We start from the raw sequence: 66,105 nt of genomic DNA, 5'->3' as shown, positions 1-66,105 counted from the left end.
AATTGTGCTGCCATCTCGTGGTGAAATAGGAGAATGCTTCATGAATGGAGATAAACTCTGGTATTTTTGGTTCAAGGAGCCCTGGAGGTGCAATGGTTAAGTGGGCGGTTCAAACTCACCAGCTTGGTTGCCAGGATGGTAACTGGAGTCCTAAGGCTCAGTGGTGAAGAGTTCTGCAGCTAACTAAAAGGTTGGCAGTTCCAGTTCACCAGCCTGTCCTTGGAAACCCTATGGGGTAGTTCTAATCTAACCAGTAGGGACACTATGAGTCGGAGTCGGCTGGACTGCAACGGGATTGAGTGATTGATTCATTTCTTTTAACCGTCCTCTGTGATAGGGGTGCATCTTTCAACTCCAGGAGGATTTTGCAAAACCACAGATGCCTTACAGAGAACCAAAACAGAAATATTCATGTTTTGGGTGAAGAAGGAATGTGTGCATATTTGATATTTTCCACATGGGCAAAGTTGAAAATAATTAGGCTTCTAAGAATAATAGCTTTGAAATTCACTCTAAAATGTAAAATTGAGCAATTAAGCTGCGATTTTTGTGGAAAACTAGTTTTATATACAGCTTTGGAACCTTTTCAGAGAAGATTCTCTGTGTTGGTGAATTTCATTTATTAGATTTATAAGAGTTATTTACGTATGTGGGGAGGTGTTAATTCAGAGCATTGAAGTGATTAAAGCGGGATCTGAGTGTCCTGTATCAAGAGATTCAATTGGACTTCAAAGTGGATGAAGGTGTGTCATTAACTTGATTTGCAAATGGCCTCGAATACTTTCCAATGTTGTAGGGGAAGAACATCAGGAAGTTTAGTAAAGCAAAAAGAAAGTCTTATTCGGCACGTATTCAAAAAGACAAAAGTTGAGAAGCGGACAAGCATGCTGCCAGAGCTGATGTCTGCCCGAGTCCAAGGAAAAGTTACAGAACAGAGAAAAGTGGGAAAAGCGGGAAGCACGCTGCCACAGCCACGTCCGCCCGAGTCCAAAGACAGCTACAGAGTCGTCAGTATATATTAACGTTGCAAAATGGGCAAAACCAGGGAAAACATCACCTTTTCACAGCCTGCCTAGAAACTGTGATCGTACATTTTCAATCGTCTTTCTTAACAACCTTTGGTGGAGGTTTCAGTACCCACAGTCAGGAGGGTCCTCACTGGTCCAACAAATTTTCTATTCACTAAATGCTAATAGAAAACAGATAGGAATGTTTGATTGGCTTTATGGGAAAAGTTCCCTAAAACATATTTTTCCTCCCTAAAAGATCATTTCCAAGGTTGTCCCATCTATTGTTTATCTAAGGGCCTAGTTGATGTGTCCTTGTGAGCCCTTCTGAGCCCAACACCAGCTGGGTCACATTCTCTACGCTGAAGAACAGGGAATAATGACTCCAATATTAATTCCCAAATCACCACAAGCCCCTTCAAAGTGCTTGCTATTATTTGCTAGCCTTTAAATAGAGTAATAAGGCCAGCAGGCTGAAGTTAAAGGGTTAAGGCATTTGAGCTTTTCAGTTAAATAAATTGACTATCAAATTGTAAAACAACAAATCTTTTTGGCAGGTACTTGTGCGCCCACACACACACACACACACACACACTCCACTCACAAAGGGTATAATCAACATTTTGAAGGACTGTATAAACCAAAAACCAAACCAAACCCGTTGCGCTCGAGTCCATTTCGACTCACAGTGACCCTATAGGACAGAGTAGAACTGCCCCATATGGTTTCCAAGGAGCGACTGGGGGATCCCAACTGCTGACCTTTTGGTTAGCATCTGAAGCTTTTAACCACTATGCCACTAGGGTTTCCTGAAGGACTGTATAATGTCCAAATAAGTGTGCTTACACACACACACACACAAAGACATTCACCCATTACAAATTGATCTGTACAACCCTGTGTCAATATTAGGATCAAAGCCAAAACCTACTGCCATCCAGTTGATTCTGACAGCGACCCCATAGGATTTTTGAGAGTGTAAATCTCTAAGGAAGCCCACTGCCACACCTTCCTCCTGTGGAGACACTGCTGGTTTCCAACTGCGGACCTTTCCCTTAGCAGTCGATCGCTTTAAGCACTGCGCCACCGAGGCTCCTTTAATAATATGATCAAATACCAATAATTTACCCGTGTTGAATAAGAAAATTAATAGCACACATCTTGGTTTGATTTTAAGGCTTTTCTTATCCACAAAAGCACATATCAACACTAGAAAAACTGACCCCAACTGCAAAAGCCTGCCAGAAACTGCTCTATAAAAAAACGTCAATTTGTCTCATTCTGCTAGAAAAGTCAACAAAGCATTATCTCCTAATTTCCATCTCATCAAAAGTCTGTTGGATTCTGCATCCCACTTTGAAGTGTGGTGTCTGGGGTCTTAAATGCTAACAAGCGGCCATCTAAGATGCCTCAATTGGTCTCAACCCACCTGGATCACATGAACCAGAGTCTACATCATCCTGAGACCAGAAGAACTAGATGGTGCCCGGCTATAACTGAAGAATGCCCTGACAGGGAGCACAACAGAGAACCCCTGAGGGAGCAGGAGAACAGTGGGATGCAGACCCCAAATTCTCACAAAAAGACCAGACTTAATGATCTGACTGAGACTACAGGAATCCCGGTGGTCATGGTCCCGAAACCTTCTGTTGGCCCAGGAAAGGAACCATTCCCGAAGACATCTCATCAGACAGGGAAGGGCCTGGACAGTGGGTAGGAGAGAGATGCTGATGAAGAGTGAGCTACTTGTATCAGGTCGACACTCGAGACTGTGTTGGCATCTCCTGTCTGGAGGGGAGATGGGAGGGTAGAGAGGGTTAGAAACTGGTAAAACGGTCACGAAAGGAGAGACTGGAAGGAGGGAGCGTGCTGACCCATTAGGGGGAGAGTAAATGAGAGTATGTAGTAAGGTGTATATAAGCTTATATGTGACAGACTGACTTGATTTGTAAACGTTCACTTAAAGCACAATAAAAATTATTCAAAAAAAAAAAGTCTGTTGGTCTCAGGTGGGTGGAGAGCCCACTTACTAGTAGCCAGGCCAGAAGTAACCTGATATCAGCTGATCTCAGTAAAGAGGGGAAGGCAGGGTTCCCTCAATCCTGTGAAGATGAGCCAATGGTGGGTCTTCTCTATTTCTCCCTCCTCTTCTCCTTAGAAGGCCCGTCGTACCCAGCTCCTTGGAGCCTTTGGCTATTTCTGGAATCCAAATGGCCTCCCCCTATGCCTATGAAATAACCACTCAGAATAAACCTTATGTTCAAATTGCAGTGTCCTTATTAGGTGCCACCCAGTGGGTTGTGACCCAGCAACCACATGTGACAGAGAACTACCCTGGAGGGTTTTCCTGGGTGTAATCTTTATGGGAGCAGATGGCCAGGTCTTTCTTAGGAGAAGCTACGGGGTAGGTTCCTACTGTTGACTATTAGGTTAGCAGCTGAGTGCTTAACCTTTGCACCACCATGGTTCCTTACCCTGAGATTGGACAGCTATTAATTTTGGGTTTCATACTTAATGCTTTAAGACTTCTGGAACTTACGTCAGTATATACAGTACAAAGCTTAACTAGTAAATAAAAGGAAAGTTATAAAAATAATTTAATATATGGTCACTTAATGTATGGAGCTGTACGTTAGTATGCATTTTTCTAGGTGCTTTACCCTTAATAATAAAAAAGTTAAAAAAAAAAAAAAGAAAATTTTAAGTATTTAAAACCAACAAACCTAAATACTCATCTGCCTCGTGCAAAACAGCTACTTTATCAGGCTGCATCTCCTGGTACTAAATCATTTTAATAAGCACTTAATTGACATAAAGATCCAGACAGAAATTGCACCAAGCTGCCTCTCTCTGTGATCTGCGTTAGGGCACAGGCCGCCTCAGCGTAGAACTGTTTCAGGAGAAAAGGGCCTCGGTTCTTGTCTTCGCTGTAGGGAAGAATTCCAACACTGAGACAATTAGTGCCAAGCAATTCGAGGTTTATTAGCTAGCAGAGGGTTAGTAGGGATAGTACACTTGACCAGGGAGTGTCAAGGGGGCTGCTCAGAGAGAGAGAGAACCTGAGTGCCCCATTCAGTCATTTTCTTAGGACTTTATACCCTTTTCTTCTACCTCTCCCTGTTAACCCTTCACTGCCAAGTCAGGGACCCCTGTAGGGACCATTTCCCCTTTCTCTTTCTAGTGCAAGCTCTTCCCCTTCCCCTTATATCATCCATTTCCTCTCTTTCTTTCCCAAGTGCAAGCTCTCCCCCTTATGGAACCATTAAAAAATAAAATAAAGACAGTAGAGTAAGATCAGTCTAAGTGGGCTTTTCTAGTAAATCCATCAAGGAAAAGTGAACATTTCAGGTAACAACTGTCAAACTTATTAAGAGGCAAAAAGTAAAAAAAAAAACAACAAAAAAGAACGAAAAGAAAAGTGAATGAAAGAAAAAACGATCATATCTGTAGGGTGCTGAGATGTTCTCAGAGACAGAGCAAACGGCTGCCCCCCCGCAGCTGACTTCTACCACAGGTGGTGTTGGGCTTTTGCCCAGCCCAGGACACGTCCCAGGGTGCTGAGGATCCTCTAGAACACTTAAGAACTGGTGGCTGAGGAGAGAAAAGCGGCCAGTTGTAAGTACCCACAGCACCCAGAGTTAAGACAGAATGCTAAAACAGTCTGAAACCGCTCTGAGGACAACCTTAAATCCCACCTTGCAGCGCTTCCTTCATTTATTTAATGTGGTAAGATCTCTTTGGAGGAATCTCGGTTGCACAGTGGCTAAGAGCTCGGCTGCTAACCAAAATGTGGCCAGTTGGATTCCCCCAGCCGCCCCATGGAAGCCCTATGGGGCAGTGCTACTCTGTCCTATAGGGTCTCTTTGAGTCACAATGAACTTGAGGGCAGTGGGAAGGAGACCAATCAAAGAAAAAGAAAAAGGAAGTTAGACTCATTAGCATATAGCTCTAAGTAAAGCAGGTAACTTACTTATGTCCTATCAGATAGAGGAAACATTCTTAAGTTTCTGTAGCTTTGAACTTAACTAGAGTCGCAACATATCTTGCCATATCAAAGAGTTCAGGTCAGAGCAGGGCTGCTGTGCTTTCTCTGTTCCCAAATCTGAAGCCAAAACAAGAAACTGGGCATCTAGGAGGCTTCTCTTGCATGAGACACTCCACTATTCAGGTGAGTTTTGATTCTTTTGAACAGCAGAGAAATTCCACCCATGTCAGGAACCCTGCTCAACCGTCCATAGCCTGTGTAGAGCTGAGAAATTCTCATACCATTCAGATTGTGTCCCTCCCTAAGGCTTGTGTTTCTGTTCTTGTGTAATCTGAATCCAATTTTCGGCCCTTGTCACATTCTCTCCCATTTACAGATGTGTGTGTTTTCCCCCGCACTTGAGTGTGATTTCACATTTTCATCTTGATTACTGACTAAAAAATTGTTGGTTGGAACCCACCAGTGGTGGCACAGAAGAAAGGCCTGGCAATCTGCTTCTGTAAAGATCACAGCCAGCAAAACCCTATAGAGCACAGTTCTTTTACCGCAATTGTGCGAGTTATATCCGCCTGTCACAAATAGCCAATTCTTGAGACAGGGGTCAGGCGGGTAGCAAGAGCTTTATTAGGTATGCCGGTATACGGAGACACAGGGGAATGATTTCCTCCTAAAGTCTTCTGTCTCACCAGAGTGCCGATCCGTTTGGGTTTTTAAGGGAAAAGGGCCCATAAGTTTTAGACGTGTGGGACGTGCACTCTCTTTCTTCTGTTCGGTTTTGGTGGTCGTATCTCAAACACGCTGATCTTTTCCTGCCATTATCCCATCAGATCAGGGGGTAGCTGGCGCCATCCTTCGTCTTATTTGACGGGCTTAGATCAATATCACTTGTTTACCACAGTCTTAGAGGAAACAGTGGTTAACAGTTAACCCTTTGGGGAGCCAACATCAGGATCTTACTTGGAGGCAGGGATGGGCTAGGGAAGGGAAAGGAGAGATAGAAGGAAAAAAAAATTGGCTCAGGTGTTGTTCAAGATATGGCTCAGCAGCCAGTTTCCGTTCTACTCCGTAACCTATGGGGTCTCCGTGAGTAGGAATCAACTGACAGAGCAGAGTTAATCACCTGATTTAGGTTCCTTATAAAAGACAAGCTTACATCTATGCCGGTTTAGTAGGGAGCTTCGATGGCAGGTCCAAACAACCCTGTCTGTGCCCCCTATGTGCCCAGTAGGTACTGAGCTCTGATTGGTTGAATTCCACCGTGGGCGCCCTGTGCCCGACCTTAGTGGGAGGCAGGCGTTCCCTGGGCCCCATGGAGCTGTACCGTCAGTGTGGGCACTCAACATGGGGAGTCTCTGGGCTTACCCCCGACCTACCGAATCCAAATCTGCTTTCTGACAAGCTCCCCAGGTGAGTCCTACGCACATGCAATTTAAGAAGCACCAGGCTAGTGGTTTTTCTACGGTAATTTTATACTTGATTATTCAGCTCAAGTTAATTTTTGTGCAGTTACTTTTCTGGAGCAGGTAAAGGAAATATTCCTTCTTTTTTATTGCCATGCATGTGGTGAGATAAATCACAAGTTTTATGTAGTTTGGGAACGTTCTAGGAAAAGAAGAGAGAGACACATTGGTGCAGACATGCGTGCGGGCCACAGCAGTGTCCGTGGCTCTGACGTGCTTGCTGTTCCTTGCGTTTAATGGTCGACAGGGATCATGGTAGCTTTTATTTATTTTCAATAAAAAGCTGACAATTTTAAATTCAATGAAGCTGATAAATTGTCTCTGTTGTTGTTGTTGTTGGGTGCCATCAAGTCAATTTCAACTCATAGTAACCCTAAGGAAACCCTGGTGGCATAGCGGTTAAGTGCTATGACTGCTAACCAAAAGGTCAGCAGTTTGCATCCACCAGGTGCTCCTTGGAAACTCTGTGGAGCAGTTCTACTCTGTCCTATAGAGTCGCTATGAGTCGGAATGGACTCAGTGGCAATGGATGGGTGGAGTAACCCTATGTGACAGAGTAGACGGGTTCTGGTTTCTAGGCTGTAATCTTTATAGAAGCGGATATCCAGGTCTTTCTCCAGTGAAGCTGCTGGGTGGATCTGAACCTCCACCTTTAGGTTACCAGCCAAGCGCTTAACCATTTCGTCCCTATCTTTAATTACCAATATGTCAAAAACACCTGGATTTTAGAAATGACTCTCCTCCAATCATGACGCATTCTTCTATTTGTCCACAAGAGGGCAGCATAAGCATGTGTATTGGCAAAAACCTTCGGAAAGTATTGTGTCTGAAATTGTGTTGCCATCTTGTGGAGAAATAGGAGAATGCTTCAGGAATAGAGGTGAAAGCTCCTGTTTTCTGCTCAAGGAGCCCTGGTGGTGCAATGGTTAAGTGGGCAGTTCCAATCCACCAGCAGCTCCTCAGGAGAAAAGACCTGGTGATCCCCTCCTGGAAAGATTACATCCCTATTGGGCAGTTCAACTGGGTCACGTTGGGTCGTATGACTTGGAATTGACTCAAGGACACACAACAACAACAACTGATTGCTCACTTTATACTGATATTACTTGTACAAATTATTCATTAGATTATTTTCTGATAAAAATGAGTACATATTCATTATAAAAATTGGTATCGAGACGAAAACACAAGTCACCTATAGTCACACTACTCAGATGCAGCCAAGGTCAATAAGCTTGTGTTTTCACTTTTCTAGATGATAGGTCTGGGAAAGAGGAGGAATCTACACATTTTAAAAGACGATATGTCCCCACTATATATTGTTCTCTTCCTCCTTTTCACATCAAATGTATCTTGAGCACTTTCTCTGTATCCCTAGATATTCTTTGATATTATGAGTTTTAAAGATTGCATGGTGTTCCATCCTTTGTATTCATTATACCTTGTTTATCAGATATAAACTGGCCATTTAGGCTGTTTTACCTGTCTTTAAATTACAAAAGATTTCACATGTAGAAACTCTATAGATAAAAAAGAAATCAGACACTCAATCACTACCCAACTGTGATACATGTTGATTTTTTGCCATCTTCGCTTCAGTTTTATTTGTGAAATAGAAGTTTACAGGGAAAGTTGAAGTACTCTCTCTACAATTAATCGCTATCCTTCTATCCCAGAGGTAACCTTGTATGAGAAGTTGGTGCTGTTCTTCCCACACTTGATCACGTACTTTAACTTCAAAAGGATGTACTCATAAACAACGTAGTATTGTTCTGTGTTTTTAAATTCTAGACATAAATGTAATCACAAATGCATACACCTTTTTCACTTAATATTATAATTTTGAGATACACCAGTGTTGCCATAGACAAAAAATAGTTTATTTTAATGGTTCTAAGATATCAACATTTATCAACATAATTTACTGGATAAATATAATTTCTCAGCACACCCCCCCTATTGAAGCATTTAGGTTGTTTCCAGTGATTAAGAGTCAGCGCTCTTGGATTTATGCAGTTGTGGATGAGCTCTCTAGGGGATGTCTCTAGTGAAGAGTTGAATATAAGAAACCGAGGTTATTGGGTACCTAGAAGAGGAAAGGCTGATTCAACAGTGTGAGCCTCCTCAGTTCTACTAGACACCACCACACTGCACTCCCGGTGACGCTAATTGACAGTTCAGCCAGGAGTGGATGAGGGTGCCCTTTCCTTGATTCTGTCCACCACCCTTCCGACCTTGCTGTAAGCCTCTTTGAGGTTAAGCATCTCTAGTGGGTTGAATTCTGGCCCCTCCCCGAAAATATATGTCTACCCTGTCTAACAGTAATAGTGCTCACTCTGTTAAAGTAAAAACAAAGAGATTTATTGAAGGTAATACAAGTGTCCAGTTGGGGAAACAGAAGGCAGAGAGGAATCTATCAGGTTCTCTGAATAATGGAGGGAGAGGTGGCTTTTTATAGTAAAGATGGGGAAGGGAAGAACACAGTGGTCACATGGTCACAAGGTGTGTACCTCAGCAGCAGCTACCTCTTCCTAGAACGTCTAGAGTAAACTCCTTCTACAGTCACAATGCTGACCCTCACCCTTACTAAGAGCTTTTGAAGTGTATTCCTGACCCCCACTCTTATTGGACATAAGTCACCTTGGGGCTAGAGCCAGGCCTGTTAAACAAGCTGATTGATAGGTGCTGGGCTTTTCTGAAAGCACTGAGCCAGAGGCCCAAGGCCATATGCATATGAATGAGATAAAGTCAAGGTTACATTCTCAGGAATGCAGAGCAGGAGCCTGGGAAAAATGGAGTGTTGATTGAGACCTCCTGTCAGGTGTTACTGCAAAACACTGATTTGAGCTGCCTGCTGCAAAGCCAATACTGAGGCAGGGGTGAGGTAACCAGCAAGAAGGCTTTATTGGATACCAGCATACAAGACACAGAGGGAGATGGGCTCCTCCAAAGTCTGTCTGTCTGCTGGAGACCGACCAGAGGATTTTATAGGGTTAGGGCTTAAAACAAAAAAAAACCAACCAGAGGATTTTATAGGGTTAGGGCTTAGGCCTGAAGAATCTGGAGAATGGCATTTCCCTTGGAGGGCGGGCATGTTGGCCACATTTCAGACATGGTGACTTTCTGTGGTATTCTTTAGAGGTCCTCTGATGCCATCCTGGTTTTCATCACAAGATGGGCCCCCATTGTCTGGTTGGCTCTTCCCAGATCTTATTGATCTTTGTTCTGCTCGTTCAAGAGGAACATAGGTTCATTTTAAACTTTATAGAACTGTGGAGAAAGGGAGAGGAAAGGGAGGAAACAAACCAGAAATCACAAAGTCACGGGGGTATGCAAAAGCTAACTATGCAAGCCATGTAGAAACAGTGCTCCATAGCCAGGACCTTAGGCCCCTAGGATCTCTTTCTCACGCCGCCCCTTTCACAGCCATTTTGGAAGCCCTGGTGGCCTAGTGGTTAAGAGCTACTGCTGCTAATCGAAAGGTCGACAGTTCGAATCCACCAGACACTTCTTGAAAACCCTCAGGGGCAGTTCTACTTTGTCCTATAGGGTCGCTGTGAGTCGGTATCGACTCGACGGCAACGGGTTTTTGGGTTCGGTCAGCCATTTTATTATGCCAAGTGCTTCGGTTTGCGTGTGGCCTTACTTGGGAGGAGGGTCTTTGCACACCAGTGACAAGTGTCCTGTCCAGGCGGGGAGAAGACATAGAGAAGAGGAGAAGGCCAGGGGAAGATGGAGCAGTGATTGGAGTGATGGAGCCACAGGCCAAGGAACATCCGGAGCCGCCAGCAGCTGGAAGAGGCCAAGAGCCTCCAGAGGGAGCGCGGCCCTGTCTGCGCCTTGATTGCAGACTCGTGGCCTCCAGAACTGGCGTTTAAAAAAATTTTTTTTATTGTGATAAAAATGGATGTAACAGCACGGCATTCACCCATTAAACATTTTCTACACGTTCATTCAGCGACACCGATGACATTTATCATGTTGTGCAACCGTCAACAGTATCCCTTGTCAAATTTCCGTCCCCAGAAGCAGAACCACATTCCTTCAGAAATGGTGTCGCCCCTGCCCCTCCCTCCTGTCCTGGTCACCACTATTACAGTTTTGTCTCCTCATTTGCCTCTTCTAGATATTTCATATAAGTGAGATCATACAGTATTTGTCCTTTGGTGACTAACTTACTTCACTCAGAATGATGATTTCTCGGCTCAGCCTAGATCAGAGCTTCACTCCTCTTTATGGCTATAGGGTCCCATGACTCGGAACCGACTCAGGACAGCGGTTAATATTCCATTAGATATAATCAGTTAAGGCAGCCCTAGGAAACTAATACCTTATCTCTCTGTGTTTCATCTTGTTAGCGGGCCTGTGGGGTGAAATCTCAGACCCTTCACAGATTCCTGACTTGCCAGGAACGAGCAGAGCCTGGGCGCTGTCACTGTCCTCAAGGAGCTGAGCTTTGGCGGAGGGACACAGCCAGCCTGTGGCGACCCTCAGAGGTCAGGCATTGTAGGCTGCTAAGCCTCTTACAAAACACAGATAACAGAGACTTATGTGGCCCCAAATGTCCATCGCACTGAGTTAGAGAAACCCTAGGCTAGAAACAATGGAAGGAAAGAGCAGTTTGGATTTGTTCCCCACTGTATCTCCTGTGGAAATCGTGGTGGTTTAGTGGTTAAATGCTAATGCTGCTAACCAAAAGGTCGGCGGTTCGAATCCGCCAGGCGGTCCTTGGAAACTCTACGGGACAGTTCTACTCTGTCCTATAGGGTCTCAATGAGTAGGAATTGACTCGACGGCAACGAGTTTGTTGTTGTTGTTTTTTTTTGGGGGGGGGAGGGGTTATATCCTGAGAAAACTCTGTTGCGCAGTGGCTAAAAGTTACAGCTTCTAACCAAAAGGTCGGCAGTTCGAATCCTCTAGCTGCTCCTTGGAAACTCTATGGGGCAGTTCTGCTCTGTCAATAGGGTCACTATGAGTCGGAATTGACTCCACTTTACTTTGGTTTTCTTCTGTTTATAAACCTCACTGTACCTGGCTTCTTCAAGCCATTTGCTCATTCTGGAGTCCAAATGGTCTCCCTACAGGAATAGAGAATAACTGCTCAGAATAAACCTTATGTTCACATTCCAGTGAGTTTTGATTATTTTGAACACCAGATAAATTCCACCCACACTCAGGAACCTTGCTCAGCCCTCCATGGCCAGCTTGCTGCTGATAAGGTCTAAATCGACTCAATTTGCCTTCCTCCAACAAACTAGTGTTTCTGTTCTTGAATAATCTGAAAAAATGTTCTGCCCTTGTCACATTCTCTACCATTTGTATGTGTGTGTGTGTTGTACCGGCACATGAATATGAGTTCACCCTTAGCACTTGACTACTAACCAAAAGGTTGATGGTTGGAACTCACCAGTTGTGGTGTGGAAGAAAGGCCTGGAGATCTGCTGTTGTAAATACTACAGTCATCAAAACCACATGGAGCACAGTTCTCCCTGTTTACATGGGGTCCCTACGAGTTAGAGTCAACTCAACAGGAAAGGGCTAGTCAACTGACTTAGGTTCCTTATAAAAGATAAGCTTAAGTCTATGGCAGTTTAGGTAGGGAGCATTAATGGCGGGTTCAAAGAACCCTGTCCATAGGCACTATGTGCGCAGGTAGTACTGAGCTCTGATGGTTGAATTCCATCGTGGTCGCGCTGTGCCCAACGTTAGTGGGAGGCACGCATTCTTTGGGCCCCACGGAGCAGTACCGTCAGTGTCAGAATTCAACATGGGGCATCTTTGGGCTTACCCCTGACCTACCGAATCCATTTCTGCTTTTGCACAAGCTCCCCAGGCGAGTCCTATGCACATGCACTTTAAGAAGCATTGGCCTAGTGGTGTTTCTACCATAATTTTATACTTGATTATTTACTTTAGCAGGAGTTAACTTTAGGGCAGCCGTTTTTCTGCAGCAGGAAAACGAAATATTCCTTCTTTACGATTGCCGTTCATGTGTGGAGATAAATCACAGGTTTATGTAGTGTAGTAACGTTCTAGGAAAAAAAAAGAGGCAGAGAGAGACATATTGGTGCAGACAAGAGTAGCAAAAAAAAAAAAAAAACACCTAGCCCGCTGCTGCCATCGAGTGGATTCTGACTCATAGCGACCCCAGGTCACAGCTATCGCTGTGACTCCGATGTGCTGTTGTTTGAGTTTAATGTTCAACAGGGAGCGTGGTAGCATTTAGTTGTTTTTGATAAAAAGCTGACAGTTTCAAGTTCTATTGAGTTGAGAAATTGTTTCTGTTGTTATTGTTGGGTGCCATGGAGTCAATTTCAACTCATAGTAACCCCATGTGACAGAGTAGACCTGCTCTAGTTTCCTGGGCTGTCATCTTTACTGAAGGAGATAGCCAGGTCTTCCTCTAGCAAAGCTCCTGGCCGGGTTTGAACCTCCACTTTTATGAAACCACCCAAGTGCTTAACCATTGCACCACTACCTTCAATTACCAATATGTAAAAAACACATCTGGATTCTAGAAATGACTCTTCTCCTATTAGGACGCATTCTCCAATATCTCCAAAAGAGAGCAGCGTAAGCAGCAAAAAACCCAAACCCATTGTAGTCCAGTGGATTCCGACTCATAAACCCAATAACCCAATGCGGTCGAGTCGATTCCAACTCATAGCGACCAAAATTAGCAAAAAGCATTTGAAAGTATTGCGTCTGAAATTGTGCTGCCATCTAGTGGTGCAATTGGAGAATGCTGCCTGAATGGAGATAAAGGCTGGTATTTTTTTGTTCAAGGAGCCCTGGTGGTGCCATGGTTAAGTGGGCGGTTTAAACTCACCAGCTTGGTTGCTAGGAGAGTAACTGGAGCCCTAAGGCTCAGTGGTGAAGAGTTTGGCAGCTAACCAAAAGGTTGGCAGTTCCAATTCACCAGCCTGTCCTTGGAAACCCTATGGGGCAGTTCTAATCTCTTCAACAGGGTCACTATGAGTTGGAGTCGGCTGGACTGCAGCAGGTTGGCTTTATTTATTTTACCTGTCATCTGTGAGAGGGATCCATCTTTCAACTCCAGGAGGATGTAGCAAAAGTACAGAAGCCTCACAGAGCGCCAAAACAGAAATATTCATATTTGGGGTGAAGAAGGAATGTGTGCATGTTTGATATTTTGTACATGGGCAAAGTTGAAAATAATTTGGCTTCTAAGAATAATAGCTTTGAAACTCACTATAAAATGTATAATTGAGTAATTTATTTAAGCTTCCGATTTTTGTGGAAAACTAGTTTTGTATACAACATTGGAACATTTAAGAGAAGTTTCACTATATCGGGAGTTTCATTTATTAGATTTAAAAGAGTTATTTACCTCTCTGGGAAGGTGTTTGTTAATTCAGACTGTTGAAGTGATTAAAGCCGGAACTGAGCATAGTGTGTCAAGATTCAAACGGACTTTAAAATGGATGACGGTGTTTCATTAACTTGATTTGAAAATGGCGTCAAGTGCTTTCCACAAGCCCCTTAAAAGTGGTTAGTATTATTTGCTTCGTGGTGGGGGCCATCCTATGCATTGTAGGATGTCCAGCAGCATCTCTGGCCTCTACCCACTAGATGCCAATAACATCCTCTCCCAGCTCTGACAATCCAGACTGTGTCCAGACGTTCCCAATGTCCCCTGGGAGCACAATCATCCCCAGCTGAGGACCGCTGACTTAGGCTCACAGAAATTGGTTTCTCTTATTAGCAGTTAAGGGTCTTAACATTCCTCATATGCTCCAAAGCCTCAGGAGGACATTCAACGGCTGTTCTCTTATTCAGGGTGTCTCAAAATTGAGTGAGCAATAACTCCTACAGCTGTAAAACTCCAGCCGTATTTCGATGGCTTAGGACGGGAGGGTGACATTCACACCAATTCCTGCCAAGGATCCAAAGGGTCATGGTTCTCAAGGAGGAGCACAGGAAACCAGTCCTGGTATGGGAAGACTCAGAGTGGCAGCTTCAGTCCAGCCACGGATCCCTGTTTCACTGCCCTTGTCCTGCCTCCCTACAGCATTGACTGGGCTTCTTGTCAGGCTTCTTCCCTGGGGCTTTTCTTCTGGCCCAGCTTTACGGAGTGAAGAGAATGACCTCACAGACTATAGTGGCCCAACTAAAGACACCCGTTGTGACTTAATCCACATTTCCCAGCCATTGCTCTACAATGCTCAGCACAGTATGACCACCCCACTTCCCACCACCCAAGTATCCCAGCTGAAAATGTCGACAGTTCTGAGGTTGAGAAACTGTGCTCTCACCTAACCAATTGCAATGTCTTAAAGACATTAAAGCAGTCAAGAAATCGAACAACGAGTTGCATTGGGCATATCTACTGCAAAAAAAGACCTCTTTAAAGTTTTAAAAAGCAAAGATGTCACCTTGATGTCTACGGTGTATCTGGCCCAAGCCATGGTCTATCCAGTCGCCTCATATGCATGCAAAAATTGGATAGTGAAAAAGGAAGGCAGTAGAATTGGCGCATTCGAACTTTGCTGTCGGTGGAGACTTTTGAATATACCGTGGATTGCCAAAAGAACGAACAAATCGGTCTCAGAGGAAATACAACCAGAATGCTCCTTAGAAGCCAGGATGGCGAGCCTTCGACTTGCTTACTTTGGACACGTCATCAGGAAAGACCAGTTGCTAGGAAAGGACATCATGTTCGGTAGAGAGTCAGTGAAAACTAGGGAAACCCTCCATGAGCTGGATTGACACAACAGCCGCAAGCACGGACTCAAACATACCAATGATCATAAAGACGGCGCAGGACCGGGGTGCGTTTCCTTCTGTTGTACAGAAAGTCGCCATGAGTTGGAGCCAACTTGGACAGCAACTAACAACAAAAAGATCTCTAAGCTCTAAACATGATTATTTCCCTATGCACATAGGTGAGTTTTGGCATCAAGTCAGCAGCAACAGGTTTGGTTCAGCTTAGAGCTGGTTGTGTTTACTGATACTGTTTCCCGTGCTGGCTTTACAACACTATTTTTTCATCCCTTTGATTTTGTTGTTGTTGTTTATATTTTCATTGCGGTGGGAATATACATAACAAAATACACACCATCTTAACAATTTCTACTTGTATAATTCAGTGACATTCATTACATTTTTAAAAATACAATCAATATTTTTTATTGTTTCATCAAGGCATTCTTTTTTTTTTTTGGCTTTAACAAAGAAAAATTTATTCTCTTACAGTCTACGCAGTGACGTCGAGTCGATTCCGACTCATAGCGACCCTATAGGACAGAGTAGAACTGCCCCGTAGAGTTTCCAAGGAGCGCCTGGCAGATTTGAACTGCCAACCCTTTGGTTAGCAGCCGTAGGACTTAACCACTACGCCACCAGGGTTTGCTCTTACAGTCCAGGAGGCTAGAAATCCCAATTCAGGGTGCCAGCTCCAGGGAAAGGCTTTCTCTCTCTGTCAGCTCTGGAGGAAGGTCCTTGTCATCAATCTTCCTATGGTCTATGAGCTTCTCAGTGCAGGAACCTCGAGTCCAAAGGACACACTCTGCTCCCAGTGTTGATTTCTTGGTGGTAATGAGGTCCCCCTCTCTCTCTACTTGTTTTTCTCTTAAGATACAACCTAATCTGGCAGATTGAGCCCGGCCTCATTGACATAACTGTGACTAATCCCACCTCATTAACACCATAAAGGTAGCATTTACAACACAGAGGAAAACCACGTCAGATGACAAAATGGTAGACAACCACACAATACTGACAATCATGGACTAGCCAAGTTGAAAGGCATTTTTTGGGAGACACAATTCAAGCCGTGACAGTAGTATTCTATTGTGTAGTTTACTTAGCTAGTTCCCAATTGCTGGTCACTTGGATTGTTTTCAGTTTTCCTTTTCCTTTTTCTACCATTCTACGCGATGTCTGAGTTAATGTTTGTACAAATATCATTTGCACAAGTGTACAGATGTTCAAGGGTGTTTGTAGGACAAAGTCCAGAAGTGGGGTTGCTGGCTGAGAGGGCCAACGACAGACAGTGAAGCCGATAGATAAAGCCAGAATCCCCTGCACAGGAATCAACTGTACTCTTCTAATAATATTTGAGAATGTCGGTTTCCCTTGGCCCCAACCAAAAACTGTATCATCAAATTGTAGGATCACTTGACATTCTGAGAGTTGAAAATATTTCAGTACAGTTTTAATGTGTACTTCTCTTAATACGGAGGATTGAATATCTACTCATGTTCAACACGTATTTCCTTTTTTGTGAACACTTGTTTTTAATCTTTGTCCATTTTTTATGGGACTGGTGTTTCTAAGGCCTTTTTTTTATGTTAAGGATATTAGTCTTTGGTTAATACTTTCAGTTGCAAATATTTATTTCCAATTTGTCATTTATCCTTTGAGTTTATCATTTCTCCTCCTCCTTTTCTTTTTCCTCCTCTTCCTTCTACTCCTGTTATTTTATAGGCACGTAAACTAAATTAAGAGCAATTGGAACCGTAAAGAATGCCCTAAGAACTAGTTTGATAAATAAATTGTTAATTCCATAGGTGAAAACAGATAATTCTAATAATTTATTTGGACTTTTCAGTGAAAAAATCTCCCATAGGCTAAATAAATCTACTTAAAAGCAAAGAATAAAAAGTAAACTTGAAGTATCTGTAAAGCATTCTGATTTTCTGCTTATTTGGGAATCCTGAATAGTCAGTTAACTTCTGTAAAAACAACTAGGAGTAATGAGGTGGAACCCAGAACCTAGTCTACTAGATGCCCAAGCCAATACACCTTTATATATATATATATATATACGTATGGGGTTTTTGGGGTAATTTTTTTGGTGCTTTGGGTGAAAGCTTACAGCTCAAGTTACTTTCTCATTCAAAAATGTATATACATATTGTTTTGTGACATTAGCTGCAATCCCCACCATGTGACAGCACATTCCCCCTTTCCACCCTGGGCTCCCTGTGTCCATTCGACCAGTTCCTGTCCCTTCCTGCCTTCTTATCCTGCTTTTGGACAGGAGCTACCCATTTGGTCTCTTACATCTGATTGAACTAAGAAGCACATTCCTCAGGCGTATTGTTTTTGTTTTATAGTCCTGTCTAATCTTTGTCTGAAGAGTGGGCATCAGGAATGGATTCACTTGTGGGTTAACAGAGAGTCTAGGACCATAGTTTGGGGGGTTCCTCCAGTCTCTGTCAGACCATGAAGGCTGATCTTTTTACATGAATTTGGGTTCTGGTCTACATTTTTCTCCTGCTCTGTCCAGGACTCTCTGTTGTATTCCCTGTCAAGGCGGTCATTGGTGGGAGCCGAGCACCATCTAGTTCTCCTGGTCTCGGGCAGGTGGAGTCTCTGGGTCATGTGGTCCCTTAGCCCTCTAGAATAATATTTTTCTTGTGTCTGTGGTTTTCTTCATTCTCCTTTGCTCCAAGTGGGATAGGACCAATAGATGTATCTTAGATGGCTGCTCGAAAGCTTTTAAAGACCCCAGATGCCACTCACCAAAGTGGGATGTAGAACATTTTCTTAATAAACTTGGTTAAGTCAACTGACCTACATGTATGTTGTCCTTCCCTTCACCAAAGTTGATAACAGTCATCAGGTGCACCCATTCTCACTATCCTTTTCCAAATCATTCCACCCCCATTAACATAAACTCAATGCCTCCTAAGCAAAAGCTCTCCTTCCTGCCTTTGATTTTTGACAGTGTGTGTACAGAAGAAGGGGCCCTGGTGGCACAGTGGTTAAGTGCTCAGCTGCTAACCAAAAGGTCGGTGGTTCAAACCCACCAGCCGCTCCAAGGGAGAAGGATGTGGCAATCTGCTTCCATGAAGGTTACAGCCTTGGAAACCCTATGGGGCAGTTGTCCTCTGTCCTATGGGATCACTATGAGTCAGGTATATATAGAAGGTGATTACCTGCAGATCTCAGGAAGTGAAGGCTTCAAAGAAAGGAACAGGTTTATAGCAAGGGGCACAAAAGGAGAAAATCAGTTTCAGACATACCCTGACAAGTCAAATAAGGATGTTTATTTCAAATGAGTGGATGGCTACGACAATGTTATGTATATGTAAGAAATTTCTTCAGGAAAAGTATACGTCGCCATTCCAAAAAGTAAAAGCCCTCAGAAGACTCTTTGTTTCGATCTTCTGCCCAAAATTGTGGGCTCCACACGAATCTGTGTTAGTAAATATCGCTCAAAGAGGAAGCTGAGGGCACTGATAACAGACAGGAAGGCAGTTGTGATTGCCAATGGGAGGACATAGGAGCCCTTTTCCCGTATCAGTGCTTCTTTTTTAACAGGAAAGCTCTCTGGAAAGTCAAAGGTGGTTTCTCCAGAAAAGCCCGCACTGAAATTCCAGATCACTGCACTCAGGGTAGTAGAAGAACTGAGCAACAGAAGGTGGGCGCAGATTTTGTAATACATTCGAAGAAACTGTGGATACGGAGCTTTGATCCAACTGACCCAAAGGGTCATTGTGCCAAAAATCAGGACTACTGACTTCATCAAATTAGCTAACACGATCAGCTCCTGCGCATACGTGATTTCATCAGGAAGGGCCCAGCTCCCATCCATAACACACACCTGCCCCATCTTGACCAGCACGCCAGAGATGTTAAGGTTTTGAATATAAAAAACTTCCCAAAGTCCAATAGACACCATGGGAACGATCTCGCTGTCCACTTCCCACACTCGCCAGGATCTGCTCATTGCCAGGATGATGCCACATGTCCAAGACATGTAACTGAAAAGGAGGCCGAGGAGTTTGCGGAGAAAGTGCTTCATTTCAAGTCGACTGCAGACGGGGTAGAGGAGTTATGAAGTCAAGCCAGGAACACCAAGGAGGAAAAAAAAATAGATTGGATGAGCTACAGTTTCAAAGGTGCGGACTATTTACATCCTGCCCTTCTTGCCTGAGGTGATATTTACCTATTCTATCTTCTTCCTGGCCTTCAATTAGTGCTCTAAGTATCTTCTGTAAGAATAAAAGAAGCTGAGTCTTTAACCCTTAAACCAAAAATCTCCCCTGAAGTCATCTTAACACCTAACAATAATTTAGCTTAACTGGTAAAAAGGACATTTGTTGCCGTCAAGTCGATTCCGACTCATAGCGACCCTATTGGACAGAGTAGAACTGCCCCATACAGTTTCCAAGGAGCGGCTGGTGGATTCAAACCTCTGACCTTTTGGTTAGCCACCAAGCTCTTAACCACTGTGCCACCAGGGCTCCAGAAAAAGCAAGGGAGGAAGCCAAAGAAGTTAAAGAATGGTCTGTGTCCCATGTAGAAATACACATAGACGTTTGCTAATGAAATATCAAGGGGAAAAGGCACGCTTCCCTGGCTGCACACAAAATCTCCCCAGAATGGTCCTGGGACTTCCCCTGGCCTGGCCTATAAAGTAAACAATAACACAGTGAGGAACGTGCTTCTTAGCTCAATCAGGCAGAGGAGACCTAATGGGCAACACCTGCCCAAAAGCAAAGCTGAGGAGGCAGGAAGGGTCAGGAACACTGGACGAGTGCAAATGGGGAACCTGGGGTGGAAAGGGGGAGAGTGCTCACACATTGGGGGGATGGCAACCAATGTTCTGAAACAATTGGCGGATACATTTTGGAATGAGAAACTGATCTGCTCTGTCAACTTTCACCTAAAGTATATCAAAAAACGAGGGAGGAACAACTCGGAAAAGGAGGGTGGGAATGGTTGCCCAGCTTGAAGCGTGTAATTAACATCACTAAATGGTACGTGTAGAAACTACTGAACCGGTGTGTGTTTTGCTGTGTATATTCTCAACAACAACACAATAAATAAATCTAGAAGAGAAAAGAAGTCTATAAATCCATGACCATTGTGGGAATATCCATTTGTCAGACATTTTTGGAGTGTAATTTCACTGCATCTATGAAAAACTGACATGTTTGTATCTTGCTCAGCAACTCCAATTCCAGGAATTTGTACTAAGTATTTAGATTGTGAACCAACTGAAGTGCATTTCTTGTCAATTCGAACTCTTGGGAGTAAGAAGCAGGGATACTCAGAAAACTGTCCTCATATGACTTCCCCCTCAGTTAGTTGCTTTGCACAGAAGGGTATGATATAGGGTCTGCTCAGAGTCACCAGGTGTGTGGCTAATGTAAGTGACTGTCCATACGGAGCATTTTGGAGCCTCCGATCTCTATCCCCTTGCTGCGAAGCCTGATATCCCCAACAACTTCAGAGTTCTTGCCATTAGACACATGCTTCCTGGCTAATAGTCCATGGCGTTTATTCACATCAAAAGAGCACCAACAAACAGACAAATCGCATGTCCACTAAAATCACGGCGACCTGTGGCCTTCTCTGTGTCCCACAAAAAGTGAATCTTGACTAATAGCAGCATATGGGAAGATCTAAAATCTACTTCCCTTCTGGTCTCTGTTCTCTCGATTTGACTCAAGACCTTTTAAGATTAGATACTTCATAAAGAGCAAAGATGCAGTGGGTTTATTAAAGGAATTACACCCTGTGGTTTGGTGACACCATCACATATAGCTAAGTCACACATTAGGCATTTACTTTCTTCCCACATTGACACTAAATCCTGTCATGGTTCTCATGTAAAGAGCGATGTGGCGGTGGAGGTAACATTGGCCAATGTGAGGAGTTACAACTCACATTCAAAGTGATACTCAGATGGCCTCATTTTAACTGCCAACGGCATACAGCCTAGCAGTCCGTGATGAAAATGAAATGAAGCTTGTTTATAGCAACAGAAAGGCGGCCTAGGCTTACCTGCTTTGTTTGGCCATCACGGGACATCTGATCTTTCACAGAGAAGACTAAGAGATTAAAGGCGGCCACCAAAAAGCCTCAGTGACCTCAGCCAGGGCAAAAATATAACTAAAGCACAGTGCTTCACCCTGACAAAGAAAAAAGGAGACGAGGACTTCTCAGGAGTGCTAACAGCCCTAACTGCCAGCTTGAGAGGTCGTTGGAAATTGAAACATTCTTACGTTTCCATAACTACCAGGGCTGGTCAGAGAATTCTGAAAATGGTAGTCACATGACAGAGGCAAACTAGGGGGCCAGAGGAGTCAGATACCACTTGAAAACTGAAGGCTTTCTAGATTTAAAGTTCTTTTTTGAGGTCCTAACCCACCCACAGAGCCCTGGTGGAGCAGGGGTTAAGAGCTATGGCTGCTAACCAAAATGCTAGCAGTTCAAATCTACCAGCTGTTCCTAGGAAACCCTATGGGGCAGTTCTACTCTGTTCTCTAGGGTCACTGTGAGTTGACTTGACAGCAATGGGTTTTGTTTTTTTAACCCCACCCCCAGGTGCCTCGGAAGAAAGGCCTGGCAATCTGCTTCTGAAGTATCCTAACTAAAAAAAAAATTTTTTTTTTTTTTAGTATCCTATTTAAAAAAAAAAATAAAACCATTGCCATCAAATCAATCCTGACTTTTAGTGACCTTATAGGATTTTCTTGGCTGTCATCTTTATGGAAGCAGATCTCTAGGCCTTTTCGTCAGCAGTACTACTGGGTGGATTAGAACCACCAACCTTTAGGTGGGTAATTGAGTGCAAGTTGTTTGTACCACCCTAAACCAAACCAAAGCCATTGCCGTTGAGTCGATTCCAACTCACGACGACCCTATAGGATAGAGTGGAATTGCCCCATGGGTTTCCAAGGCTGTCATCTTTATGGAAGCAGACTGCCGCATTTTTGTCCTGCTGAGCCGCTGGTGGATTCGAACCATCGACCTTTCAGTTAGCAGCCGAGCGCTTAAGCACTGCGCTACCGGAGCTCCATTGTGAAAAGTGACAGCCATGAAAACCCTATGGAGCACAGTTCTATTCTGCACACTTGGGGTCGCCATGAGTCAGAATTGATTCAATTAACAACAGCTTAAAATCACTAATTCCTAAGAGTCTTAGTAAGTTGGGAAACTTTGGGAAGGTACACAGTGGATGGAAAGGTCTTCCATGAAAAGAGCCAAAAGCCACCACCAGAGAAGTCAGGGTGATCTGGAATGTACCTTCCTAAATTTCCTTGCACAGGCACCCACGGTTAGAAAGCAACAGTCCGAAATTGATAAGACCCTTAAACCTGTGGACCCATTGCCATCAAGTCGATTTTGACTCATAGTGACCCTATAGACAGAGTAGAACTGCCTCACAGGGTTTCCAAGGAGCGGCTGGTGGATTCGAACTGCCAACCTTTTTTTTGATTTGTTTACTGATCTTTATTTATTTATTGTGTTTTAGGTGAAAGTTTACAGCTCAGTTTCTGCAAAATTTATACACACATTGTTATGTGTCCCAAGTTGCTACCCCTATAATGTGAGAGCACGTTCCTCCCTTCCACCCCAGGTTTCCCGTGTCTACTTTTTTTTTTTTTTTACTCAACCAGCTCCTGTCCCTTTCTTCCTTCTCATCTCACCTCCGGATAGGATCTGCCCATTAGTCTCATGTATCTACTTGAACTAAGAAGCACTCTCTTCATGAGTATCATTTCATGGTTTATAGTCCAGTCTAATCTTTGCCTAAAGAGTTGGCCTTGGAATGGTTTTAGTTCTGGGTTAACAGAGAGTCCAGGGGCCAAGCCTTCTGGAGTTCCTCCAGTCTCAGTCAGACCATTAAGTCTGGTCTTTTTACGTGAATTTGAGTTCTGCAGCACACTTTTCTCCTGCTCTGTCAGGGACTCTGTTGTGTTCCCTGTCAGGGTGGTCACTGGTGGTAGCCAGGCACTATCTAGTTCTGGTCTCAGGCTGATGGAGTCTCTGGTTTATGTGGCGAACTGCCAACCTTTTGGTTAGCAGCTGAGCTCTTGACCACTGTGCCACCAGGTTTTGTTTTGTGTTTGGTGACAAAGGTAAATTCCATTCTTCCCCCTCTGTGCTCTAAGTAAGGTTGTCATCTGATCAGGCTTAAGGTTGTAATTTTGCATCATTTTCATGTAATATTTGTTGATGTTGTCAGGTGCCATCGAATCGATCCTGACTCATAGTTTCCGCATGTGAGAGAGTAGAAGTGCCTCACAGAGTTTCTTAGGCTGAAATCTTTCCAGGAGCAGATGGCCAGGTCTCTTGGAGAGCTCCTGGGTGGGTTCAAACCGCAGTGGAGTACTTAAGCATTGTACCACCAGGGATCCTTACAAGGAGGAATAATTATGAATGTTTTGGTATAATGTGGCTATGGAAGGAAATGTTCATAGTTTAAATCCAGAATACTGAAGTATGTGGGAATGAAGGGCCATGATGTCTGGGGTTTGCTTTAAAATACTTCGGAAAAAGAAACATAGATAAGAAGGGGGGCGGGGAGATCTAGCTAATACGGCAGAATCTTGACCGTTGCTGCATCTGGGGAGGGACATAGGGGATTCCTTACACTATTCACCCTACTTCTGTGCATCTTGAAAATTTTTATATAATAAAATAGAGAAGTTATTACTGTGCCATAAGAATTAAGGTCAGTTGCTGGTTTTGAAGACAACTCGAGAAAACTGTGAGAGGTTAACATACACAGAAACTCTTATTTCCATACTGTGATGGTTAAGGTTGCGTGTCAGCTTGGCTGGGCCATGATTCTCAGTGGTCTGGCAGTTATGATGTAGTTAAGATGATGTGATCACTTCCATGATGAGATCTGATATAACGTGATCACCTCCATGATGGGATCTGCTGTGAGTAGCCAATCAGTTGAAAGGGAGTTTCCATGGGGCTGTGACCTTCATCCAATAGAGGTGGCCTCTCTAGCAAGGCTTTGGGACTGTTGCTCTCTCTGGATCCTGCATCTGGCTCCTGTTCGTCTGACCTTCGGTTCTGGGGACTTGAGCTAGCAGCTTACCTGCCGTCTTGGGGTTCATTGGTGTTCGCAGCCTGTGAGCCAGAGGCCTGCTGTCTGACTTGCCAATCCTGGGTTCACCAGCCCCTGCAGCTACCTGAATCAGAAGCCTCCAGCCTCACCCATGGGCTTGGGACATTCTAGCCTCAACAACTGCGTGTGACTCTACGGCACTGGGGTTTATATATATTTATACACTTTACTATTTTTGCTTCTCTAGAGAGCTCTCAGCCTAAGGCAGTAGGTGAGCACTTTAACCACTACACCACTCCAGCCCCTGGTGAAGGACATCAGGCTTGTAAAGTAGAGGGTCAGTGAAAAAGAGGAGGACCCTCAAGTAGATGCACTAACACAGTGACTGCGACAGTAGGCTCAAATATAGCAAGGATTTTGAGGATGGCAGTGGACCACGCAGTGTTTCGTCCTGTTGCACATGGGGTCGCTATGAGTGGGAACTGACTCGACAGCATCTAACAACAATAATTCAGTTACATAGTGGCCCCGGCTGGGCAGGAACAGTGCAGCGTTTCTTCACCACCCACTTAGGACAATGCTATGCAAAGTTTGTTGAAGGGACCGAACATGTACCTGGGTGGGGGCCTTTCCAGAATTTTCTCATACCTGAATTCGCCTGTAGGGTGGAGACCCAGCCCAGCACTGGAGACCTGTTGAAAGCAGGGCTTTCCTACAGAATCTTTCCCCTCTCTATAACCCATGCCACATGGTCATGAGGGACAGGGTGACCTTCTGTTACATCAGTGTGGTAAAGCAACACCGCCTAACTGGGATAAAGGATGGCCCCTTTTAGTCATCTGTTATGGACTGAATTGTATCCCCCAAAATATTTGTACAAAAAAGCCCAGACTTACTGGTCTGACAGAGACTGGAGAAACCCTGAGAGTATGGCCCATGGACACCCTTTTAACTCAGTACTGAAGTCACTCCTGAGGTTCACCCTTCAGCCAAAGATTAGACAGGTTCATAAAACAAAATAAGGCTAAATGGACACACCAGGTCAGGGGTAGGGACAAGAAGGCAGGAGGGGACAGCAAAGCTGGTAATGGGGAAACCAAGGTTGAGAGGGGGAGAGTGTTGACATGTTGTGGGGTTGGCAACCAATGTCATAAAACAGTATGTGTATTAATTGTTTAATGAGAAACTAGTCTGCTCTGTAAACCTTCATCCAAAGTACAATAAAGAAAAAAAAATGTGTTGTAAATCCTAACCTCTATGCCTGTGGTTATAACTCAGTTGGGAATGGTTTGTCATTGTTATATCAATGAGGCAGGATTCGTGTAGTGTGTGTTTTGAGTCATTCTCTTGCCAGATATAAAAGGAGCAAGCAGATATGGGAGAAGATAGATGCTAAGCCTCTTGGAGACCTCCAAGGAACCAGGAAGTGGAAGCTGAAGAGACTGGGACCAAAGCCAACAGAGAGAGAAAGCCTTCCCCTAGAGCCAGCGCCCTGAGTCTGGACTTCTAGCTTCTTAAACTGTGAGAAAGTAAATGGAAACCCCATGGGGCAGTTGTACTCTGTCCTATGGGGTCGCTATGAGTTGGAATCAAATCAACAACAAAGGGTAGCATTTATAAAGTGTCCCTGGGTGGTGCAAACGGTTAAGTGCTCAACTACAAGCCAAAAGGTTGGAGGTTTGAGTCTACCCAGAGGTGCCTCAGAAGAAAGGTCTGGCAGTCTACTTCCAAAAACTCAGCCATTCAAAGCTCTATGGAGTACAGTTCTACTCTGACACACAGAGGGTCACTGTGAGTCAGACCTGATGGCAACTAGTTTTAAATGAAACCGTATCAGGAGAGACACAGGAAACGGGTGTCAAAATGTAAAAGGACCATGAATCATTGGGAGTGAGAGTAACGGCTCATGTGTAGCCGAGGAACCCAAACCAAACCAAGAAGGACAGAGCCCCCACTAACCAGAGCCGAGGTCTCCTGGGGAGCGGGCCTCTGGGGTGGAGGGTGGCTAGCTCATTGGGCCGACAGGCAGAGGTCCTCTTGTACATCTTCTCCGGCTCCTGCACATAGGCAGCCACGTTGTCAGCCACACAGCGGGCCTTGTTCACAGCCCCCAGGCCCTTTCCTCAGTCTTCCACTGCCCCCACATTCCACCCCCGCTGGCCTCACCTTCTAAATTCTTCTTTACCAGGCCCTGGATGTCCAGGATGATGCCCATTTGTTTGTTGACCATGGTATCTTTTTGGTCTCTGCCGGCTTATTTTTGGGGGTGGGGGGGAGTGCAAAGGGGATATGTTTACTAGGCACAGGACCAGGCAGCACTTAGGTCCATTGCACACATGGTTGCCACGTGTGGGGGGCTAACAACTACATTATTTACTAATGGACATGAGAGTCATGGTCTCTCTGACGGACTCGGCACTGTCTCCTAATGACTTTCCCCCTTGTCCCCAGACATGGTATCTAGCCCATATCATCCAGAGGTAGGGATATTAAAGAAAAAAAAAATTTTTGTGTTAAAATACATATAACAAAAAGTTTGCAGTTTTAACAGTTTTTAAGCACACAATTCAGTGATATTACACCAACCACGTTGTACAAGCATCACCACTATGCATTTATGATGGCTTTCACCCCCCAAAACAGAAACTCAGTACCCCTTCAGCAATAAATCCCATTAGAGAGATGCAGACAAAAACCACAATAATATACCACCTCATCCCCATTAGAATGACAATGGTCAAGGAAAAAAAGGAAAACAAGAGGTGTTGCCGGTAGGAATGTAAAATGTTACAACCACGGTGGTTCCTTAAAACGTTGAACAGTGAACTACCATATAACCCAGCAATTCCTCTCCTAGGTGTACACCCAAAAGAAGTGAAGGCTGGAACACAAACAGAAACCTGTACATCAGTGTTCATTGCAGCACTTTTCTCAATAGGTGGAAGCCACCACAACGTCCATCAACAGATGAATGATGAAATGTGGTATATACACACAGTGGAATATTACTCAGCTAGAACGTGAAGTCCTGATACCTGCTACAACACAGATGTAAACCTTTCATGCTGAGTGAAATCAATCAGTCACAAAAGGACAAATATTGCATGAGCTCACTTACATGGAATAAGCAAGTATGTAGGAAGCAAAAATTGTTGGTGGTTACCAGAGTTCGGAGGGAGGAAGGGGTAGTTTTTGTTTAGTGGGGGCATTGAGTGTCTGTTGATGGTGATGGAATCATTTGGAAAGGAAAGCGAGAATGGTTGCACCACATGGAAACATAATATACATGCAGAAGTTGTTGAATTGGCAAATGTTTATGGTGTGTATTTTCACCACGACAAAACAAAAAAAGGTAAAGTCGATCATTAGCCTTTCCCATTGTCTTCGAGTTGATTCCAACTCTTATCAATCCTGTAGGACAGAATAGAACTGCCCCAATAGGGTTTCCAAGGCTGTAATCTTTACCGCAGCAGACTACCACATCTTTCTCAGAGCAGCTGGTGGGTTCGAATCATCAACCTTTTAGTTCGCAGTTGAGCACTTAACCGCTGTGCCACCAGGGCTCCATCATTAGTCATTAGGAAATGAAAATAAAAAATACAAGACACCATGTAGCTGCCGTCCGGTCAGGCCCAGCTCACAGCAATCCCACGCACAGTAGAACAAAGTACTGCCTGGTCCTGGCCATCTCCGTGATCAGTCGTGTTCCATAGGGTTTTCTTTCTTTCTTTTTTTATTTTATAATTTTTATTGTGCTTTAAGTTAAGGTTTACAAATCAAGTCAGTCTCTCATGCAAAAATATATACACACCTTGCTATATACTCCTAATTGCTCTCCCCCTAATGAGACGGTATACTCCTTCCCTCCACTCTCTCTTTTCTAGTCCATTCGTCCAGCTTCTGCCCCCCTCCGCCTTCCTATCTCCCCTCCAGGCAGGAGATGCCAGCATGGTCTCTTTTGTCTACTTGATCCAAGAAGCTCACTCTTCACCACTGTCATTTTCTATCCCATCGTCCAGTCCAATCCATGTCTGAAGAGTTGGCTTTGGGAATGGTTCCTGTCTTGGGCTAACAGAAGGTCTGGGGACCATGACCACTGGGGTTCTTCTAGTCTCAGTCTGACCATTAAGTCTGGTCTTTTTATGAGAACTTGGGGTCTGCATCCCACTGCCCTCCTGCTCCCCCAGGAGTTCCCTGTTGTGTTCCCTGTCAGGGCAGTCATCGGTTGTAGCCAGGCACCATCTAGTTCTTCTGGGCTCAGGCTGATGTAGTCTTTGGTTTATGTGGCCCTTTCTGTCTCTTGGGCTCGTAATCGCCTTGTGTCTTTGGTGTTCTTCATTCTCCTTTGTTCCACGTGGGTTGAGACCAATTGATGCAACTTAGATGGCCGCTTGCTAGAGTTTAAGACTCCAGACGCCAGTCTCCAAAGTGGGGCGCAGAATGTTATCTTATTAGATTTTATTATGCCAGTTGGCTTAGATGTCCCCTGAAACCATGGTCCCCAAACCCCCGCCCCGGTATGCTGGCCTTTGAAGCATTCAGTTTATTCAGGAAACTTCTTTGCTTTTGGTTTATTCCAGCTGTGCTGACTTCTTCTGTATTGTGTGTTGTCTTTCCCTTCACCTAATATAGTTCTTATACACTATCTAATTAGTGGAAACCCCTCTCCCCCCTCTTGTAACCATCAAAGAATATTTTCTTCTCTGTTTCAACTATTTCCTGAGTTCTTATAATAGTGGTGTTATACAATATATTTCCTTTTGCAACTGACTAATTTCACTCAGCATAATGCCTTCAATTCCTCCATGTTATGAAATGTTTCACAGATTCATAATTGTTCTTCATTGATGTGTAGTATTCCATTGTGTGAATATACCATAATTTATCCATTCTTTTGTGAATGGGCACCTTGGTTGCTTCCATCTTTTTGCTATTGTACATAGTGCTGCAATGAACATGAGTGTGCATATATCTGTTTTTGTAAAGGCTCTTATTTCTCTAGAATGTATTGCAAGGAGCGGATTGTTGGATCGCATGGTAGTTCTATTTCTAGCCTTTTAAGGAAGCACCAAATAGATTTCCAAAGTGGTTGTACCATTTTACATTCCCACCAGCAATATATAAGCGTTCTAGTCTCTCCACAACCTCTCCAACATTTATTATTTTGTGTTTTTTGGATTAATGTCAGCCTTGTTGGAGTGAGATGGAATCTCCTTGTAGTTTTGATTTGCATTTCTCTAATGGCTAATGATTGTGAACATTTCCTCATGTGTCTGTTCGCAACCTGAATGTCTTCTTTAGTGAAGTGTCTATTCATAGCCTTTGCCCATCTTTTAATTGGATTATTTGTGTTTTTGTAGTTGAGTTTTTGCAGTATCATGTAGATTTTAGAGATCAGGCGCTGATCGGAAACGTCATAGCTAAAACCTTTTTCCCAGTCTGTAGGTAATCTTTTTACTCTTTTGGTGAAGTCTTTGGATGAGCATAGGTGTTTGATTTTTAGGAGCTTCCAGTTATCAAGTTTCTCTTCTGTACTGTTAGTAATGTTTTGTATTCTGTTTATGCCATGTATTAGAGCTCCTAGCGTTGTCCCTATTTTTTCCTCCATGATCTTTATCGTTTTAGATTTCATATTTAGGTCTTTGATCCATTTTGAGTTCGCTTTTGTGCATGGAGTGAGGTATGGGTCTTGTTTCATTTTTTTGCAGATGGTTATCCAGTTATGGGAAACCCTGGTGGCATAGTAGTTAAGTGCTACGGCTGCTATCCAAGAGGTCGGCAGTTCAAATCCGCCAGGCACTCCTTGGAAACTCTATGGGGCTGTTTTCCTCTGTGCTATAGGGTCGCTATGAGTCGGAATCAACTCGATGGCAGTGGGTTTGGTTTTTTTTTTTTTAATCCAGTTATGCCAGCACCATTTGTTAAAGAGACTGTCTTTTCCCCATTTAACTGACTTTGGGCCTTTGTCAAATATCAGCTGCCCATTTGTGGATGGATTTATGTCTGGTTTCTCAATTCTGTTCCGTTGGTCTATGTGTCTGTTGTTGTAGCAGTACCAGGCTGTTTTGACTACTGTGGCTGTATAATAGGTTCTAAAATCAGGTAGAGTGAGGCCTCCCACTTTGTTCTTCTTTTTCAGTAATGGTCTACTTATTCCAGGCCTCTTTCCCTTTCATTTGAAGTTGGTGGTTTATTTCTCCATCTCATCAAAAAATGTCATTGGAATTTGGATCAGAATTGCATTGCATTTATAGATCAATTTTGGTAGAATAGCCTTTTTTACAATGTTAAATCTTTCTATCCATGAGCAAGGTATGTTTTTCCACTTATGTAGGTCTCTTTTGGAAACCTGGTGGCGTAGTGGTTAAGTGCTAGGGCTGCTAACCAAAGGGTCGGCAGTTTGAATGCGCCAGGTGCTCCTTGGAAACTCTATGGGGCAGTTCTACTCTGTCCTATAGGGTCACTATGAGTTGGAATCGACTCGACGGCACTGGGTTTGATTTGGTTTTTTTTAGGTCTCTTTTGTTTTCTTGCAGTAGCGTCTTGCAGTTTTCTTTGTATAGGTCTTTTACATCTCAGGTAAGATTTATTCCTAGGTATTTTATCTTCTTGGGGGCTACTGTGAATGGTATTGATTTGGTGATTTCCTCTTCAATGTTCTTTTTGGTGGTGTAGAGGAATCCAAGTGATTTTTGTATGGTTATCTTGTATCCTGATACTCTGCTGAACTCTTGTATCACTTTCAGTAGTTTTCTTGGGGATTCTTTAGGGTTTTCTGTGTATAAGATCATGTCATCTGCAAATAGAGATACTTTTACTTCTTCCTTACCACTCTGAATGCCTTTCTTTATCTAGCCTAATTGCTCTGGCTAGGACCTCCAGCACAATGTTGAATAAGAGTGGTGATGAAGGGCATCCTTGTCTGGTTCCCGACCTCAATGGGAATGCTTTCAGGCTCTCTCCATTTACGATGATGTTGGCTGTTGGCTTTGTATAAATGCCCTTTATTATGTTGAGGAATTTTCCTTCTGTTCCTATTTTGCTGAGAGTTTTTATCATGGATGGGTGTTGAACTTTGTCAAATGACTTTTCTGCATCAATTGATAAAATCATGTGGTTCTTGTCTTTTATTTACATGATGGATTATATTGTTTTTCTAATGTTGAACCGTCCCTGCATACCTGGTATGAATCCCACTTGGTCATGGTGAATTATTTTTTTGGTATGTTGTTGAATTCTGTTGGCTAGAATTTTGTTGAGGATTTTTGCATCTAAGTTCATGAGGGATATAGGTCTGTAATTTTCTTGTTTTGCAGTGTCTTTACCTGGTTTTGGTATCAGGGATATGCTGGCTTCATAGAACAAGTTTGGGAGTATTCCATCCTTTTCTATGCTCTGAAATACCTTTAGTAGTAGTGGTGGTAACTCTTCTCTGAAAGTTTGGTAGAACTCTGCAGTGAAGCCATCAGGACCAGGGCTTTTTTGGGGGGGGAGTGTTTTGATTACCTTTTCAATCTCTTCTTTTGTTATGGCTCTGTTTAGTTGTTCTACCTCTGTTTGTGTTAGTTTAGGTAGGTAGCGTGTTTCTAGGAATTCATCCATTTCTTCTAGGTTTTCAAATTTGTTAGAGTATAATTTTTCATAGTAATCTGATATGATTCTTTTAATTTCAGTTGGGTCTGTTGTAATATCGCCCATGTCATTTCTTATTCAGGTTATTTGCTTCCTCTCCTGTTTTTCTTTTGTCAGTTTGGCCAGTGGTTTATCAATTTTGTTGATTTTTTTCAAAGAACCAGCTTTTGGTCTTGTTAACTCTTTCAATTATTTTTCAGTTTTCTATTTCATTTAGTTCTGCCCTAATTTTTATTATTTCCTTTCTTCTAGTGCCTGAAGGTTTCTTTTGTTGCTCTCTTTCTATTTGTTCAAGATGTAGGGATAGTTCTTTGATTCTGGCCCTTTCTTCTTTTTGTATGTATGCATTTATTGATATAAATTGACCTCTGAGCACTGCTTTTGTTGTGTCCCGAAAGTTCTGATAGGAAGTGTCTTCATTCTCGTTGCATTCTATGAATTTCTTTATTCCATCCTTAATGTCTTCTATAATCCAGTCTTTTTTGAGCAGGGTATTGTTCGGTTTCCAAGTGTTTGATTTCTTTTCCCTGCTTTTTCTGTTGTTGATTTCTACTTTTACGGCCTTATGGTCAGAGAAGATGCTTTGTAATATTTCGATGTTTTGGATTTTGCTAAGGCTTGCTTTATGACCTAATATGAGGTTTATTCTAGAGAATGTTCCATGTGCACTAGAAAAGAAAGTATACTTGGCTGCTATTGGGTGGGGTGTTCTGTATATGTGTATAAGGTCGAGTTGGTTGATTGTGGCATTTAGATCTTCCGTGTCTTTATCGAGCTTCTTTCTGGATGTTCTGTCCTTCACCAAAAGCGGTGTGTTGAAGTCTCCTGCTATTATTGTGGAGCTGTCTATCTCACTTTTCAATGCTGTTAGAGTTTTTTTTTTAAAGGGTTAATTAATTAATTTTTTATTAACTTTTATTGAGCTTCAAGTGAACGTTTACAAATCAAGTCAGACTGTCACATATAAGTTTATATACACTTTACTCCGTACTCCCACTTGCTCTCCCCCTAATGAGTCAGCCCTTCCAGTCTCTCCTTTCGTGACAGTTTTGCCAGGTTCCAACTCTCTCTATCCTCCCATTCCCTCTCCAGACAGGAGATGCCAACACAGTCTCAAGTGTCCACCTGATATAATTAGCTCACTCTTCATCAGCATCTCTCTCCTACCCACTGTCCAGTCCCTTTCATGTCTGATGAGTTGTCTTCGGGGATGGTTCCTGTCCTGTGCCAACAGAAGGTTTGGGGACCATGACCGCCGGGATTCCTCTAGTCTCAGTCAGGCCATTAAGTCTGGTCTTTTTATGAGAATTTGGGGTCTGCATCCCACTGATCTCCTGCTCCCTCAGGGGTTCTCTGTTGTGCTCCCTGTCAGGGCAGTCATCGGTTGTGGCCGGGCACCAACTAGATTTTCTGGGCTCAGGATGATGTAGGTCTCTGGTTCATGTGGTCCTTTCTGCCTCTTGGGCTCTTAGTTGTCATGTGACCTTGGTGTTCTTCATTCTCCTTTGCTCCAGCTGGGTTGAGACCAATTGATGCATCTTAGATGGCCGCTTGTTAGCATTTAAGACCCCAGACGCCACATTTCAAAGTCGGATGCAGAATGTTTTCATAATAGAATTATTTTGCCAATTGACTTAGAAGTCCCCTTAAACCATGGTCCCCAAACCCCCGCCCTTGCTCCGCTGACCTTTAAAGCATTCATTTTATCCCAGAAACTTCTTTGCTTTTGGTCCAGTCCAATTGAGCTGACCTTCCATGTATTGAGTGTTGTCCTTCCCTTCACCTAAAGCAGTTCTTATCTACTAATTCATCAGTAAAAAACCCTCTCCCACCCTCCCTCCCTCCCCCCCTCGTAACCACAAAAGTATGTGTTCTTCTCAGTTTATACTATTTCTCAAGATCTTAAGATAGTGGTCTTATACAATATTTGTCCTTTTGCCTCTGACTGATTTCGCTCAGCATAATGCCTTCCAGGTTGCTCCATGTTATGAAATGTTTCACAGATTTGTCACTGTTCTTTATCGATGCGTAGTATTCCATTGTGTGAATATACCACAATTTATTTACCCATTCATCCGTTGATGGACACCTTGGTTGCTTCCAGCTTTTTGCTATTGTAAACAGAGCTGCAATAAACATGGGTGTGCATATATCTGTTTGTGTGAAGGCTCTTGTGTCTCTAGGGTATATTCTGAGGAGTGGGATTTCTGGGTTGTATGGTAGTTCTATTTCTAACTGTTTAAGATAACGCCAGCTAGATTTCCAAAGTGGTTGTACCATTTTACATTCCCACCAGCAGTGTATAAGAGTTCCAATCTCTCCGCAGCCTCTCCAACATTTATTATTTTGTGTTTTTTGGATTAATGCCAGCCTTGTTGGAGTGAGATGGAATCTCATCGTAGTTTTAATTTGCATTTCTCTAATGGCTAATGATTGAGAGCATTTTCTCATGTATCTGTTAGTTGCCTGAATATCTTCTTTAGTGAAGTGTGTGTTCATATCCTTTGCCCACTTCTTGATTGGGTTGTTTGTCTTTTTGTGGTTGAGTTTTGACAGAATCATACAGATTTTAGAGATCAGGCGCTGGTCAGAGATGTCATAGCTGAAAATTCTTTCCCAGTCTGTAGGTGGTCTTTTTACTCTTTTGGTGAAGTCTTTAGATGAGCATAGGTGTTTGATTTTTAGGAGCTCCCAGTTATCTGGTTTCTCTTCGTCATTTTTGGAAATGTTTTGTATTCTGTTTATGCCTTGTATTAGGGCTCCTAAGGTTGTCCCTATTTTTTCTTCTATGATCTTTATCGTTTTAGTCTTTATGTTTAGGTCTTTGATCCACTTGGAGTTAGTTTTTGTGCTTGGTGTGAGGTATGGGTCCTGTTTCATTTTTTTGCAAATGGATATTCAGTTATGCCAGCACCATTTGTTAAAAAGACTATTTTTTCCCCAATTAACTGGGCCTTTGTCAAATATCAGCTGCTCATATGTGGATGGATTTATATCTGGGTTCTCAATTCTGTTCCACTGGTCTATGTGCCTGTTGTTGTACCAATACCAGGCTGTTTTGACTACTGTGGCTGTATAATAGGTTCTGAAATCAGGTAGAGTGAGGCCTCCCACTTTCTTCTTCTTTTTCAGTAATGCTTTGCTTATCCGTGGCTTCTTTCCCTTCCATATGAAGTTGGTGATTTGTTTCTCTATCACCTTAAAAAATGACATTGGAATTTGGATCGGAAGTGCAGTGTATGTGTAGATGGTTTTTGGTAGAATAGACATTTTTACTATGTTAAGTCTTCCTATCCATGAGCAAGCTATGTTTTTCCACTTAAGTATGTCCTTTTGAATTTCTTGTAGTAGAGCTTTGTAGTTTTCTTTGTATAGGTCTTTTACATCCTTGGTAAGATTTATTCCTAAGTATTTTATCTTCTTGGGGGCTACTGTGAATGGTATTGATTTGGTTATTTCCTCTTCGATGTTCTTTTTGTTGATGTAGAGGAATCCAAGTGATTTTTGTATGTTTATCTTATAACCTGAGACTCTGCCAAACTCTTCTATTAGTTTCAGTAGTTTTCTGGAGGATTCCTTAGGGTTTTCTGTGTATAAGATCATGTCATCTGCAAATAGAGATAATTTTACTTCCTCCTTGCCAATCTGGATGCCCTTTATTTCTTTGTCTAGCCTAATTGCTCTGGCTAGGACTTCTAGCACAATGTTGAATAAGAGTGGTGATAAAGGGCATCCTTGTCTGGTTCCCATTCTCAAGGGAAATGCTTTCAGGTTCACTCCATTTAGAGTGATGTTGGCTGTTGGCTTTGCATAGATGCCCTTTATTATGTTGAGGAATTTTCCTTCAATTCCTATTTTGGTGAGAGTTTTTATCATGAATGGGTGTTGGACTTTGTCAAATGCCTTTTCTGCATCAATTGATAAGATCATGTGGTTTTTGTCTTTTGTTTTATTTATGTGGTGGATTATATTAATGGTTTTTCTGATATTAAACCAGCCTTGCATACCTGGTATAAATCCCACTTGATCGTGGTGAATTATTTTTTTGATATGTTGTTGAATTCTATTGGGTAGAATTTTGTTGAGGATTTTTGCATCTATGTTCATGAGGGATATAGGTCTGTAATTTTCTTTTTTTGTAATGTCTTTACCTGGTTTTGGTATCAGGGAGATGGTGGCTTCATAGAATGAGTTGGGTAGTATTCCATCCTTTTCTATGCTTTGAAATACCTTTAGTAGTAGTGGTGTTAACTCTTCTCTGAAAGTTTGGTAGAACTCTGCCATGAAGCCGTCCGGGCCAGGGCCTTTTTTTGTTGGGAGTTTTTTGATTACCGTTTCAATCTCTTTTTTTGTTATGGGTCTATTTAGTTGTTCTACTTCTGAATGTGTTAGTTTAGGTAGGTAGTGTTTTTCCAGGAATTCATCCATTTCTTCTAGGTTTGCAAATTTGTTGGAGTACAATTTTTCGTAATAATCTGATATGATTCTTTCAATTTCAGTTGGGTCTGTTGTGATGTGGCCCTTCTCGTTTCTTATTCGGGTTATTTGTTTCCTTTCCTGTATTTCTTTAGTCAGTCTAGCCAATGGTTTATCAATTTTGTTAATTTTTTCAAAGAACCAGCTTTTGGCTTTGTTAATTCTTTCAATTGTTTTTCTGTTCTCTAATTCATTTAGTTCAGGTCTAATTTTTTTTTTAATTTTTATTAAGCTTCAAGTGAACATTTACCATTCCAATCAGTCTGTCACATGTTGGTTTACATACATCTTACTCCCTTCTCCCACTTGCTCTCCCCCTATTGAGTCAGCCCTTACAGTCTCTCGTTTCGTGCCAATTTTACCATCTTCCCTCTCTCTCTATCTTCCCATCCCCCCTCCAGTCAAGAGTTGCCAACACACTCTCCCGTGTCCACCTGATTTAATTAGCTCACTCTTCATCAGTATCTCTCTCCCCCCCACTGACCAGTCCTTTTCATGCCTGATGATTTGTCTTCGGGGATGGTTCCTGTCCTGTGCCATCAGAAGTTCTGGGGAGCATTGTCTCTGGGATTCCTCTAGTCGCAATCATACCATTAGGTGTGGTCTTTTAATGAGAATTTGGGGTCTGTATCCCATTGGTCTCCTGCTCCCTCGGGAGTTGTCTGTTGTGTTCCCTGACAGGGCAGACATCGATTGTGGCCGGTCACCAACTAGTTCTTCTGGTCTCAGGATAATGTAGGTCTCTGGTTCAAGTGGCCCTTTCTGTCTCTTGGGTTCTTAGTTGTCGTGTGACCTTGGTGTTCTTCCTTTGCCTTTGCTCCCGGTGGGTTGAGACCAATTAATGTATTTTAGATGGCCGCTTGTTGGCATTTAGGACCCCAGGCGCCACAATTCAAAGTGGGATGCAGAGTGTTTTCATAATAGAATTGTTTTGCCCATTGACTTAGAAGTCCCCTCAAACCAAGTTCCCCAGACCCCAGCCCCTGCTTCGCTGACCTTTGAAGCTTTCATTTTATCTCGGAAACCTCTTTACTTTTAATCCAGTCCAATTAGGCTGACCTTCCTTGTTTTGAGTGTTGTCTTTCCCTTCACCCAAAGCAGTTCCCATCTACAGATTGATCAATAAAAAGCCCTCTCCCTCCCTCCCTCCCCCCTTTGTAACCACATAAGTATGTGTTCTTCTCAGTTTATACTATTTCTCAAGATCTTATAATAGTGGTCTTATACAATATTTGTCCTTTTGCAACTGACTCATTTCGCTCAGCATAATGCCTTCCAGATTCCTCCATGTTATGAAATGTTTCAGAGATTCGTCACTGTTCTTTATCGATGCGTAGTATTCCATTGTGTGAATATACCACAATTTATTTACCCATTCGTCCGTTGATGGACATCTTGGTTGCTTCCAGCTTTTTGCTATTGTAAACAGAGCTGCAATAAACATGGGTGTGCATATATCTGTTTGTGTGAAGGCTCTTGTATCTTTAGGGTATATTCCGAGGAGTGGGATTTCTGGGTTGTATGGTAGTTCTATTTCTAACTGTTTAAGATAACGCCAGATGGATTTCCAAAGTGGTTGTACCATTTTACAATCCCACCAGCAGTGTATGAGAGTTCCAATCTCTCTGCAGCCTCTCCAACATTTATTATTTTGTGTTTTTTGAATTAATGCCAGTCTAGTTGGTGTCAGATGGAATCTCATCGTAGTTTTAATTTGCATTTCTCTAATGGCTAATGATTGAGAGCATTTTCTCATGTATCTGTTGGCTGCCTGAATATCTTCCTTAGTGAAATGTGTGTTCATATCCTTTGCCCACTTCTTGATTGGGTTGTTTGTCTTTTTGTGGTTGAGTTTTGACAGAGTCATGTAGATTTTAGAGATCAGGCACTGGTCTGAGATGTCATAGCTGAATATTCTTTCCCAGTCTGTAGGTGGTCTTTTTACTCTTTTGGTGAAGTCTTTAGACGAGCATAGGTGTTTGATTTTTAGGAGCTCCCAGTTATCTGGTTTCTCTTCATCATTTTTGGTGATGTTTTGTATTCTGTTTATGCCTTGTATTAGGGCTCCTAGGGTAGATCCTATTTTTTCTTCCATGATTTTTATCGTTTTAGTCTTTATGTTTAGGTCTTTGATCCACTTGGAGTTAGTTTTTGTGCATGGTGTGAGGTATGGGCCCTGTTTCATTCTTTTGCAAATGGATATCCAGGTATGCCAGCACCATTTGTTAAAAAGACTATTATTTCCCCAATTGACTGACACTGGTCCTTTGTCAAATATCAGCTGCTCATACATGGATGGATTTATATCTGGATTCTCAATTCTGTTCCATTGGACTATGTGCCTGTTGTTGTACCAATACCAGGCTGTTTTGACTACTGTAGCTATATAATAGGTTCTGAAATCAGGTAGGGTGAGGCCTCCCACTGTCTTCTTCTTTTTCAGTAATGTTTTGCTTATCCGGGGGTTCTTTCCTTTCCATATGAAATTAGTGATTTGTTTCTCTATTCCCTTAAAGTATGACATTGGTATTTGGATTGGAAGTGCGTTATATGTATAAATGGCTTTTGGTAGAATAGACATTTTTACTATGTTAAGTCTTCCTATCCATGAGCAGGGTATGTTTTTCCACTTAAGTGTGTCCTTTTGAATTTCTTGTAGCAGAGTTTTATAGTTTTCTTTGTATAGGTCTTTTACATCCTTGGTAAGATTTATTCCTAAGTATTTTATCTTCTTGGGGGCTACTGTGAATGGTATTGATTTGGTTATTTCCTCTTCGGTGTTCTTTTTGTTGATGTAGAGGAATCCAAGTGATTTTTGTATGTTTATTTTATATCCTGAGACTCTTCCAAACTCTTCTATTAGTTTCAGTAGTTTTCTGGAGGATTTCTTAGGGTTTTCCATGTATACGATCATGTCATCTGCAAATAGTGATAGCTTTACTTCCTCCTTACCAATCTGGATGCCCTTTATTTCTTTGTCTAGCCTAATTGCCCTGGCTAGGACTTCAAGTACGATGTTGAATAAGAGTGGTGATAAAGGGCATCCTTTTCTGGTTCCCATTCTCAAGGGAAATGGTTTCAGGTTCTCTCCATTTAGAGTGATATTGGCCGTTGGCTTTGCATAGATGCCCTTTATTATGTTGAGGAATTTTCCTTCAATTCCTATTTTGGTTAGAGTTTTTATCATAAATGGGTGTTGAACTTTGTCAAATGCCTTTTCTGAATCTGTTGATAAGATCATGTGGTTTTTATCTTTTGTTTTATTTATGTGATGGATTATATTAATGGTTTTTCTGATATTAAACCAGCCTTGCATACCTGGTATAAATCCCACTTGATCAGGGTGTATTATTTTTTTGATGTGTTGTTGGATTCTGTTGGCTAGAATTTTGTTGAGGATTTTTGCATCTATGTTCATGAGGGATATAGGTCTAAAATTTTCTTTTTTTGTAATGTCTTTACCTGGTTTTGGTATTAGGGAGATGGTAGCTTCATAGAATGAGTTGGGTAGTATTCCGTCTTTTTCTATACTTTGAAATACCTTCAATAGTAATGGTGTTAAGTCTTCTCTGAAGGTTTGGTAGAACTCTGCAGTGAAGCCATCTGGGCCAGGACTTTTTTGTTGGGAGTTTTTTGATTACCGTTTCAATCTCTTTTTTTGTTATGGGTCTATTTAGTTGTTCTACTTCTGAATGTGTTAGTTTAGGTAAGTAGTATTGTTCCAAGAATTTATCCATTTCTTCTAGGTTTTCAAATTTGTTAGAGTACAATTTTATGTAGTAATCTGATATGATTCTTTTGATTTCATTTGGTTCTGTTGTGATGTGGTCCTTCTCGTTTCTTATTCGGGTTATTTGTTTCCTTTCCTGTTTTTCTTTAGTCAGTCTAGCCAATGGTTTATCAATTTTGTTAATTTTTTCAAAGAACCAGCTTTTGGCTTTGTTAATTCTTTCAATTGTTTTTCTGTTCTCTAATTCATTTAGTTCAGCTCTAATTTTTATTATTTGTTTTCTTCGGGTGCCTGATGGATTCTTTTGTTGCTCACTTTCTATTTGTTCAAGTTGTAGGGACAGTTCTCTGATTTTGGCTCTTTCTTCTTTTTGTATGTGTGCATTTATTGATATAAATTGGCCTCTGAGCACTGCCTTTGCTGTGTCCCAGAGGTTTTGATAGGAAGTCTTTTCATTCTCGTTGCTTTCTATGAATTTCCTTATTCCCTCCTTGATGTCTTCTATAACCCAGTCTTTTTTCAGGAGGGTATTGTTCAGTTTCCAAGTATTTGATTTCTTTTCCCTAGTTTTTCTGTTATTGATTTCTAGCTTCATTGCCTTGTGGTCTGAGAAGATGCTTTGTAATATTTCGATGTTTTGGATTCTGCAAAGGTTTGTTTTATGACCTAATATGTGGTCTATTCTAGAGAATGTTCCATGTGCGCTAGAAAAAAAAGTATACTTTGCAGCAGTTGGGTGGAGAGTTCTGTATAAGTCAATGAGGTCAAGTTGGTTGATTGTTGTAATTAGGTCTTCCGTGTCTCTACTGAGCTTCTTACTGGATGTCCTGTCCTTCTCTGAAAGTGGTGTGTTGAAGTCTCCTACTATAATTGTGGAGATGTCTATCTCACTTTTCAGTTCTGTTAAAATTTGATTTATGTATCTTGCAGCCCTGTCATTGGGTGCATAAATATTTAATATGGTTATGTCTTCCTGAGCAATTGTCCCTTTTATCATTATGTAGTGTCCTTCTTTATCCTTTGTGGTGGATTTAAGTTTAAAGTCTATTTTGTCAGAAATTAATATTGCTACTCCTCTTCTTTTTTGCTTATTGTTTGCTTGATATATTTTTTTCCATCCTTTGAGTTTTAGTTTGTTTGTGTCTCTAAGTCTAAGGTGTGTCTCTTGTAGGCAGCATAGAGACGGATCGTGTTTCTTTATCCAGTCCGAGACTCTCTGTCTCTTTATTGGTGCATTTAGTCCATTTACATTCAGCGTAATTATAGATAAATAAGTGTTTAGTGTTGTCATTTTGATGCCTTTTTATGTGTGTTGTTGACAATTTCATTTTTCCACATACTTTTTTGTGCTGAGACTTTTTTCTTAGTAAAGTGTGAGATCCTCATTTTCGTAGTGTTTGACTTTATGTTTGTTGAGTCGTTACGTTTTTCTTGGCTTTTATCTTGAGTTATGGAGTTGTTATATCTGTTTGTGGTTACCTTAATATTTACCCCTATTTTTCTAAGTAAAAACCTAACTTGTATTGTTCTATATCGCCTTGTATCACTCTCCATATGGCAGTTCTATGCCACCTGTATTTAGTCCCTCTTTTTGATTATTGTGATCTTTTACATATTGACTTCAGTGATTCCCTGTTATGAGCATTTTTTTTTGATTAATCTTAATTTGTTTTTGTGATTTCCCTATTTGAGTTGATATCAGGATGTTGTGTTTTGTGACCTTGTGTTGTGCTGGTATCTGATATTATTAGTTCAGGGCAGTAGGGCTGCACCCCGTGCTTGTTCTGTAACAGCGCCCAGTCAAACTCCCCGCGCCAAGGTTCCCCGGCTGGGACGCTGCACTCCCAGCTCCAAAACCAGTCACTGCCTCCCCGGGACTTCTCCCAGTGGCTGCGTCGCCACGCCGCCCGCGCGGACAGGCTGGGCCCCCTCCCGGGGTGAGTTCAGGGGGGTAGGGCTGCACCCCTTGTTTGCGCCCTCAGCTCCCCTGGGCCCAGACCTAAGCCAGGCGCCAAGGTTACCTGGCTGGGACGCTGGCTCCAGGCTCCGAAAACAGTCGCTGCCTCCCCGTGTTTGTTCGTTCTCCGTCTCTAAATCTGTGTTTGTTGTTCAGGGTTTGTAGATTGTTATGTATGTGATCGATTCACTTGTTTTTCCGAGTCTTTGTTGCAAGAGGGATCCGAGGTAGTGTCTACCTAGTCCGCCATCTTGGCCCCGCCTGCAGAGTTTTTTTTTAATGTATCTTGCTGCTCCGTCATTAAGTGCGTAAATATTTAATACGGTTATATCCTCCTGCTATATTGTCCCTTTAATCATTATATTGTGTCCTTCCTTATCCTTTGTGGTGGACTTAAAGTCTATTTTGTCAGAAATTAATATTGTCACTCCTCTTCTTTTTTGATTGTTGTTTGCTTGATATATATATTTTTTATCCTTTGAGTTTTAGTTTGCTTGTGTCTCTAAGTCTAAGTTGTGTGTCTCGTAGGCAGCATATAGATGGATCGTGTTTTTTTTTATCCGTTCTGCCACTCTGTCTCTTTATTAATGCATTTAGTCTATTAACATTCAGTGTAATTATGGACAGGTGTGAGTTTAGTGCTGTTATTTTGATGTCTTTTTTTGTGCGTTGTTGGCAGATTCTATTTCCCATTTAATTTTTTGTGGTGAGTAGTTTGTCTTTATATACTGTCTTTTCCTCTTCTTCATTGTTGTTGATTTTGTTTCTGCTGAGTCTCTATTTTTTTCTTGTGTTTTATCATGATGAGTAGGATCGTTTGTGTGCTTTGTGGTTACCTTAATATTTACCCCTATTTTTCTAAGTTTGAAGCTAGCTTTTATTTGTTTATATCACCTTGTCTTCCTCTCCATATGAAAGATCTATGACTACATTTCTTAGTCCCTCTTTATTGTTTTAATGTTTTCTTCTTTTACATAATGACAATGCTGTTTCCCTGTTTTGAGCATTTTTTTGGTCTTGATTTATTTTTGTGATTTCCATATCTGGGTCGACATCTGATTGTTCTGTCCAGTGTTCTAGTCTTGGGTTGATACCTGATATTATTGATTTTCTAACCAAAGAACTCCCTTTAGTATTTCTTGTAGTTTTGGTTTGGTTTTTACAAATTCCCTAAACTTCTGTTTATCTGGAATGTCCTAATTTCACCTTCATATTTGAGAGACAGTTTTGCTGGATATATGATTCTTGGCTGGCTATTTTTTTCCTTCAGTGCTTTGTATAAGTCATCCCATTGCCTTCTTGCCTGCATGGTTTCTGCCGAATAGTCCGAGCTTATTCTTTTTTTTTTCTTTTTAATAATTTTTATTGAGCTTTAAGTAAACGTTTACAAATCAAGTCAGTCTGTCACATATAAGCTTATTTACACCTTACTCCATACTCCCACTTACTCTCCCCCTAATGAGTCAGCCCTTCCAGTCTCTCCTTTCGTGACAATTTTGCCAGTTTCTAACCCTCTCTACCCTACTATCTCCCCTCCAGACAGGAGATGCCAACACAGTCTCAAGTGTCCACCGATACAAGTAGCTCACTCTTCATCAGCTTCTCTCTCCTACCCATTGTCCAGTCCCTTCCATGTCTGATGAGTTGTCTTTAGGAATGGTACCTGTCCTGGGCCAACAGAAGGTTTGGGGACCATGACCGCCAGGATTCCTCTAGTCTCAGTCAGACCATTAAGTCTGGTCTTTTTATGAGAATTTGGGGTCTGCATCCCACTGATCTCCTGCTCCCTCAGGGGTTCTCTGTTGTTCGAGCTTATTCTTATTGACTGTCCTTTGTAGGTGACTTTTTGGTTATCCCTAGCTGCTCGTAAAATTCTCTTTTTATCTTTGGTTTTGGCAAGTTTGATTATAATATGTCTTGGTGACTTTCTTTTAAAATCTATCTTATGTGGAGTTCAATAAGCATCTTGGATTGATATCTTCTCATCTTTCACAATATCGGGGAAGTTTTCTGCCAACAAATCTTCAACAATTCCCTCTGTATTTTCTGTTATTCCCCCCGTGCTGGTATTCCATTCACTCATAGGTTATTTCTCTTGATAGAGTCCCACATTATCTTTAAGGTTTCTTCATTTTTTACATTCTTTTATCTGATTTTTCTTCAAATATATTGGTGCCAAGTGCTTTATCTTCAAGGTCACCAATTCTGCCTTTCACTTACTCAATTCTGCTCCTCTGACTTTCTATTGAGTTGTCTAATTCTGCAATTTTATTATTAATCTTCTGAATTTCTGATTGCTGTCTCTGTATGGATTCTTGCAGCTTATCAAATTTTTTATGTTCATGAATAACCTTTTTAATGTCTTCAAGCGTTTTATCTGTGTGTTCCTTGGCTTGTTCTGTGTATTGTCTGATCTCCTTTCTGATGTCTTGAAGAGCTCTGTGTATTAATCTTTTGAATTCTGCTTCCGGTAATTACAGGAAGGCACCTTCATCCAGAAGATTCTTTGATTCTCTGTTTTGAGAGCTTGTTGAAGCAATCATGGTCTGTTTCTTTATGTGACTTGATATTGACTGTTGTCTCTGTGCCATTTATAAGATATTGTATTAGTTTATTTTATGTTTGCTTACTTTATTCTAGTTTTTTGGTTTGTTTTCTTTTGATATGCCCAGATGGGTTGCTTGAGTGAGCTAGCTTGGTTATTTTTGCCTTTGGAGCTCTGGTGTCCTGTCACCAGATGACTTGAGCTGTTATCAGGTATATGAGCTTATGAGTTCATTCCCTTTTCTTGTGTGGATTCTTGTGATGACCAGGCAGCTGGTCATCAAGTATGTGGTACAGTCTCTGTCCTCCAGTCTTAGAGGGGCAGGGGTGTTTGGTGTTGGTACCAGTATCTCTTTGCAGCAGGGGTTCATGCTCTGAACAGGGCAGGGAGCTGAGAACCGTCCTGAGTGTCTCTGAGGAAAGTGCGTCTCTGTTCCCTAGAGCGTAAGATGGGTAGGTTCTGCAGACAGACCATGGGCACCCAATGCTTTTGGTTGTAAGGACTGGGAGGTACCACTTCTCCTTGGGCCCCTGTCGTTGATGGGGGCGGGGGGCATGGTAAAATATACACAAGTACTTAGCTTTTGCCGAGAGCGCCGTTCTTCTGTGGTTCCAGAGGTATGAGTAGGATGTGCAGCTGGCTGCTTCTCCCTGAGGAAACTGCAGCTGAATGCTACTACCAGCCCGCCGCAGCTGCACCTGGGAGTGGTGCCTGAGGGATCCCAGCAATTCAGGTCCGGCAACTCCTCTCCACTTCTGAACCATCTCTTTCTCCCCCTGCCACTCAGGCCATTTTCTGACTTTGCCTTTGATGTTCAGGGCTCCTAGCTTGTCATAAATAAAATTGTTTTACTTGATTTTTCGGGTGTTTGTTGTAAGAGGAACCGCCAGAAGCATCTGGCTAGTTCACCATCTTGGCCCCATCTCCCATAGGATTTTTACTGCCTTTCTTCCAGGCACTTCTCGGTGGACTGAAACCACCACACTTTTGGTTAGCTGCCAAGCGCAATCAGTGTTTACACCACCAAGGGTATCACCATGCTGTTTTTCACAATGATGGCTTTAGAGTACCAATATATCTTACTGTCACGTATTAACTTCTGCCTCTCCTTGAACTTAATACAAGGCATTAAAACCAACCAAACCAAACCCGTTGCCGTCGAGTTGATTTCAACTCATAGCGACCCTATAGGACAGAGTAAAACTGCCCCCATAAAGTTTCCAAGGATTGCCTGGTGGATTCAAACTGCCGACCTTTTGGTTAGCAGCCATAACACTTAACCACTAAGCCAGCAGGGTTTCCATAAGGGCATTGCACAGCCTGAAATCTTTGGTGTCTGGCTTCTTTCACTGCATATAACTCTGTGAGAGTCACCCATGTCATTGCATGTATCAGCAACTCGTCTGTTTTCATTGCTGTGTGTCTTAGTCATCTAGTACTGCTATAACAGAAATACTACAAGTGGATGGCTTTAACAAAGAGGAATTTATTCTCTCACAGTCTAGTAGGTTATAAGTCCACATTCAGGGTGTCAGCTCCAGGGGAAGGCTTTCTCTCTTTGTCAGAAATGGAGAAAGGTCCTTGTCCTCAATCTTCCCCTGGTCAAGGAGCTTCTCAGGTGCTGGGACCCTGGGTCCAAAGGACACTCTCTGCTCCTGGTGGTGTTTCCTTGGTGGTATGACGTCCCCAAAACTCTGCTTGCTTCCCTTTCCTTTTATCTCTTGAGAGATAAAAGATGGTGCAGGCCACACCCCAGGAAAATTCCCTTTACCTTGGATCAGGGAGGTGACCTGAGTGAGGGTGGTGTTACAATCCCACCCTAATCCTCAAAACATAAAATTACAATCACCAAATGGAGGACAACCATACAATACTAGGAATCATGGCCTAAACAAGTTGATATACACATTTTTGGGGGGTCATAATTCAATCCCCCCCACCGTGTCTGTCAGTTTGTCGTACTGTGGGGGCTTGCGTGTTGCTGCGATGCTGGAAGCTCTGCCACCGGTATTCAGATACCAGCGGGGTCACCATGGAGGACGGGTTTCAGCTGAGCTTCCAGACTAAGACAGATTAGGAAGAAGGACCCGGCAGTCTACTTCTGAAAAGCATTAGCCAGTGAAAACCTTATGAATAGCAGCAGAACATTGTCTGATATAGTGCTGGAAGATGAGCCCCCCAGGTTGGAAGGCACTCAAAAGATGACTGGGGAAGAGCTGCCTCCTCAAAGTAGAGTTGACCTTAATGATGTGGATGGAGTAAAGCTTTCAGTACCTTCATTTGCTGATGTGGCATGACTCAAAATGAGAAGAAACAACTGCAAACATCCATTAATAATTAGAACCTGGAATGTACAAAGTATGAATCTAGGAAAATTGGAAATTGTCAAAAATGAAATGGAACGCATAAACACCAATATCCTAGGCATTAGTGAGCTGAAATGGACTGGTATTAGCCATTTTGAATTGGGCAATCGTATAGTCTACTATGCTGGGAACGACAACTTGAAGAGGAATGGTGTTGCATTCATTGTCAAAAAGAACATTCCAAGATCTATCCCGAAGTACAACGCTGTCAGTGGTAGGATAATATCTGTACGCCTACAAGGAAGGCCAGTTAATACAACTATTATTCAAATTTATGTACCAACTACTAAGGCCAAAGATGAAGAAATAGAAGCTTTTTACCAGCTGCTGCAGTCTGAAATTGACTGAACATGCAATCAGGATGCATTGGTAATTACTGGTGATTGGAATGTGAAAGTTGGAAACAAAGAAGGTTCGGTAGTTGGAAAATATGGCCTTGGTGATAGAATCAATGCCGGAGATCGAATGATAGAATTTTGCAAGACAAATGACTTCTTCATTGCAAAAAGCTTCTTTCACCAACATAAATGGCGACTATACACGTGGACCTCGCCAGATGGAACACACAGGAATCAAATTGACTACATCTGTGGAAAGAGACGATGGAAAAGCTCAATATCCTCAGTCAGAGCAAGGCCAGGGGCCGACTGTGGAACAGACCATCAATTGCTCATAGGCAAGTTCAAGCTGAAACTGAAGAAAATCAGAGCAAGTCCACGAGAGCCAAGATATAACCTCGAGTATATCCACCTGAATTTAGAGACCATCTCAAGAATAAATTTGACGTATTGAACACTAGTGACCGCAGACCAGACGAGTTGTGGAAGGACATCATACGTGAAGAAATCAAAAGCTCATTAAAAGAACAGGAAAAAAAAAAAAAGACAAAAATGGATGTCAAAAGCGACTATGAAACTTGCTCTTAAACGTAGAATGGCTAAAGCAAATGGAAGTAAAAGAGCCGAACAGAAGATTTCAGAGAGTGGCATGAGAAGACAAAGTAAAGTATTATAATGAAATGTCTAAAGACCTGGAGTCAGAAAACCAAAAGGGAAGAAGATGCTCGGCATTTCTCAAGCTGAAAGAACTGAAGAAAATGTCCAAGCCTCGAGTTGCAATACTGAAGGATTCTGTGGGCAAAATATTGAACAATGCAGGAAGCACCAAAAGAAGATGGAAGGAATATACAGAGTCACTGTTCCAAAAAGAATTGTTAGTCAATGTTCAGTCATTTAAGGAGGTAGCATATGATCAAGAACCTACAGTACTGAAGGAAGAAGTCCAAGCTGCACTGAAGGCATTGGTGAAAAACAAGGCTCCAGGAATTGACGGAGTATCAATTGAGATGTTTCAACAAACAGATGCAGCGCTCAAAGTGCTCACTCATCTATGCCAAGAAATTTGGAAGAGAGCTACCTGGCCAACAGAGTGGAAGAGATCCATATTTATGCCTATTCCCAAGAAAGGTGATCCAACAGAATGCAGAAATTAAAGAATAATATCACATGCAAGCAAAATTTTTCTGAAGATCATTCAAAAGTGGCTGCAGCAGTATATTGACAGGGAACTGACAGAAATTCAAGCCAGATTTAGAAGAGGACGTGGAACCAGGGATTTCATTGCTGATGTCAGATGGGTCTTGGCTAAAAGCAGAGAACACCAGAAAGATGTTTACCTGTGTTTTTTTGACTATGCAAAGGCCTTCAACTGTGTGGATCATAACAAATTATGGATAACATTGTGGAGAATGGGAATTCCAGAACACTTAATTGTGCTCATGAAGAAACTGTACATGAATTAAGAGGCAGTTGTTTGAACACAACAAGGGAATACTGTATGGGTTAAAGTCAGGAAAGGTGTGCGTCAGGGTTGTATCCTTTTACCGTACCTGTACAGTCTGTATGCTGAGCCAATAATCTGAGAAGCTGGACTATATGAAGAAGAATGGGGCATCAGGATTGGAAGAAGACTCATTAACAACCTACGTTATGCAGATGACACAACCTTGCTTGCTGAAAATGAAGAGGGCTTGAAGCACTTACTGATGAAGATCAAAGACCACAGACTTCAATATGGATTACACCTTAACATAAAGAAAACAAAAATCCTCACAACTGGACCAATAAGCAACATCATGATAATCGGAGAAAAGATTGAGGTTGTCAAGGATTTCATTTTACATGGATCCACAATCAACGCCCATGGAAGCAGTCGTCAAGAAATCAAATGACCCATTGCATTGGGCAAATCTGCTACAAAAGACTTCTTTAAAGCATTAAAAAGCAAAGATGTCACTTTGAGGACTAAAGGTAGCCAGACCCAAGCGATGGTATTTTCAGTCGCCTCGTATGCATGCAAAGGCTGGACAATGAATAAGAAGACCAAAGAAGAATTGATGCATTTGAAATATGGTGTTGGCAAAAAATTTTGAATGTACCATCACTGCCGGAAAATGAACAAATCTCTCTTGGAAGAACTACAACCAGAATGCTCCTTAGAAGTGAGGATGGCGAAACTTTGTCTCACATACTTTGGACACGTTATGAGGTGTGACCATTCCCGGGAAAAGGACATCATGCTTGGTAGAGCATCAGCGAAAAAGAGGAACACCCTCAGTGAGATGGATTGACTAAGTGGCTACAACCATGGGTTCAAGGTAGCAATGATAGTGAGGATGACGCAAGACTGCAGTGTTTCATTCTGTTGTACATAGGGTTGCAATGAGTTGGAACACACTCGACCGCCTAATAACTAACCGAAAGGTTGGTGGTTGGAACCCACCAGTGGTGACACAGAAGAATGTCCTGACAATATTTCTGTAAAAATTACAGCCAACAAAGCCCTATGGAGCACAGTTCTACTTTGTAACACATGGGGCCCCTATGAGTCAGAGTTAATTCCACAGCAAAGAGTTAACCAACTGATTTCTGTTCCTTATAAAAGAAAAGTTTAAGTCTATGCCAATTTAGGTAGCGAGCATCGTACCCGTAAAAAAAACCAAACCCGTTGCTGTGGAGTCGATTCCGACTCCTAGCAACCCTACGGGACAGAGTAGAACTGCCCCATTCGGTTTCCAAAGAGCACCTGGTGGATTCGAACCACTGACCTTTTGGTTAGCAGCCGTAGCTCTTAACCACTATGGTACCAGGGTTTCCGCGCACATTGTAGGCAGGTCTAAATAACCCTTTTCTTGGATACTATGTGCACAGGAAGTACTGAGGTCTGATTGGTTGAATTCCACCGTGGTCGCCCTGTGCCCAACATTAGTGGGAGGCACACATCCTCTGGGCCCCACGGAGCAGTACTGTCAGCATCGCCATTCAAAATGGGGACTCTCTGGACTTACCCCGACCTACCGAATCCAAATCTGCTGTTTAACAAGCTCCCCAGGTGAGTCCTATGAGCAGCAATTTAAGAAGCACTGGTCTAGAGGTTTCTCTACCATAATTTGATACTTGATTATTTTCTTCAGCTGGAGTTCATTTTCACTTTTCTGGAGCAGGTAGACGAAATATTCCTACCTTATTATTGCCGTGGATCTGGTGAGATAAATCACGGGTTTTATGTAGTGTAGTAACGTTTCAGGAAAAAAGCTGTGTTGGTGCGGACAAGAGTGCAGGTCACAGCAATCTCCGTGGCTCTGGTGTGCTGTTGCTTGAGTTTAATGTTCAACAGGGAGCATGGCAGCGTTTATTTGTTTTCAACAAAAAGTTGACAATTTTAAATTCAACTAAGTTGATACATTGTCTCTGTTGTTGTTGGGTGCCATCGAGTCAATTTCAACTCATAGCAACCCCATGTAACAGAGTAGACCTGCTCTGGTTTCCTGGGCTGTAATCTTTATGCAAGCAGATAGCAAGGTCTTTATCCAGTGAAGCTGCTGGGTGGGTTTGAAGCTCCACCTGTAGGTTACCAGCCAAGTCCTTAAGCATTGCGCAACTGTCTTTAATTATCTATATGTAAAAAAACACACATAGATTTTAGAAACGACTTTCACAATCATGACGCATTCTCCTATGTGTCCACAGGAGGGCAGCATAAGCACATATATAAGCAAAACGCTTTGGAAAGTATTGTGTCTAAAGTTGTACTGCCATCTTGTGGAGAAATAGGAGAATGCTTCATGAATGGAAATGAACTCTGCTATTTTCTGTTCAAAGAGCTCTGGTGGTGCAATAGTTAAGTGGGCGGTTCGAATCCACTAGCTGCTACTCAGGAGAAAAAATCTGGTGATCTGCTCCTGGAGAGATTGCAGCCCTATGGGGCAGTTATACTCAGTCACATTGGATCGCTGTGACTTGGAATTGACTCAATGGTACACAACAACAATTGATTGCTGAGTTTATTTTGACGTTCCATGCACAAATTATTCATTAGATTATTTATTTTTCTGATAAATGACCATATATTCATTTTAAAAATTAGTATAAAGAAGAAAACACAAGTCATCTATAGTCACAGGACTCAGAGGCAGCCAAGGTTACCAAGTTGCTGTTTATCTTCACTTTTCTAGATGATAGGTCTTGGGAAGAGGAGAAATCTACACATTTTAAAAAGAAAGTATCTCCCCACTATAAACTGTTTTCTCATCTTCCCTTTCAGATCAAATGTATCTTGAGCACTTTCCTCATATCCCTAGATATTCTTTGATATTACAAGTTTTAAATTTTGCATGGTGTGCCATCCTGTGGATATAACTCATTTATCAGATATAAATTGATCATTTAGGCTGCTTTACCTGTCTTTAAATTATAAAAGATTTCATATATAGAAACTCTACAGAGAGAAAACACAAATCAGACAGCCAAAGAATACATGTTAACTTTTTGCCATCTTTGCTTCAGTTTTATTTGTGCAATAAAAGTTTACAGGGAAAGTTAAAGTACCCTCTCTACAATTCACTGCTGTCTTTCTATCACAAAGGTAACCTTGAATCTGAAGTTGGTGCTGTTCTTCCTATCCTTGATCTCGTACTTTAACTGCAAAAGGATATATTAATAAACAACATAGAATTGTTCTGTGATTTTAAATCTAGACATAAACATAATCACAAGTGCGTATCGTTTATTAATTTAATATTTTAATTTTGAGATTTACTCATGTTGCTATAGATGTAGTTCATTTTAAGGGTTCTAATTTTTTTTTAAGATAACAATTTATCAGTATAATCTGCTGAATAAATATAATTTCAGAGCACATCCCCCTATTGAAGCATTTAGGTTGTTTGCAATCATTGAGAGTCAAAGCTGTTGGGATCACACAGGTGTGGATGAGTTCTCTAGGGGATGTGTCTAGGGAAGAGTTGAATATAAGAAACTGAGGACTTTGGGTACCTAGAAGAGGAAAGGCTGATTCAAAAGCGTGTGCCTCTTCAGTTCTACTAGACGCCGCCACACTGCACTCCCAGTGATGCCAATTGACAGGAATGGGTGAGAGTCTCATTTCCTCCATCCCCCCTACCACTGTGTGCGACCTTGCTGTCAGTCTCTTTGAGAGGAAGCGTCATCAGTGGATTGAATGGTGGCCCCGCCCAAAACAAGATATATCCGCTGGAACCTGTAAGTGTGGCCTTACTTGGGAAGAGGGTCTTTGCGCATGTAACTCAGTTAAGGATCTCGAGATGACATCATCCTCAATCCAGTAACAAGTGTCCTCACAAGAAGAGGAGAAGACATAGAGAAGAAGAGAGCAGAAGGCCAAGGGAAGATGGAGCAGAGACTGAAGTGATGGAGCCACAGGCCAAGGAACATCGGGAGGCACGAGAACCTGGAAGAGGCCAGGACCCTCCAGAGGGAGCGCAGCCCTGCCTGCGCCTTAATTTTAGACTCTGGACTCCAGAACTGTGGGAATCAATTTCTGGTGTTGAAAAAAAAGTTTTTTTTAATTGTGGTAAAACTACATATAACAACACGACATTCACCAATTCAACATTTTTCACATGTTTGATTCAGTGACATCAACAACACTAACCATGTTGTGCAAACACCAGCAGTAACTGTTACCAAATTTCCCATCACCATAAGCAGATCCACCTTTCTTTCTAAATAGCCTCTCTCCTTTCCCCCTCCCTCCTGTCCCTGGTCACCACTGATAAACTGTTGTCTCTGCATTGACCTCTTCTAGATATTTCATATAAGTGAGGTCATACAGTATTTGTCCTTTGGTGACTTACTTCACTCAGAATGATGATTTCTCGGCTCAGCCTAGATCAGAACTTCACTCCTCTTTATGGCTATAGGGTCCCATGACTCGGAACCGACTCAGGACAGCGGTTAATATTCCATTAGATATAATTAGTTAAGGCAGCCCTAGGAAACTAATACCTTATCTCTCTGTGTTTCATCTTGTTAGCGGGCCTGTGGGGTGAAATCTCCGACCCTTCACAGATTCCTGACTTGCCAGGAAGGAGCAGAGCCTGGGCGCTGTCACTGTCCTCAAGGAGCTGAGCTTTGGCGGAGGGACACAGCCAGCCTGTGGCGACCCTCGGAGGTCAGGGATTGTAGGCTGCTAAGCGTCTTACAAGGGGACACTGTGGTTTAAAATCATGAAAGTGCGCATCAGAGCTGTAGCCTTTCACCAGACTTATTCAGTCTGTATGTTGCACAAATAATCCGAGAAGCTCGACAATATGAAGAATGCTTCATAAGGATTGGAGGAAGACTCATTTACAACTTGCCATACGCAGATGAAACAACCTTGCTTTCTGAAAGTGAAGGCTTTAAGCACTTACTGATGAAGATCAAAGACTACAGCCTCCAGTATGGATTACACCTCAATATAAAGAAAACCAAAATCCTCACAACTGGACCAGTAAGCAACATCATGAGAAACGGAGAAAAGATTGAAGTTGTCAAGGATTCCATTTTACTTGGATCCACAATCAATGCCCATGGAAACACCAGTCAAGAAATCAAACGATGCCTTGCATTGGGCAAATCTGCAGCAAAAGACCTCTTTAAAGTGTTGAAAAGCAAAGATGTCACTTTGAGGACTAAAATATGCCTGACCCAAGCCATGGTGTTTTCAATCGCCTCATATGCATGCAAAAGGTGGACGATGAATAAGGAAGACTGAAGAAGAATTGATGCATTTGAATTATGGTGTTGGTGAAGAATATCAAATATACCATGTGCTGCTAGAAAATGAACAGATGCGTCTTGGAAGAAGTACAGCCAGAATTCACCGCAGAAGCAAGGATGGCGCCCCTTCATCTCCGGTACATTGGACGGCACCTAGAGAACAATGACAAGTAACAAGGCAGCATGGTTGCCGGGAGGGTAACTGTCATCTGTGATAGGGATGGAGCTTTCAGCTCCAGGAAGACTTAGAAAAAGCTCAGAAGTCTGACAGAAAACTAAAGCAGAAGTCTTCATATTTTGGGTGAAGAAGGAATGTGTACAAATTCAATATTTGATATACATGGGTGAAGTGGAAAGGAATTTAGCTTTTAAGAATAATAGCTTCAGAATCACTGTAAAATATATAATTAAGTTAAGCTTGTTAGAAACTAATTTTAGTATAGTATTGGAACATTTTAAGAGAACTTAAGTTTCAAATGGAGTTTAAAATGAATGACAGTGTTTCATTAACTTGATTTGCAAACGGGGTCAAGTACTCACCACAAACCCCTTAAAAGTAGTTGCTCTTATTTGCTAGACTTCAAATAGAATAATAAGGCCAGTAAATTAAAAAAAAAAATAAGGCCAGTAGGCTGAACTTAAAAGGTTAATGCATTTGAACCTGTAAGTTAAATAGACTATCAAATTATAAAACAGTAAACCTTTTTGGCAGGCACGTGCACACATGGACATGCACCACTCTCAAGGGTTATGATCAACACTTTGAAGGACTGTAGAATGTCCAAATAAATGTGCCTTGGAACACACACACACACACATACAAATGTCAAATCTATCCGTATAACCCTATGTCAATAATATGATCAAATACTGTGATGGTTAAGATTGTGTGTCGACTTGGCTGGGCCATGATTCTCAGTGTTTTAGCAGTTGTATAATGTTGTGATCACTTTCCTGTTGATATCTGATCTGTGATCACCCCCATGATGGAATCTGCTGAGTGGTACTGGCGGGGGTGGGGCCTGTGGCGGCTCACCACCCCCTCAGCCTTCCTCTCTGCTGTCTGCTGCCTACTTCCTTCCTGCTCACCTTGCAAAGATGGTTGGCTTGTTCTGGATCCAGCAGCTGTCTCTTGCCTGACCTCTGGTTTTGGGACTTGAGCTAGCAGCTTACCTGTCCATCTTGGGATTCGCAGATCATCACAGCCTGTGAGCAAGAGGCCTGCTCTCCAACCTGCCTATCTTGAGTTTACCAGCCTCTGCAGCTAAGTGACTCAGGAGAAACCTTGCAGTCTTGCCTGCCGACCTTGGGGATTCCTCGACTGTCACAGCCTGTGAGCGGGAGCTCTGCTCTCCATCCTGCTCATCTTGGGCTCACCAGCTTCTGTGGCTCCGTGAATTAGGAAAAGACTCTATCCCGATCCAAGGATTTGGGACGTTCCAACCCCTGTAACTGTGTGAGCTGTTCCCTTAATATACATCTCTATTTTTTTTTATATTTATACGCATTACTGGTTTTTCTTCTCTAGAGACCCCAGCCTGAGACAAATACCAATAATTTACCCGTGTTGAATAGGAAAATTAATACCAGACATCTTATTTTGATTTTCAGGTTTTTCTTATTAATGAAACCAAATATTAGCCATAAAAAACTGACCCAAACTGCAAAAGCTGCCAGAAACCGCTCTCTAAAAAAAAAAAAAAAAAAAAACCTCTCTATAGCAATGCAAATTTGTCTTATCCTGCTGGAAAGCAATGGTCAAGAAACCTTTACCTCCTAATCTAAATGTCATAAAAAGTCTCTTGTCCTCAGTGGGCGCAGGGCCAAATTCTGAGCAGCCAGGCTGGAAGTAACCTGATATCAGTGGATCCCAGCAGAGGGGAAGGCAGGGTTCAGTCAATCATGTTGAGATGAGCCAGTGGTGGGTCTTCTCTATTTCTCCCTCTTTTCTGTATAAGTCCCAGTGTACCCGGCCTCTTCCAGCACTTGGCTTTTTCTAGAATCCAAATGGCCTCCCTGTATGCATATGGAATAACTGCTCAGAATAAACCTTATGTTCAAATTCCAGTGAGTTTTGATTATTTTGAACTCCGGATAAATTCCACCCAAACTCAGGAACCCTGCTCAGCCCTCCATAGCATGCGTGGAGCCAATAAGGTCTGATTGTGCTCCTCCAAATTGTGTCTTTCTGGTCTTGCATAACCTGAAGCAAATGTTCTGCCCTTGTCACATTCTCTCCCATTTACAGATTTGTGTGTGTGTGTGTGTGTGTGTGTGTGTTGTACCTGCACGTGAGAGTGATTACACCATTAACACTTGACCACTAAAAAGAGGTCAGTGGTTGGAGCCCACCCGTGGCGGCACAGAAGAAAGTCCCGGCAGCTTCTGTAAAGATTACAGCCGGCAAAACGCTAGAGAGCACAGCTCTACTCTGTTACACGTGGGCTCCCAATGCATCGGAAGCAACTCAACAAGAGTTAACCAGCTGTCTTACGTCCCTTATAAACGACAAGACCAGCTTATGTCTATGCCAACTTAGGTAGGGAGCTTTCATGGCGGGTCCAAACAACCCTGCCATGTGTATTATGTGCACAGGAAGTACTGAGCTCTGATGGCTGAATTCCACCGTAGGCGCCCAGTGCCCAGCGTTAGTGGGGGGCACGCATTCTCTGGGCCCCACAGAGCACCACCATCAGCAACCGCATTCAAAATGGGAGTCTCTGCACTTACCCCCCACCCACTGAACCCAAATCTGCTTTTTAACAAGCTCCCCAGGTGAGTCCTACGCCCATGCAGTTTAAGAAGCATTGGTCTAGTGGGTTTTCTACCGTAATTTTATACTTGATTATTTACGTCAGCAGCAGTTAACTTGAGTGCAGTCACTTTTCTGGAGCAGGAAAACGACATATGCCTTCTTTATGATTGCCGTGCATGTGGTGAGGTTAATCACAAGTTTTATGTAGTGTAGTAACGTTGTAGGAAAAAAAAAGAGACACACTGGTGTGGACAAGAGTGCAGGTCACAACAATCGTTGTGGCTCTGATGTGCTCTTCCTTGCGTTTAATGTTCAATGGGGATCATGGTAGCCTTTGTTTTTAATGAAAAGCTGACAATTTCAAATTCAATTAAGTTGGTAAATTGTTGTTTGTCGGGGTGATAGAGTCAGTTTCAACTCATCACAACCCCATGCAGAGTAGACCTCTCGTTTTCAAATCTGTAATATTTAAGGAAACAAATAGCCAGGTGTTTCTCCAGTAAAAGTGCTGGGTAGGTTTGAACCTCCACCTTAAGGTAAGCACACAAGTGCTTAACCATTGCGTCACTGTATTTAATTACCAATATGTAAAAAACACATCTTGGTTTTAAAAATGACTCTTTTCCAATCATGACGCATTCTGCTATTTCTCCACAAGAGAGCAGCATAAGTACATGTATTATGAAAAACTGTTGGACAGGATTGTGTCTGAAATCGTGCTGCCATCTTGTGGAGAAATAGGAGAATGCTTCCTGAATAGAAATGAACGCGGGTATTTTCTGTTCAAGGAGCCCTGGTGGTGCAGTGGTTAAGTGGGCAGTTCCAACCCACCAGGGGCTCCTCTGGAGAAAAGACCTGGTTCTCTGCTCTGAAAAGATTAGGACCGTATGGGGCAGTTTTACTCAGTCACATTGGGTCGCTGTGAGTTGAAGTTGACTCTGGCACGCACCAACAACTGATGGCTCATTTTATTTGGACGTTGCTTGTACAAGCATATTATTCCTTAGATTCATTTTTCTGATAAAAACGACTATATATTCATTTAAAAAATTGTATAGAGAAGAAAACACAAGTCACTTATAGTCACACTACTCAGAGGCAGCCAAAGTTACCAAGTTGGTGTTTATTTATCTTTACTTTTCTAGATGATATAGGAAAGAGGAGGAAGCTACACATTTTAAAAGAAAATATGCCCCCACTGTAAACTGTTTTCTCATCTTCCCTTCCACCTCATGTGTAACTTGAGCATTTTCCCTGTATCCCTAGATATTGTTTGATGTTACGAGTTTTAAATATTCCATGGTGTTCCATCCTGTGGATACATTATAACTTGTTTAACAGGTATAAATTTGTCTTTTAGGTGTTTTACTTGTTTTAAAAATATAAATGATTTCATATAGAAACTCTACAGATGAAAAATACATCAGACACCGAATTAATCACTACCCAGATTTGATACATGTTGGCATCTTTGCTTCAGTTTTATTTGTTAAATGAAAGTTTATAGGTAAAGTTGAATTACTCTCTACAATTAATTGCTGTCCTTCTATGCCTTGAATCTGAAGTTGCTGTTATTCTTCCTATCCTTGATCTGATATTTTAATTACAAAAGATGTATTCTTAAACAATGTAGTATCATTTTGTAGTTTTAAATTCTAGACATTATTCAACTAATATTATAATTTTGACGTTTATCCATGTTGCCATGGAGAATAGTTCATTTTAACAGTTCTAAGATATCATAAAAAATTTTTTTTTTAAGATATCATAGATTATCAATATAGTTTACTGGATAAATATAACTTTTTAGCACATCCCCACTGGAAGCATTTAGTTTGTTTACAGTACTGTAGGATCAAAGCTGTTGGGATCACGCAGGTGTGGATGAGTTCTCTAGAGGATGTGTCCAGATAAGAAATGAATATAAGAAACCGAGGACTTTGGGTACCTAGAAGAGGAAAGCCTGATTCAAAAGCGTGTGCCTCTTCAGTTCTACTAGACGCCGCCACACTGCACTCCCAGTGATGCCAATTGACAGGAATGGGTGAGAGTCTCATTTCCTCCATCCCCCCCACCACTGTGTGCGACCTTGCTGTCAGTCTCTTTGAGAGGAAGCGTCATCAGTGGATTGAATGGTGGCCCCGCCCAAAACAAGGTATGTCCGCTGGAACCTGTAAGTGTGGCCTTACTTGGGAAGAGGGTCTTTGCGCATGTAACTCAGTTAAGGATCTCGAGATGACATCATCCTCAATCCAGTAACAAGTGTCCTCACAAGAAGAGGAGAAGACATAGAGAAGAAGAGAGCAGAAGGCCAAGGGAAGATGGAGCAGAGACTGAAGTGATGGAGCCACAGGCCAAGGAACATCGGGAGGCACGAGAACCTGGAAGAGGCCGGGAGCCTCCAGAGGGAGCACGGTCGAGTACACCTTGATTTCGGATTGCTGGCCTCTAGAATTGTGGGAATCAATTTCTGGTGTTGAAAAAAAATTTTTTTTTGTGGTAAAAATACATATAAGGCAACATTCACCAATACAACACTTGAAGCTTAATAAAAGTTATTAAAAAAAAATACATATAAGACAACATTCACCAATACAACATTTTTTCATGTTCAGTTAAGTGACATTGATGACATTAATCATGTGCAGCCACCACCTGTATCCGTTGCCAAATTTCCCATGACCGTATGCAGATATTCACTCCTTCCTACGTAATAACTACCCCCCGCTACCCCTGGTCATCACTAATAAATTTATTTATTATACTATAGATGAAGGTTTGCAGAGCAAATTAGTTTCTCATTAAACAATTAATACACATTGTTTTGCGACATTGGTTGCCAACCCCATGACATGTCAACACTCTCCCCTTCTTGACTGTGGGCTCACCATTATCAGCTTTCCTGTCCCCTCCTGCCTTCTCATCCATGCCACTGAGTTGGTGTGCCCATTTAGTCTCTCTCTCTCTTTTTTTAATGGCCTGTCTAATCTTAGGCCGAAGGGCAAACCGCAAGAGTGACTTCCATACTGAGCTAAAAGGGCCCATACTCTCGGGGTTTCTCTAGTCTCTGTCAGATCAGTAAGTCTGGTCTTTATTAGTTAGAATTTTGTTCTACGTTTTTATCCAGCTCTGTCTGGGACCCTCTATTGTGATCCCTGTTAGAGCAGTCAGTGGTGGTAGCCGGGCACCGTCTGGTTGTGCTGGACTCAGTCTGGGGGAGGCTGTGGTAGTTGTGGTCCATTAGTTCTTTGGACTAATCTTTCCCTTGTGTCTTTGTTTTCCTTCATTCTCCCTTGCTCCAGACAGGGTGAGACCAGAGGTGTATCTTAGGTGGCCGCTCACAAGCTTTTAAGACCCCAGATGCTACTCACCAAGGTAGGATGTAGAACATTTTCTTTATAAACTATGTTATGTTAATTGAGCTAGATCTCCCCCGAGACCACGGTACCCAGCCTTCAGCCCAGTAATTCCATCCCTTGAGGAGTATGGATGTATCTGTGAAGCTTCCATGACCTTGCCTTGGTCAGGTTGTGCTGACTTTCCCAGTATTGAGTTATGTCTTATGCTTCACCAAAGTTACCATTTATCTATTGTCTAGTTAGTGTTTTTCCCTCTCCACCTCTCCCCTTCCTCCTAACCATCAATGATTGTTTCTTTCTGTGTGTAAACCTTTTCCAGAGTTTTTATAATAGTGGTCTCATATGGTATTTGTTCATTTATGAATGACTTATTTCATTGTCATTTTTATCATCCTCAATCCAATGACAAGTATCCTCAGAAGAAGAGAAGACATAGACAGAGAAGAGGAGAGGAGAAAACCGGGGAAGATGGAGCAGAGATTGAAGTGATGGAGCCACAGGCCAAGAACATCTGGAGCCATGAGAACCTGGAAGAGGTTAGGAGCCTCCAGAGGGAGCGGGGCTCTGCCTGTGCCTTGATTTCAGACTGCTGACCTCTAGAACTATGGGAATCAGTTTCTGGCATTTAATTTTTTTTAACTGTGGTAAAAATATTTATAGCAAAACATTCACCAATTCAACATTTATTACATGTTCAGTTCAGTGACACTCATTACATTAATCATGTTGTGCAGCTATCACCAGTATCTGTTGCCAAATTTTCCATGACCATAAGTAGATGCTCACTCCTTCCTAAATAATGACTCCCTTTCCCCCTCCCTCCTGCCCCTGGTCACCACTAATAAACTTTTTTCTGCATTTGCCTATGCTAGATATTTCATGTAAGTAAGATCATAGAGTATTTGTCCTTTAGTGATTAACTTCACTCAGAATTATGTTTTCTAGGTTCAGCCTAGATCAGAACTTCATTTCTGTTTATGGCTATAGGGTCCAATCTTAGTTATCTAGTGCTGCTGTAACAGAAATACCACAAGTGGATGACTTTAACAAAGAGAAATTTATTTTCTCACAGTCTAGTAGGCTAGAAGTTCAAATTCAAGGTGTCAGCTCCATGGGAAGCCTTTCCCTGTCGGCTCTGGAGGAAGGTCCTTCTCATCAATCTTCCTCTGGTTGAGGAATTTCTCAGGCTCAGGGACCACGGGGCCAAAGGACAAGCTCTGCTCCTGGTGCTGCTTTCTTGGTGGTATGAAGTCCCCTTGTCTCTCTGTTCCCTTCTGTCTTTTATATCTCAAAAGAGATCAGCCTATGACACTATCTAATCTTGTAGATTTCATCAACATAACTGCCACTAATCTGTCTCTGGTGGCATAGTGGTTAAGTGCTACTGCTGCTAACCAAAAGGTCAGCAGTTTGAATCCACCAGGCGCTAGTTGGAAACTCTATGGGGCAGTTCTACTCTGTTCTATAGGGTTGCTATAAGTCAGAATCAACTCGACAGCGGTGGGTAATTCGTTTCATTTCATCATAGTGATAGCATTTACAACACATAGGGAAATCACATCAGATGACAAAATGGCAGACAATCATACAATACTGGGAATCGTGACCTAGACAAGTTGACAGATATTTTTGGAGGACATGATTCAATCCATGACAGGTCCCATGACTCAGAACTGACCTGAGGGAAGTAGGGTTAATATTCCATGGGATATAATTTGTTAAGGCATCCCTAGGAAATGAATACCGCATCTGTCTGTGCTTTGCCTTCTTAGTGGGCTCGTAGGGTGAAATCTCAGACCCTTCACAGATTCCTGACTTGCCAGGAATGAGCAGAGCCTGGACACTGTCACAGTACTCAAGGAGCTGAGCTTTGGTGGAGGGACACAGCCAGCCTGTGGTAACCCTCAGAGGTCAGGGATTGTAGGCTGCTAAACCTCTTACAGGGGGATACCGCGTGGTTTAAAATCAGGAAATGTGTCCATCAGGGTTGTATCCTTTCATCATACTTATTCTATCTGAATGCTCAACAAATAATAGAAGAATCTGAACTATATGAAGAACACAGCATCAGGATTCGAGGTACACAGACGACACAACCTTGCTTGATGAAAGTGGAGAAGACTTGAAGCACTTACTGATGAAGATCAAAGACTATAGCCTTCAGTATGGGTTACACCTCAATATAAAGAACACAAAAATCCTTACAATTTGACTAATAAGTCATAGCATAAATGGAGAAAATATTGAAGTTGTCAAAGATTGCATTTTACGTGGATTCACAATCAATGCCCATGGAAGCAGCAGTCAAAAAATCAAAGGACCAATGGTATTGGGAAAATCTGCTTCAATATTCCTCTCTAAAGTGTTAAAGATGTTACTTTGAGGACTAAGGTGTACCTGACCCAAGCCGTGGTATTTTCAATCACCTCATATGCATGGACAATGAATAAGGAAGACTGAAAAAGAATTGATGTATTTGCATTATGGTGTTGGCAAAGAGTATTAAATATACCATGGACTGAAAGGAAAAGAGCAAATGTGTCTTAGAAGAAGTACAGCCAGAATGCTCCTTAGAAGCGAGGATGGTGAGACTTTGTCTCATGTACTTTGGGCATGTTATCAGGAGAGACTAGTCCCTGGAGAAGGACATCATGCTCAGTAAAATAGAGGTTCAGCAAAAAAGAGGAAGACTGTCAACGAGATGGACTGACACAGTGGCTGCAACGAGTTCAAGATAGCAACAATAGTGAGGATTGCGCAGGACTGGGCAGTTTCATTTTGTTGTACATAGGGTTGCTATGAGTCAGAACTGACTTGATGACAACTAACAACAACAACAAACCTCTTACAAAGCACAGGACAACAAAGGCATACCTGGCCACAAATGTCCATCATACTGAGGTTGAGAAACCCTGGGCTAGAAAGAACAGAGGAAAATAGCACATTGGATTTGTTCCCCACTGTATATCCGGCAAAGAGAAAAAAATCAATAAATATTGGCTGATTGAATGACTGATTATCTTGTCAATACATACATCACAACTTCTTGTCAATAAAATGACCTGCACATCAGTAACCACAGCTTACGCAAAACCATGCAAGATATCCAAAATGGAATGAGATCTTATTTGGGATGTCCAAAGAAGAATGTGGTGCCGCTCACATCACACAAAGAGAGACAACCAGACATGATGTGCCTCCGTGGAAGAACATGCCATCACCTCTAATCTCACGGGAAATTGGATCAGAGCCTCTAGAATGATTCTTTGGGGTCTAGAGGTCTTTGTCAGCAGATAGAAAGGATATTTACATAACTTAGGAATCTAGCAGATGCAAAGGTCTTTATAGCTGGAGGGGAAAGTACTCTAATGAGAGCCAAAGAAATGAGAAATGCAGTCAAGTGATCAATGTCTCCATCAACATCAGCACTCCAAATGTCCAAGCGTGTGTCGAAGAATCAAGAATTCATACAACTTAAAGGTCAGTGTAAGGGGTCTTGAGCCCCCTTCCGTGAATTATGGAATCCTGGGAAGGGCATTTGTCAGTAGAGTTCAAGTGTGCTACTGGGGTCACTGATAAGAAGCCTAGTTTTATATACAGCATTGGAATATTTTAAGAGGACTTAAGTTTCACTATATTTGTAACTTTCATTTATTAGATTTAAGAGTTATTTACGTACCTGGGAAGTTGTTTGTTAATTCAGACCACTGAAGTGATTCAAACTGGAACTGGGTGTAGTGTACCAAGAGATTCAAATGGACTTTAAAATGGATAATGATGTTTCATTAACTTGATTTGCAAATGGGCCGAGTACTTCCCACAAGCCCCTTCAAAGTGGTTGCTATTATTTGCTAGACTTCAAATAGAGTAACAAGGCTAGCAGCCTGAACTTAAAAGGTTAAAGCATTTGAACTTGTAAGTAAAATAAATTGACTCTCAAATTGTAAAACAATGACTTTTTTGGCAGACACATGCACACACATGCACATACCACTGACAAGGGTTATAAACAAGACTTTGAAGGACCATATAATGTCCATATAAGTGTGCTTACACACACACGCACAGGAACAAATCACAAATCTATATGTACAACCTTATTTCAATAATTTGATCAAATATCAATAATGGGTTTTTTCTAGAACTGTTTTCAAAAAAGAGCGCCATGATCCTGGGCCTCCAGGAGCCCCTACTTGGGACCGGATATTGAAGCCAACAGAGTATAGTGCTGAAACGTGAGAGAAAAAAGCCCCAAAAGCAGGAGCGCTGAGGAGGATGAGCCCTAGTACCTGTTACAGAGGTAATGAATTCTGCTCACAGGTTTACAGTGTCTGATGCAGCCACTGCTAAGAGGATTCCTACCACCTCCTTGCTTCTTCTTTAGCTCTAGACAAACATCCCATGCAAATAAATTCATGAGAGGTACCCTGAATCTTCTAACTCGAATATTTCATAACCCATATCCAGATAAAATCTCAGAGTGAGCCAAGGTGATGGCTTAGTCACACGCACCATAACGTTCCCCTGCGCCAAAGACCCCAAAAACCAAGTGAAACAGAAAACAAAAATCAAACCTGTTGCTGTTGAGTTGACTCCGACTCATAGTGACCCTATGGGACAGAGTAGAATGTCTTGTAGAATTTGCAAGGAGCGCCTGGTAGATTTGAACTGCTGAGCTTTCGGTTAGCAGCTGTAGCTCTTAACCATGACGCCATCAGTGAAACAGAAGGAAATGACAATCTGGGAACCCTGAACATCAAAAAAGAAGGTCTAAGAAAGAAACCGAACACCGATTGGAAGGAAAAGGAGAGTGAAAGCAGAGAAAGAGGAGTAACACAGAATGGAGGAGCTCAGTCAGCTCAACTTAGGACAAAGCCAGCAGCAACCCCAGGTGTAGAAAACAGCAAGGCAACTTTACAACTTTACCAGAAGGGACAAAGAACCTCTATAGACACACAGAAAGAAGCAGAGACAGGGAGGATGCCAAGATCCAGAACTTGAGATACTCAGGAGCAGTGGTACTTGACCTCACGGGTGAGTGGTGCACACGAGGTGGTGGATCCGTGGAGTGTCGGCGGGAGCTCTCCTGCCCAACTGGTCCCCAGACAGCCCCCCTTCCTTGCACTCGAGAGTGGACAGATCCCATTTGCTGGCTAAAGTGGATACGAGGTTCCCTGGCACCCACATATCCTAGTGGAGGAACACACTCCCCCTTACTCCGCCCTCCTGAATAGAGGTGGCAGAGCGTCCCATACCCTGACTGCCTTGTCTGACTAGGGCACCACAAGAGGAGCCTATTCTCTTCCTCCCTAACCCACCCAACCCTCTGCCCACTACTCCCTTTGCCCACACAATGAACAAGACTAGGTATGTCCCTGTGCATGTACCTGCCCACCACCTACTCCCCCCACAAGGGCCTGTTGGAGGGCAGCGGCAACTGGACAACAAGAGAGCTTGCCCACCACCCCCTCCTCCTTTCCCCCATCCGGGGTAAGGCATCACCTCTATGACCACATTCTCCAGGTGTGACTCCATCCTTAACTCGCCCAGTAAAGAGCAGAGGAGCTGAGACTGCTTGCACATGCCCTCACAGCCCCTTCCTTCCACCTGACATGAGGTGGCACCACTGTGCACACAGCCGCCAGGCACCGACTCTTCTCCCTTAACCCACCCAGCGTGGGGCAGAGAATCTGTGACGTGTGCACATTCCCCTACAGCACCTTCCTCTCTCCTCCCACCTGATGCGAGGTGACACCACTATATACAAGTCTGCCAGGCACAACTCTCTCCCTTAGCCTGCCCAGCAAGGGGCAAAGGAGCTACGACTATGTATGCATTCCCCCTGAGGCCCTTCCCTCCCTCCCCTTGCCCAGAGAAGGGCAGAAGAGGAGTAAGTGTGCACACATCCACCTGCTACACCTTCTTCCTTCTTCCTGCCACTGACAGACGGGTGCGGCAATACTGAA

The 66,105-nt window shown here is 42.4% G+C and overlaps 1 long non-coding RNA gene across 2 annotated transcripts; it reads left to right on the top strand.

The window, feature by feature from the left end:
• Window positions 1–55,720: 55,720 nt before the first annotated feature.
• On the top strand, window positions 55,721–65,653 carry LOC126069592 (uncharacterized). Of its 2 annotated transcripts, none has more exons than XR_007515976.1 (4): window positions 55,721–56,800; window positions 60,083–60,155; window positions 60,550–60,675; window positions 64,282–65,653. It is a non-coding gene; the product is annotated as an uncharacterized LOC126069592 (long non-coding RNA). The 2 variants fall into 2 exon arrangements; XR_007515977.1 differs by lacking the exon at window positions 55,721–56,800 and adding an exon at window positions 58,571–58,935.
• The last annotated feature ends 452 nt before the right edge of the window (window positions 65,654–66,105 follow it).

The sequence above is a fragment of the Elephas maximus genome, chromosome X (assembly GCF_024166365.1).
Source record: "Elephas maximus indicus isolate mEleMax1 chromosome X, mEleMax1 primary haplotype, whole genome shotgun sequence".
Lineage (NCBI taxonomy): Eukaryota > Metazoa > Chordata > Mammalia > Proboscidea > Elephantidae > Elephas > Elephas maximus.
The sequence above is the reverse complement of the archived record's forward strand: the minus strand, read 5'-3'. Positions and strand labels throughout refer to the sequence as shown.